The following is a 72,089-nucleotide window of genomic DNA, read 5'->3' as shown; positions in this document are numbered from 1 at the left end:
CAAAATGTCAGCATCCTGGTCCCTCGTGGGAATGTACTCTGACAACATAATCCGCCTCAATACACAATCTCTGAGATGATGATATCGAATATCAATATGCTTGGACTGATCATGAAAAATTTGATTTTTAGAGAGTTTGATACAACTCTGATCATTGCAGTAAACCACAGTTGGATCCATCTGCTGACCAAATAAACCAACCAAGATCTTCCTCATCCAGATATGCACACTTTCCGTATATGCGCAATTCTTCCGTACATGCGCATATCTTCCGTATATGCCCAGTTTCCGTATATGCGCACATCTTCCGTATATGCACAGTTTCCGTATATGTGCAATTTCTGTATATTGAATTTGCACATATACAATGCAGATACATAAACGAAGATATGTACAAATTCAATATACAGAAATAACGCATATACAGAAACTGTGCATATACGGAAGATCTGTGCATATACGGAAACTGGACATATACGGAAGATATGCGTATGTCTTCCATATATCCCTAACTTTCCTGTATGTGCATATCTTCTGTATATGCACGTCGTTCATGTATCTGCATCGCAGATGTGCAAATTCCATATACAAAAATTGCGCATATACGGAAACTGTGCATATACGGAAGATATGTGCAATTTCTGTATACTGAATTTGCACGTATACGATGCAAATACATGAACGATGTGCATATACGAAAGATATGCACATACAAAAAGTTAGGGATATACGGAAAACATGCACATATCTTCCGTATATGCCCAGTTTCTCTATATGCGCACATTTTCCGTATATGCGCAGTTTCTGTATATTGAATTTGTACATATCTTCGTTTATGTATCTGCATAGTATATGCACAAATTCAATATACAGAAATTGCGCATATACGGAAGATATGCGCATGTCTTTCGTATATCCCTAGCTTTCCTGTATGTGCATATCTTCCATATATGCACGTCGTTCATCTATCTGCATTGTAGATGCACAAATTTCATATACAAAAATTGCGCATATATGGAAGATATGCGCATATACGAAAATTGTGCATATATGGAAGATATACGCATATTTTCCGTATATCCCTAAATTTCTTGTATGTGCATATCTTCTGTATATGCATGTCGTTTATGTATCTACATCGTATATGTACAAATTCCATATACAGAAATTGCGCATATACAGAAACTGTGTATCTACGAAAGATGTGCGCATATACGGAAACTTGGCATATACGGAAGATATGCGCATGTCTTCTGTATATCCCTAACTTTCTTGTATGTGTATATCTTCCGTATATGCACGTCGTTCATGTATCTGCATCATAAATGCACAAATTTTATATACAAAAATTGCACATATACGGAAACTATGCATATACGGAAGATATGCGCATATACGGAAATTGGGCATATACAGAAGATATGCGCATATTCCGTATACAGAAATTGCGCATATACGGAAACTGTGCATATACGGAAGATGTGCGGATATACGGAAACTGGGCATATACAGAAGATATGCGCATGTCTTCCGTATATCCCTAACTTTCCTGTATGTGCATATCTTCTGTATATGCACGTTGTTTATGTATCTGCATCGTAGATGCGCAAATTCCATATACTAAAATTGCGCATATACGGAAACTGTGCATATACGCAAGATATGCACATATCTTCCATATATACCCAATTTTTGTATATGTGCAATTTCTGTATATGGGATTTGCGCATCTGCGATGCAGATACATGAACGACGTGGATATAAGGAAGATACGCACATACAGAAAAGTCAGGGATATACGGAGGACATGCGCATATCTTCCGTATATGCGCAATTTCCGTATATGCCCACATTTCCGTATATGCACATTTTCCGTATATGCGCAATTTCTGTATATTGAATTTATGCATATACGATGCAGATACATGAACGACGTGCATATACGGAAGATATGCACATACATGAAAGTTAGGGATATACAGAAGATATGCGCATATCTTCCGTATATGCGCAACTTCCGTATATGCACAGTTTCCATATATGCGCAATTTCTATATATGGAATTTGCGTATCTATGATGCAGATACATGAACAATCTGCATATACGGAAGATATGCAGATACAGGAAAGTTAGGAATATACGGAAGACATGGGCATATCTTCCGTATATGCCCAGTTTCCATATATGCGCACATCTTCCGTATATGCACAGTTTCCGTATATGCGCAATTTCTGTATATGGAATTTGTACATATACGATGCAGATACATAAATGACGTGCATATATCGAAGATATGCACATATAAGAAAGTTAGTAATATACGGAAGATATGCGCATATCTTCCGTATATGCCCAATTTCCGTATATGCGCATATCTTCCGTATATGCACAGTTTCCGTATATGTGCAATTTCTGTATATAAAATTTGCGCGTATACGATGCGGATACATGAACAACGTGCATATACAGAAGATATGCACATACATGAAAGTTAGGGATATACGGAAAACATGCGCATATCTTCCGTATATGTGCAATTTCTGTATATTGAATTTGCGCATATACGATGCAAATACATAAACGAAGATATGTACAAATTCAATATGCAGAAATTACACATATATAGAAACTGTGCATATACGGAAGATGTGCGCATATACGGAAACTGGGCATATCCCATTCCTATATGTGCATATCTTCTGTATATCCCTAACTTTTCTATATGTGCATATCTTCCGTATATGCACGTCGTTCATATATCTGCAATGTATACGCGCAAATTCCATATATAGAAATTGCGCATATACAGAAACTGTGAATATACGGAAGAAATGCACATATCTTCCGTATATGCGTGCATATCTTCCGTATATGCACAGTTTCCGTATATGCGCAATTTCTGTATATGGAATTTGTGCATCTGCGACGCAGATACATGAACGACGTACATATACAGAAAATATGCACATACAGGAAAGTTAGGGATATACGGAAGACATGCGCATATCATCCGTATATGCCCAGTTTCCGTATATGTGCACATCTTCCGTATATGCATAGTTTTCGTATATGCGCAATTTCTGTATATTGAATTTGCGCATATACAATGCAGATACATAAACGAAAATATGTACAAATTCAATATACAGAAATTGCGCATATACGGAAACTGTGCATATACGAAAGATGTGCGCATATACGGAAGATATGCGCATGTCTTCCGTATATCCCTAACTTTCATGTATGTGCATATATTTTGTATATGCACGTCGTTCATGTATCTGCATCGCAGATGCGCAAATTCCATATACAAAATTGCGTATATACGAACACTGTACATATACGTATATGCGTGCATATCTTCCGTATATGCACAGTTTACGTATATACGCAATTTCTGTATATAGAAATTGCGCATCTGCGATGCAGATACATGAACGACATGCATATATGGAAGATGTGCACATATATGGAAGTTAGGGATATACGAAAGATATGCGCATACCTTGAGTATATGCCTAGTTTCCACATATGCGCACATCTTCGGTATATGCACAGTTTCCATATATGCGCAATTTCAGTATATTGAATTTGTACATATCTTCGTTTATATATCTATATCGTATATGGACAAATTCAATATACAGAAATTACGCATATACGGAAACTGTGCATATACGGAAGATGTGCGCATATACGGAAACTGTGGATATACGGAATATATGCGCATGTCTTCCGCATATCCCTAACTTTCCTGTATGTGCATGTCTTCCGTATGTCCCTAACTTTCATGTATCTGCATATCTTCCTTATATGCACGTCGTTTATATATCTGCATCGCAGATGCGCAAATTCCATATACAGAAATTGCGCATATACGGAAACTGTGCATATACGGAAAATATGCGCATATACGGAAATTGCGCATATACGGAAGATATGCGTATACCTTCCATATATCCCTAACTTTCTTGTATGTGCATATCTTCTGTATATGCACGTCGTTTATGTATCTGCATCGTATATGTGCAAATTCTATATACAAAGATTGCGCATATATGGAAACTGTGTATATAAGGAAGATGTGCACATACAAGGAAACTGGGCATATACGGAAGATATGCGCATGTCTTCCGTATATCCCTAACTTTCCTGTATGTGCATATCTTCCGTATATGCACGTCGTTCATGTATCTACATCGCAGATGCGCAAATTCCACATACAGAAATTGCGCATATACGGAAACTGTGTATATACACAAGATATGCGCATATCTTCCGTATATACCCAATTTTTGTATATGCACAATTTCTGTATATGAGATTTGTGCATCTGCGATACAGATACATGAACGACGTGGATATACGGAAGATACGCACATATAGAAAAATTAGGGATATACTGAGGACATGCGCATATCTTCCGTATATGCGCAATTTCCGTATATGCGCAGATCTTCCGTATATGCACAGTTTCCATATATGCGCAATTTTTGTATATTGAATTTGCGCATATACAATACAGATACATGAACGATGTGCATATATGGAAGATATGCACATACAGGAAAGTTAGAGATATACGGAAGATATGCGCATATCTTCCGTATGTGCGCAATTTCTGTATATGCATAGTTTCCATATATTCGCAATTTCTATATATGGAATTTGCTTATTTACGATGCAGATACATGAACAATGTGCATATAAGGAAGATATGCACATACAGGAAAGTTAGAGATATACGGAAACATGCGCATATCTTCCGTATATGCCCAGTTTCCGTATATGCGCACATCTTCGGTATATGCACAGTTTCTGTATATGCGCAATTTCTATATATAGAATTTGTACATATGCGATGCAAATACATAAACGACATGCATATAGAAGATATGCACATATAGGAAAATTAGGGATATACGGAAGATATGCGCATATCTTCCGTACATGCTCAATTTCCGTATATGCGCATATCTTCCGTACATGCTCAATTTCCGTATATGCGCATATCTTCCGTATATGCACAGTTTCCATATATGCGCAATTTCTCTATATGGAATTTGCGCGTATACGATGTAGATACATAAACGACGTGCATATACAGAAGATATGCACATACAGGAAAGTTAGGGATATACGAAAGGCATGCACATATCTTCCGTATATGCGCAATTTCTGTATATTGAATTTGCGCATATACGATGCAGATACATAAACGAAGATATATACAAATTCAATATATAGAAATTGCACATATAAGGAAACTGTGCATATACGAAAACTGGGCATATACGGAAGATATGCGCATGTCTTCCGTATATCCCTAACTTTCCTGTATGTGCATATCTCCCGTATATGCAAATCGTTCATGTATCTGCATCGTATACGCGCAAATTCCTTATATAGAAATTGCGCATATACGGAAACTGTGCATATACGGAAGATATGCACATATCTTTCGTATATGCGTACATATCTTCCGTATATGCACAGTTTCTGTATATGCGCAATTTCTATATATGGAATTGGCGCATCTGCGATGCAGATACATGAACGAAGTGCATATACAGAAGATATGCACATACAGTGAAGTTAGGGATATACGGAAGACATGCACATATCTTCTGTATATGTACCTCGTTAATGTATCTGCATCGCAGATGCGCAAATTCCATATACAGAAATTGCACATATATGAAAACTGTGCATATACGGAAGATATGCACATATTTTCCGTATATGCGTGCATATCTTCTGTATATGCACAGTTTCCGTATATGCGCAATTTCTGTATATGGAATTTGTGCATCTGCGATGCAGATACATGAACGACGTGCATATATGTAAGATGTGCACATACAGGAAAGTTAGAGATTATAAGCAAGATATGCGCATATCTTCCGTATATGCCCTGCTTCCGTATATGCGCACATCTTTCGTATATGCACAGTTTCCGTATATGCACAATTTCTGTATATTGAATTTGTACATATTTTTGTTTATGTATTTGCATCGTATATGCAGAAATTCAATATACAGAAATTACGCATATACGGAAACTATGCATATACGGAAGATGTCCGCATATACGGAAACTGTGCATATACGGAAGATATGCGCATGTCTTCCGCATATCCCTAATTTTCCTGTATGTGCATGTTTTCCGTATATCCCTAACTTTCCTGTATGTGCATATCTTCCGTATATGCACGTTTTTCATGTATCTGCATCACAGATGCGCAAATTCCATATACAGAAATTGCACATATACGGAAACTGTGCATATACGGAAGATATGTGCAATTTCTGTATATTGAATTTGCACGTATACGATGCAAATACATGAACGACGTATATGCACAGTTTCCATATATGTGCAATTTCTGTATATTGAATTTGTACATATCTTCGTTTATGTATCTACATCGTATATGCACAAATTCAATATACAGAAATTGCGCATATACGGAAACTGTGCATATACGGAAGATGTGCGCATATACAGAAACTGTGCATATACGGAAGATATGCGCATGTCTTCCGCATATCCCTAACTTTCATGTATGTGCATGTCTTCCGTATATTTTAACTTTCCTGTATGTGCATGTCTTCCATATATGTACGTCGTTCATGTATCTACATCGTAGATGCGCAAATTCCATATACAGAAATTGCGATTATACGGAAACTGTGCATATACGGAAGATATGTGCAATTTCTATATATTGAATTTGCACGTATATGATGCAAATACATGAACGACGTATATACACAGTTTCCGTATATGCATAGTTTTTGTATATGGAATTTGCGCATCTGCGATACAGATATATGAACGACGTGCATATACGGAAGATATGCATATACATGATAGTTGGGGATATACGGAAGACATGCACATACAGGGAAGTTAGAGATATGCGGAAGACATGCGCATATCTTCCGTATATGCACAGTTTTCGTATATGCGCACATCTTCTGTATATGCACAGTTTCTGTATATGCGCAATTTCTGTATATTGAATTTGTGCATATACGATGCAGATACATAAACGAAGATATGTACAAATTCAATATATAGAAATTGCACATATACGGAAACTGTGCATATACGGAAGATGTGCGCATATAGAGGAACTGGACATATACGGAATATTGCGCATATCTTCCATATATCCATAACTTTCATGTATGTGCACATCTTCCATATATCCCTAACTTTCCTGTATGTGCACATCTTCCATATATGCATGTCGTTGATGTATCTGCATCGCAGATACGCAAATGCCATATACAGCAATTGCGCGTATAAGGAAATTGTGCATATACGAAAGATATGTACACATATATGGAAGATATGTGCATATCTTCCGTATATGCAAAATTATATGCACAGTTTCCGTATATGCGCAAATTCCGCAATTTCTGTATATGGAATTTGCGCATCTGCGAAGCTGATACATGAACGACGTGCATATACGGAGGATGTGCACATACAGGAAAGTTAGGGATATACGGAAGATATGCGCATATCTTCCGTATATGCCCAGTTTCCGTATATGCGCACATCTTCCGTATATGCACAGTTTCTGTATATGCGCAATTTCTATATATTGAATTTGTACATATCTTCGTTTATGTATCTGCATCATATATGCACAAATTCAATATATAGAAATTACGCATATACGAAACTGTGCATATATGGAAGATGTGCGCATATACAGAAATTGGGCATATACGGAAAATATACTCATGTCTTCCGTATATCCCTAACTTTCCTGTATGTGCATATCTTCTGTATATGCACGTCGTTCATGTATCTGCATCGCAGATGCACAAATCCTATATACAGAAATTGCGCATATACGGAAATTGTGCATATACAGAAGATATGCACGCATATAGAAGATGATATGTGCATATCTTTCGTATATGCACAGTTTCCATATATGCGCAATTTCTATATATGGAATTTGCGCGTATACGATGTAGATACATGAACGACGTGCATATACGAAAGATATGCACATACAGGAAAGTTAGGGATATACGGAAAACATGCGCATATCTTCCGTATATGCGCACATCTTCCGTATATGCACAGTTTCCGTATATGTGCAATTTCTGTATATTGAATTTGTACATATCTTCGTTTATGTATCTACATCGTATATGCGCAAATTCAATATACAGAAATTGCGCATATCGCATATACGGAATATATGCGCATGCCTTCCATATATCCTTAACTTTCATGTATGTGCATATCTTCTGTATATGCATGTCGTTCATGTATCTGCATCGTATAAGCGCAAATTCTATATACAGAAATTGCGCATATACGGAAACTGTGCATATACGGAAGATATGCGCATATACGGAAACTGTGCATATACGGAAGATATGCGCATATACGGATATTGGACATATACGAAAGATATGTGCATATCTTCCGTATATCCCTAACTTTCCTATATGTGCATCTTCCGTATATGCATGTCGTTTATGTATCTGTATCGTATATGTACAAATTCCATATACAGAAATTGCGCATATACGGAAACTGTGCATATACAAAAGATGTGCGCATATACGGAAACTAGGCATATATAGAAGATATGCGCATGTCTTCCGTATATCCCTAACTTTCCTGTATGTGCATATCTTCCATATATACCCGATATTCATGTATCTGCATCGTAGATGCGCAAATTCTATATATAGAAATTGCGCATATATGGAAACTGTGCATATACGGAAATTGCGCATATACGGAAGATATGCGAATAGCGAATAGCTTCCGTATATCTCTAACTTTCCTGCATGTGCATATCTTCCGTATATGCATGTTGTTCATGTATCTGCATCGTATATGCGCAAATTCAATATACAGAAATTGCGTATATACAGAAACTGTGCATATACGAAAGATCTGCGGATATACGGAAGATATGCGCATGTCCTCTGTATATTCCTAACTTTTCTATATGAGCGTATCTTCCATATATCCACGTCGTTCATGTATCTGCATCGCAGATGCGCAAATCCCATATACAGAAATTGCGCATATACAAAAATTGAGTATATACGAAAGATATGCACATATCTTGCGTAAATGCACAGTTTCCGTATATGTGCAATTTTTGTATATGGAATTTACGCATCTGCGATGCAGATACATGAACAACGTGCATATACGGAAGATATGCACATACAAGAAAGTTAGGGATATACAGAAGACATGCACATATCTTCCGTATATGCCCAGTTTCCATATATGCCCACATCTTCCGTATATGCACAGTTTCCGTATATGCGCAATTTCTGTATATGGAATTTGTGCATATACGATGCAGATACATAAAAGACGTGCATATATGGAAGATATGCACATACAAGAAAGTTAGGGATATATGGAAGATATGCGCATATACGGCGCATATCTTCCGTATATGCCCAATTTTCGTATATGCGCATATCTTCCGTATATGCGCAGTTTCCGTATATGCGCAATTTCTTTATATGAAATTTATGCATTTACGATGCAGATACATGAACGACGTGCATATATGGAAGATATGCACATACAGGAAAGTTAGGGATATACGGAAGACATGCGCATATCTTCCGTTAATGCCAAGTTTCCATATATGTGCATATCTTCCGTATATACACAGTTTCAGTATATGCGCAATTTATCTATATGGAATTTGTACATATACGATGCAGATACATAAACGACGTGCATATACGGAAGATATGGACATATAAGAAATTTAGGGATATACGGAAGATATGTGCATATCTTCCGTATATGCGCAATTTTCGTATATGCACATATCTTCTGTATATGCGCAATTTCTGTATATGGAATATGTGCATCTACGATGCAGATACATGAACGACGTGCATATACGGAAGATATGCACATACAGGAAAGTTAGGGATATACGGAAATTGCGCATATATTATATGGAATTTGTGCATCTACGATGCAGATACATGAACGATGTGCATATATGGAAGATATGCACATACAGGAAAGTTAGGGATATACGGAAAACATGCGCATATATTCCGTATAGGCGCAATTTCCGTATATGCGCAATTTCTGTATATTGAATTTGCGCATATACGATGCAGATACATAAACGAAGATATGTACAAATTCAATATACAGAAATTGCGCATATACGGAGACTGTGTATATACTGAAGATGTGTGCATATACAGAAACTCGGCATATACGGAAGATATGCGCATGTTTTCCATATATTCCTAAATTTCTTGTATGTGCATATCTTCCCATATATGCACGTCGTTCATGTATCTGCATCGTATACGTGCAAATTCAATAGACAGAAATTGCACATATCTTCCGTATATGCACAGTTTCCGTATAGGTGTAATTTCTGTATATGAAATTTACGCATCTGCGATGCAGATACATGAACGATGTGCATATACGGAAGATATGCACATACAGGAAAGTTAGGGATATATGGAAGACATGCGCATATCTTCCGTATATGCCCAGTTTCCGTATATGCGCAGATCCTCCATATATGCACAGTTTCCGTATATGCGCAATTTCTGTATATTGAATTTGTACATATCTTCGTTTATGTATCTGCATCGTATATGCGCAAATTCAATATACAGAAATTGTGCATATACGGAAACTGTGCATATACAGAATATGTGTGCATATATGGAAACTGGGTATATATGGAAGTTATGCGCATGTACAGAAGAATTGCGCATATATGGAAACTATGCATATCTAGATGAGGAAGATCTTGGTTCTAGATGAGGAAGATCTTGGTTGGTTTATTTGGTCAGCACATGGATCCAACTGTGGTTTATTGCAATGATTAGAGTTGTATCAAACTCTCTAAAAATCAAATTTTTCATGATCAGTCCAAGCATATTGATATTCGATATCATCATCTCAGAGATTGTGTATTGAGGCAGATTATGTTGTCAGAGTACATTCCCACGAGGGACCAGGATGCTGACATTTTGACAAAGGCATTTTCAAGATGTAAATTCGAGTTTCACAGAGGCAAGATCGAGGTAGTTGATAATCCCTTTCTTGTTGAGAGGGAGTGTTGAGAAATGGAGACCGTCAGTAAAAGCATGTTAATGTGTCTCATTATATGGCAAAAGCAAAAAAGTACTCAAATGAAAAAAGCTAAAAAAAAATAATATAAAAATATCAATTAAATGAGTTGAGTTTCATACTTGTTAATTATAAAAAAATAAATGCCAAATTTGTAACAAAGCTAACTCACAATAAATTATGGTAAAATCTATAGTGAATCTATTCAATGAGTTTAGAAAATATAAATAATGTTATAAGTAAATACTAAATTTGCAAATAAGTCAACTGATAGTAAATATTGATAAAAAATATGGTTAATCACTCACAAAATATAAATAACTTTATGTAAAGTTAAATGAAATGCTAAAACTCTTTAAAAATATATATAAAAATAGAAGTAGAATTTCTAAACAAATAATTTTATATATTATGTTTTGAATAATATAAAATACGTTATTATAATCATAATTAAAAATTTTATTATAAAAAATATAAAATATATTTTTAATTTTTTCAAAAAATAATTTTAACATTGTGTTACATGTTATTTTCAAATTTCTATTAAAAAAAAATGATTTTATAGACTTGAAAGGGAAGTTTCTTGGGTCGCGGTTTTATATATACGAAAATATGATCATTTTTACTAGTATTTTAATAATAATTAAAAAATATGCTTACTTTTTATTTTTAAATTTGTTTAGCAATCTTTAGAATGTTTACAACACATCTCTTAAAGAAATTGGAATTAAAAAACATAAATCAATAGAGAAATGGGGGGTCGCGGTTTTGTCACTACTTAAAAATTTATGTAAAATATTAATGATACCTTTTAAAGAAAATGAATAAATTAGATAAAAATTATGTATTAAATTTTAGAAAAAATATGACATGAAATTGAATTTAAATTGACATGTTTTGTCTTCTTTTACCACCACCTAGTTTTTGATGATTTTGTAAATTTAAGAGTACACATTCCAACTCCATTTATTTTTATAAAACTTCTTTGCCACAAAAAGGGAAAAAGTGATACACATTAACATGCTTTTAAGAAATTCCAGTTTAATTTGTCCTTGAATTAAACTGAGAATGAAAATCGAATTCTATTCTCATATCAACTTGTAAATAGTTAATTAAGATTAATTAACTTAATTAGCTTAAGAATTTTGAGTTGTAAGTATTTTTGTAGTCATGTATATGTTCTCCCTAAGTTTCAGGGGTCAAGTATGTGTTTAAATTGAGTAGGAAATTAGATCACTTATTTTACTGAGTTATGTTCAGTGAAATTAGTTCCAAACTATTTGTGGAACTAATAGAGATTTAACAGTTCGTTGATGTATTAGTGCATCCAGAAGTGTCACTCTAGTTAACTGAAGATTCCCTCATCAAAATTCATGCATGTCGATTTTGAGAAAGACCCAGTTGAGACTAGAGTGCAGGGACAATGTACTATCAATTGTGTGATTTACTAAGTTGTAAATATCATGCATGCAATCAAAGAATAACTTATGTTTGGATTGCGTAGTTTTGGAAGCATTAATTCCCTTTAAATGTGTGTTATTCATATTATGAGTTACACAATAGATTAGGGGCTTGGAGAGCTACAGAATTAGCTAGCTAGCTTATGAGCTGAGAGAGTTGAGCATACTTGTGCAGAATTGTTCTAGTGAGAACAAGATTTGTATCTTCACTCATATTTCTGATATAAGCAATACAGATAGCGGGGTTTTGAGCAGTGGATTTCCCCAGATACATCTTCTGTTATGTGCCATTGATTTATCTTCTTCTTGTTCATATTATTTTCATCGATCCATTGCCTTCCGCTGGTTGAAATGAGAAGTAGATTCTTGTCCTATGCTTTAGTACATTTCATGAGCTTGTGAATCTACATGGTTTTCTACGAAGGGATCAGAGTCCTCTGTCCGAGACAGGCCAACCAAACATCCACAGAAAATGGCACATGCTAGAAATAAATGCACAAAATCCCCACCAAGAGAAATAGATCGGAGAAGAAAGTCGTCACTTTCCGGAAATAGACCGGGTGGAATGAGGGATAGTTAAAGAATATAGAATGTTATAAACGGAAATGGACATACACACAACTTGAAGGATCTGCCAGATAAAAAATTCCAACCAACGTAGATCGAAAGAATATGATAACCAAGATCACCGCCAAAAGGAAGGACCCTCGATGGGAACCTGCATCTCCACCACCCCCAAGTTGTAGTGGAGTCAAATCACTTATTTACATAATAAGAAAGAATGATCCAACGATCATAGAGAACTCCAGGCATCAGAAAGATTTCAATTATCACCGAGAAATAAAAATCATTAAGAAAGCACCGCCACATAATTTCGCCACACCAAAGACACCGAGTACCAATGGTGTAGCAAATCCTAAGCAATAATGTGCATAATTCATAAAACAAGGAGAGTACCCCTTGAGATACAAATCCCCCACAAAAACAAAGACTAGAAAGAAATGTAAACAAGAAGCAGAACAAACCATCAAAAACCCGAGAAAGGAAGTTCCAGTGGAAACTGCAAATACAGACGTGGCTTAGAATGTAATCGAGAGAAAATTTAACTATAGAAAGATCACAAACATCCCAAGCACCTCCACCTTCTATCACAACATATGATACTTAAGTCTTTAAATGAACGCGAGATATAAAAATATGCAATCCGTTTCTTCCAAAGATATAGAATTTTAGTCTAGTCCTATTGAACCCCAGATACAATATCGCCTCGATTATTAAAATATTATGAATGCCTTTCCAGGCAAACATGAGGCCTCCTGTGTGGTGTCCACTAGTGTAGTACCATAATCAAATAGAGGATGTAAAGTGCAATGAGAAATAGTAAAATATACGTAAGATCTCTGGTACCAGGGACAGGAGCATTCCAGAGAGATGTGTGAGATGACTCGTCCTAGCACTAGAGACATGACCAAAAGGGGTGCCAACCTATGTCTGTTACTCAACCCCTAATCTCTAACAATACATACAACCTAGAAATGTGGAAGACTCATAATATACTAATTTCGACAAGCCATGCTCATTCTCCTAAAATCCTTGTCTTCATATAAAAGTGATAAAAGATACATATACCTAGCATTTAGAGAATCATCCATTCAGAAACATTGATGATTAAACTTCCATGGACACCTCATAACTATCTGTTAAATCTCTTGGAATGATTAATCCACTTTTCATTCGAGTCCCAGAAAGCCATGCAATCTATGATACTATGCAATCAAGATCCTTGAAAGCTCAAAGGCAGGTTATTACAAGGATACACATTACCAATGACAATGACTCCAAAACTATCTTATTCAATGTCCATAACAATCTGAAACTGCTACAATATACACTCATAATTTCTCAGTCTCACACATGTTATACAACTTGATCCAACCTGCCTGACATTCTCCTGTCCTCCCATGAAATAATTATTTATATATTCAATATAAATTAAGTTTAATTCATATAATTGATTCATAAGCATAGAAATGTATCTTTGTTAGAGTTCTAATACAAGTTTACATAGTAATCCATAGCTTTTGTGATCAGTTAATTAATTCGTGATCAAATGAATGAGTGATCAACCACAAGGGAAGTTTTCATATATTATGCATGTTCATTATATAACTAAAATTTTGTTAGTTTTGCAACATCAATTAGATTTGTCTCCTTGTCTCCTCATCTTCCACAAATATTAACAATTTCTAATTTATTAGTGTTATGCACCTTAAACTTGTAAATAGATAATTATATCCATCTATCTTAATGCCAGAGTGATGCTTAAGAAAAATGCACATACTTGGTTAGTAGTTCTTCTCAAACTCATATTTTTGGGAAGGCTTATGCATGGCTTGTCATTTTTAATAAATATAGGCAATTCAATGTTCATTTATTGGGACACATTTTAATCATCTTGTGTGAGGGCACTTATGTTGTTGACTTTCGTATAACGTGCTCAAAGATAAATATGTTTCTTTCTTAATATCTAGTGGTTAGCTTTGACCTGGGATCATAAAGATTGACTTCAATAATTTCAATGTCTTAATTATCGTAACATTTATCTTCATAACAAAATAATTACCTAACATCCAAAGTCATACCATATAAATACATGCACGATAATGCACTGAGATTCTGCAAGCTTCACTTAATTCCCTTAATACATCTTTTTTGGTCTTGACCATGATATATTACAACTAACCGTAGACCTTTTTTGCCTAAATATGTTTGTTCTACATAATATTTCATAAATTTAATAAAATTTTTAATTATGCATCATTTATGATTTCCTACTTAATTTGAACACATGAAATTTTGAGAAGTCCATATTATGGACTTGAAGTTTTTAACACTTACTATATGCATTATTTCCATGTTATTAGATCTAGAAATATTGGTTTTTGTTAATGTTATTAAAAATTAACAACATTACATATTTTTTCCAAGTTATTAATGATATAGATATTCATTTTATATAATTAAGTTTAACAATATTATAAATCATTTTCTATGATTCATGTTATTTTTGTATGTTAATTGAGTTAATTTTCATGTTGTTAAACTTAATAAAAATATAAGCTTTTCTAAGATGTCTGTTATCTCTCAAATTGTACGCGCATGAAAAAGCCCCATAACGTAATGCATAATATGATATAAACCTTTTAGGAATATCACCCATTGTCACGACAACAACTTTTGTTCTCTCACTTTATAACATTAGATTAGCTCTCCTTTGACTCAAGGGAAGCTTAGTTAAAAGAGCAAAAGGTGGTGTTAAAGGAAGGCTTAGTTAAAAGAGTGTCATGTTAATGGTAGCCTCAGTGAATTTTTTTATAGATATTTTAGGTTTTTATGGAAAAAGGGAAAATGGTGATGGGGGAAATAAAGAATAGTGTCAATGTCTTTCTAGATTTATGGAGTCCAGCAAAATAAAATGACAAATAGGATCATGAAGAAAACTTTCTTAAGCAAACTATTTAATGCTTTGTTGATTACAACGAGAAGTTAGAACCTCTTGGCTAAGTTAACCCCTCAACTAATCAAGGAAAATCATGAAATCATGGCCCCATTAGAAGGGATCACTCCAAAGAAAATCCCTACTGCAGAAATTTGGAATATGGCCTAGAAATGAGAATTAAAACTATCACAAACTAATAAAGAAGAGGTGTAAGAAGAACCTTTGCACATCCTCTTTCCAAACGAAAAAAAATATCTTTCAAATAGATCGACTTTGATAACTTTGTAGTAATCTTGAATAATCATAATTATACATTTAATGATGTAGAAAAACAAACCAAGAAAAAACTACTTTGAAAAATATAAAAATAATAAAAAATTAGAATACAATCAACTGATAAAAAAATGACTCTATGTCACCACTCTACGGGCTCATCAAACTACAACTAATAATGATAATGAAAAAACAAATGGTATAAAAAACCCTAAAGAGTTTACATTTATTTGTGCATTAATTTCTTGTTTTAACGTTTCCATGTTTATAGTGACTTATATAATGTTTCTATAATGTCTTTTGCTTTTGCATTCATACCATTAATGATTTCTGGAATAGTTTACCTAGCATTTTTTAACCCTTTTTTGTTACATTTTAAAATGTAAAAGTAGTTCTAATGTTTTCAAACCTCTCATTTATCAATAATCTTGCTATTTATTAGTAAATTTTTGGTTGTTGCAAAAATAATAAGATGTCCAGGGATTTATAAGAATGTATTCACTTTCTATATTGCAAATTCTATGGATGATTATTGTGAAGGACATTTGGGAAATAGAATGAATAATAAGAGCATAAATAATTATATATATATATATATATATATTATATATATATATATATATATATATATAGATAGTGGTACGATGCACATCATTGCTCTTTTTATTTCTTGGATTTCCAGTTATGTTTTCTGTCTCGACCAGAGATGGTCATGCTAAAACCTTGACAACCCTGCTAACAATATGCACCCAGCTATATAACGATTATTTGACTATATAAGCAGAGATATATAGTGTGGAATATCTGAACAGGAAGCATTGTATATCTGTATCTGCACTACACGCATATATATTGCTTGTATGGCATTACACAACCACAATGGCTGAGTCTACCTGTGCCACACTAATATTGCTTGTATGACATTACACAACCACAATGGCTGAGTCTACTTGTGCCAAACTCACGATCACCTGTCAGATACTTTTAGTGTCTGCTTAGAAATAAGCAACCTGCCCTCAGACCAGCTGTCAACTTAGAAATTAGATCTTGAGCAACCTGCCCCAGAACAACTGTCAGTTTACAAATAAGCAACCTGCCCTCAGACCAGCCATAAGATTATGGCAAGTTCCATGAGCTAAGATGGCTCAATGGCATCCAGTAACAACAAGCAGATGTTGTTTATTCATATCATACATAATTGGTGCAGAGTATAATCGATGGTTGTCACTAAAAACCTCTATTTACCAAAGCTTACGCAATTTATGCATGCGAGTTTGTAAAATTTGAAATTTTCATAGAACCTGCAACTTTGCCAGACATTGCATTACCAATGTCAAGATTATTATATTAGGGATTACAGAGCACTATTTATTCATCAAACAATAAATCCCCTTGCAATGGCTTTATTGGTCTCCAAATGAGTAGTCTCATAAACAGGAAGCTCTTTTTGGTACAAGCTCATGTTCATGTCGATTTCTGCCAAATTCTCCAGCTCAAACAGGTCAGAACTTGAACAACTGACATCGTCATCGTCTTCCTCCTCTTCGTCTTGTTTGTCAAGACCCTTAATTACCACAACTTCCATAATGCTCCTTGATTTTTGATACTTAGTAATTATGTCCTTTGCTGCTGCTGCATGCCAGTCCTCCTCAAGAATATGAAATTGCAATTTTTTGCTGAGCAGTGAAAGCTTGTATGCATTTGTAGATGGATATGTATGTAGATTATTAACAAGATTCGGCTTATGGAGATACTTGTCCCCAGAGGGGTTAGAGTCCCCATCCAAAGTTCCACTTGTTGGATAGAAAGTCACAGATCTTTGACTCATCCCACTACTGTTCTTCGATCCTCTAGATGTTTTACTCAAACATGGCCTAGATTGTACTGAAGAAGAATATGAGTCAACAGAGATGGGATTTTTCTCAGAAGAATCATATGAATTGGAGTCACTTACAGAGGAAAATAATGAAAGCTTCAATTTCTTGGTACTGCCAGCCATAAACAGCGAATTGAGAAAATTTGCGAGCTTCCTGCCTGGAGAAGTTGGCTTCTTGGGCTTCTTGGAATCCTTCCAAGCTTGAGAGTTTGACTTTAACTTAGCCTGATAATCTACAGGGATGAAAGGCTTCTCCGTAGAACAAAAATCCCCATCTCTAACAGATGATTTTCCATGTAAAGCTCGAGTGCATTTTCCACCAACAACCCATTTCCCTGCTCTGTCTTCAAAACCCATATGATGTAAATTTCTTTCTATTTTAGCAGTAGCAATAGATGAAGTTTTTCTGCAGAGAGATTCTGCATCTAAAAAGAAATATGGGTAGCTAGAGGTGGAATCACTTGTATATGTGTTTTTTCTCTATATGCACATATATTCCATATATATGTGCCTCTTTCGTATAGGTGCGTATACAAAAGATATGCACATATACAAAAGTTGTGCATATATGGAAGATATGCAATACATAAGATGCACATATAGAAAATTTATGTGACTTCCGTATATGCACATCTTTCGTACATGCACAAGTTCTATATATGAACGTATCTTACGTATACCCATAGACATTTTGACAATAGTATTGAACCTTGTTGCTAATGGGCTCTCTTCTCTTGAAAGTGAGATGAAGTTCTTTGCATAGTGAAATGCCTCCCAGGAGGCTTGCTAGTGATTAGTTATTGAGAGCAAGATATGCCTATGAGGCTGAAGAAACCACTTGAAGCTTCTGGTTGATGAACCTATTTGATTTTGGAAGAATCACTCAGGTGCTTATGAGGAATCTTGAACCACCAGGAGGTGCCTTAGAACTCTGGTCCTTCAACAACGATGCCTAGGTGGCTCTCCCAATCAACAATAACAAATTTCTTAATGGTATTCTAATCCCTCTATTCTCCTTGGCACTAGTCCCACCTTGATGTTAGAGGTCGGGGTCTAGGCGGGCTTGGAGGTCGGCCCCTTTAATGTTATGAATGCATAAAACATAATCAACATGTTTTTCTTCAATATGTTTTGTCTAGACAAAATAATACAACATGTTACAAATATTCATAATTGAACTAATACAACATGTTACAAATATTCATAATTGGTGAAATTACAAGCATACATATATGTGTTTATATAAATAACAAATTTGTAATTTGTAAAAGAGATATTAATTTATATTTTTTTTTTCTTGCCATAAAATTATTAATGTAAAAATCCAATGATGAATGTTTCTCTTATAAATTTAACGAAAAATTAAGTTTTGAGCTACTAGATAATTACCTTGAGAGATTATATTTTGACTTCATAGTGAGCTCTACATGGTAAAAAATATAAATATTCATTATGTTAATAGTTTCAAATGTTGCACCAATTCTTTACATATAAGGTTTGGTTTTTTCTAATTTCATTATTTTAAAAATAAAAACAATCAATTTTCTTTGTGAAATTAGCCTCACAATTGTATTGCTTGTCCACAATTTTTACGTATTTATTCCTCATTTAAATGGAAATATTGGAGCAATACAAACAATTATCTTCTACTTTATTCTTAAAAAATATCATTTAAAAAGAATTCAAAATCCATATAATTATGGAAAAATTAATATATATGTGTACAATTTTCTACATTCCATATTTAATATAGATTTAAAAAAAAAGAAAGAAAATGATATATGTGTGTGTGTGCGCGCGCGTGTGTGAGAAAGAGGTGTCCATATCTAATATAATTAAATCTACACCTTTACTTACTTTAATTCATAACTCAGTTGCCTTAAATACTAAGTAAATTATTTATTGATTATTTATAATAAGACATTAAAAAGAGAGAGTAGAAATTGGTTGTCTATGAGCTTCCAAGAAATAATCCACAACTATATTAGCTCAAGGGTGCTTTTTCAAAATCAAGTCATTACAACAATAATCATCAAACTAACAATAATAATAATTCTAGTGAAGCATGTAAGATAATCCCAATTGAATATTTATTTCTAATAAAATATTAAAATATATAACATAATTATTATAGGTATTCGTGAAATATATCCATTAATTATCATTCCTTATTCTTTATTTTGAACATAATTAAAAATAACAAAATATCTCATTAATCTAAATACAATTTTAAACTATGCTTCTTATTTAAAAATAAATAAAAACTTTAAATAATTTTTTACATTAATTTTAATTCTTTATATTAAATGTAATTAAAAATAAAAATAACTAAATAACTCTTAACCTCAATACAATTTTATACCATGTTATTATTTGAAAAAAAAGGAAAAATATGGCCAAAAATTTCATTTAACAAGAAAATAGAATAACTTAATTTTATACCATGTTTTTATCTTTCAAAAAAAGAAAGGAATAAGATGACTAGAAATTTCATTTAACAAGAAAATGGAATGACTTTTCCAAATCTGTTGCGTTAAATCCATTTGTATATTATAATTCCTTTTTAAATGAGAAATGCAAAAGGACGGGCACAAAGAATAATTTTTCAAAAATCACAAATTGGAAAGGACTTAAAATGCATTGAGACTTTGTTTTTTCTAAATCAGAATATGTATTAATAATCATTGTAGACTTCAAATCTGAAATCACAAATTGGGCAAATTGGAAATGACTTGGAAATGTGTATACCCTTTTCTTTTTCTAATTTAAAATATATATAATAATCATGGTATACATTAACTCGACCCTCGGGCTATCCCTAATTTCTAAACGGAACGATCTTCCTCACGCTACGGCTTCAAATGACGTAGAAGAACGAAACGAGATGTGTCCACTCTTTTCCGTGAGGTTAGAAGATGCTCACTTCAAATTAAAAATCTTCTTAACATTCTCCCTCGTCAATTAAGACTGAAAGCTTTCAGAAATTCAATTGTCCATCCATTATTCATTCCAAACGTGAAACCATCTGAAAGATTTAAATTATAAAATGAAATGAAATTAAAGGTGAATTCAAAATTAAAATTGAAAGCTTTTTAAAAATTAAACTTTTTGGCTCTTATTCCAAACGTGAAATCAGAAAATACATAGAAAATTTGCACTGTTATTCATTGAAAGACCAAAATAATATAAATAATTACCGACTTGATCTGCTTTGTGATTTGTGTGTTAGACGTTATTTTCCAAAGCCTCCACAAAGGCAATGGGAATTGGCCCTAATAGTGATTGCGATTGCTTGCTCTGGTCAACGAGGACGTCTTTATCTACAACTAATTCCTACTCAAATTTAATTTATACATAAATCTCATTGTAAATATTACTCCTAATTTATAAATTGAATAACTTTTCAAAATCAATATCTCTCACGCTCAGGATCAAAACGATTTTAAAAAGAAGAAAAAACAAAACTAGATGTGCTCACTGCTAGATGCTAACTTCAAATTAAAAAGCTTCTTAACTTTATTGGTGTGGGTATCGACAAAGTAATGCAACAGATCATGGATCGCATAGACATTGCAGTTCGCTGCAGGAAAGAATTGGTGCCTCTAAAAGATGTAGTAATGAAAATAAAGCCTATTGTTAAGCAGATCTAGAGAGACCGCCAGGCAATAAAGAAGAACAAGAATGATAAGGGTTCCGCTGTGAGTATATGGCTTAAATATTTGAATGCCCTTCTCCAAGAAGCATCATAGGTGGCACGACGTAGCACAATACCAACCATGTGTAATGTTATAAAACCAGCTTGAAGATCTATGATTTGATGACGTCGCACAATACCAATAATGTGTAACTTTATCAAACCAGCAGGAAGATCTATGATTTGATTTTACACATCAAAGAGCATCTCAAATTGTCTCCTTTGGTTGAGTTTGTCCAACTTCCAGAGCTATTAGAGGAACAAACTCAGAACCTCCAACAGGAATTTCAGCAAATTAAGGAAACATTAGAAGCACAACCTTCGTTCTGCAAGAAGTTCCCATGGCGGTCCTGCTCTAACCGGCTGCGCAGAGATGAAGCGTATCGACGAACCTTTTATAGTGGGACAACAGGAAGCCTTTTATTTTATTGAATATTTGGTTATGGAATATGCAAAGGCTAAGAATATTGGCGTGCTTGGCAAAGGTTGATTTCAGCACCACATTGGCATCCCCAATAAATAAACTATTGGTAATATCAAGCTGCATAGTGTCCTCTGCAACAATGGCGTTATAATCCAAATAACAATTGATGCTCCTCGTCTGAGTCAATCCACCGAGCTTTAGTTTGATTCCAACTCCTCCTGTGGCCTTGTTATAACAGTGAACTCCTGTGAGGATATTGGCTTGACCTGTCACTGCAATCCCCACAGCAGCCGAAAAGATGACAACGTCCGTTACAGCGTTGTCGTTGCCCATGAGGCTTATGCCCACTCCGTTGAATTTCTTCTCGTCGGGGCTTCCGCCGGCGCGCTGCCCCAGGAAGGAATTCCAGATATATGTCTCGTGGCCGCCCTGAACCATGATGCCAGACGACTTGAAATGCGAGATATAGCAATTATCGATGTTCAAATTTTGAATTTGGGCGGGGCGGGTTCACCAGTTCAAACTTCGAATTTGGCGGGGCGGATTCACCAGTTCAAATTTCGAATTTGAATTTGAATTGTTCGGTTAACATGGAGTAACATGCTTGCTCAGCGCGTCACATCTCAGATGCCCCATCCAGATGCATAGCATAGCATGGTATGGTTTTATGTATTGTACATAGCGGTTATCCATGGTATGGTTTACCTGAAAGCGCTTGTCCAGAAATATTCAGGTGTGTCAGTGTGATTGTACTACTGTCTATGCCCACGGAATGACGGCAAATGCTATTTCATGGACTATAGCATCATTAATGTGGCCTGACATGGGGCTGATTTAAGACATTACAACACGCCGCTCTTTTTTTTTTTCTCTCATCACCGCGCGGCGTGTTGTAATGTATTAAATCGACCCTATGTCAGGCCACAGGCCACATTAATGATGCTATAGTCCATGAAATAGCACTTGCCCGGAATGACAATAATGTAAGGGAGCATTTATGGAACGTGTTAGTGTAAGGACATAGCATTTATAATGCTATAGGGTTGGAAATAGGAACTGCTTTGTTCGATAAAGTATTGGCCCACCAAAATTTTGTTGAGGTTGGACTAAATTACAAGGTAATAATCGCTAGAGTGGCGTGGAGACTTTTTTTAAAAGCGAAAGACAGGTAGTCATATGATCTTGGAAGTGTCCCAGAGTTAACAACAACAGACCCTGTAACGGCTATCTTCAAAATAACAAACAGGAAATTAGACATTTTAAATGGTTAAGAATAGCCGTCCTAGTAAACCGTTGTGCGAACATTAATAAGTGGACGTTAATTTGTTGAAAGATATTAGAATCAATTACTACAAACAATTTTATTGGGGTTGGATTGATTAATTTTCATCATAATTTTATGGGGTGGGTTTAATTTTCATAATAGCGACCAAATTCGAATTGGAATTAGGGTTCGAATAGATACGATACAAAAAAATTGTATGGAAATTTTTTAATAAGGGAAAAATTGGAATATATTTATATATATATATCTTAATTTTTTTTAAATTTTATTTAAATTTTAAATAATTTTTGTCAGCGTAAATATTTTTAACCGTGTTAAAGTAAAACCACAAGCACACTTGTCTTTATCTCTAAAATCTCTCTATTTTTCAAAACTCAAAACTATATTCCTCTCTAGTTTCAAATATTTTCTAAAATCTTTTTATAATTAATATAACTTAAAAATTAAATATCCAAAACTCAAACTATATCCCTCCCTAATTTTAAATACTATATAAAATTATTTCTATTTAAAATTAAATATTCAAAACTTATTTTTATAAGATTCCTCCCTAAAATAGACATTTAAAAAATCAATTACTTTTTATAAAATTTGTTTACCTTTTAAAAAATATGTTCAACTTCAAATTTAATGTTCAAACTCTTATTTTCTTTTAAAAACTATGTTCAACTTCAAGTTTAATGTTCAAACTCTTATTTTCTTTTTCTTGTTGTCTCAAGGTTCTAAACCCTTCAAAATATTATTGAAATTGAAAATTGGGAAATTTCCCACTCACAATATAGTTTCCATTTCCTAGCCTCCACCCGAGTTAACAAATCCATGTGAATAAACTATAAATCCTCATTTTTTTGAATTTTCAGTCATCGATGTGATTAGCTATCATGAACCGGTCATTCACGTGATTAGCTACCATGAACCAAATCTAATTCGAGAGAATTTGGTAACTATGTACAAAATTACATGATTGCACATGAGCTTAGAGAATTTGGTAACTATGTGCAAAATTACATGATTGCACATAAGCTTATGATGCCACTAGCATAGATCCATCTCAACTCCGGATGTACCAATGTTAAGAGGGATCAAATATCTTTTCATCTCTAAAATAAGTTTGCATGTCAATGGATTTGATCCCTTTCTATATTTGGTAGGAGTTGAAGATGGACCTAAGTTGGTTTAATTCCCCCTTTAGATAAGTTATATTCGACATGAATAGCATGGCTCATTTTTGTTTTTGTTATTATTTTATTTTGATATGGTTATTTTTAATTTTATTGAGAGGAGGACAGGCATAATACTTATCTTTTTTAGCCATTTTTATTTTTTATTTTTATTTTTATTTTTAGTCAGAAGAGGACATGTTGTAGACTCGCAAAGATTTATTAGTTTATGACGGACTAGTATAATTTATAGAGGAAATGGTCTTTCTTTAGAGCAATGTTTTGGTTAATTTTAATCAAAATCCCACAAATATATTAAAAAACTTGAGTTTAAGTTGTTTAATTTGTTGAATTCGGGTGACTAGGGTGTTGAATCCATTTATGCATTCAAAAATCTATTTTAAACAACGAAAAATTCACAATCTTGCCTGAGATTGTATCACGAGATTCTTGTGAAAATACCATTTCATCTATAAGTTAGACTAAGTCGTTTATTATTGGTAGCTACATGTCAGGCAGGCTAGCCTAACAGATCAAATATCTTTTCACTACATGTCAAGTGGGCTAGCCTAGAGGGATCAAAAGGTTGTTTTAATAATTAATTATAACTAGCAATTGCACCAGATGTTGCAAACGAAACATCGTAAAGAGAAAACAAATGGAGAAAGAGCATAAATGAACAAAAATGTGATATGTTAGAATTTGAGTGAGAGAAATAACATGGTGTTGAAAGTAAAGTGAACTCCTCTTTCATTATCCTATTGATTTGAGTTGCAATATGTCAATTGAGGGAATGCTTAACATTTTCAACATTGTACTTGTAGCCCATCAATGTGTTTTTGCTTTACCTAATACCGTATTTTTATACCTTGTACATCCTCTCCCATGAATACTCCCATGAATACTCCTACTGACTATTATTGCTTTCTCTTTGCTGAATTTTCATACAAATGTACCCATTCAAATAACCAGAATGTCAGACTGATATCATTGACTACCACTTGTATTTTGCTCTATAATTCTCTTTAAGAGGTTTTGAGAATAACCAACAAACTAGAGTGACAACAATATATTTTGGCTTTTGAGATTTCCTTCACCAAATTCAAGATTTCCAACTGACTTAACCTCAAACTTTAATAATCAACATAGAGAGTGATATTATATTTGTTCCTCCAATGTACATTGTAGTGTTGGATCACAACTTGTACATATTCTATATTCACAACTTCTACCTATTGTATATCCCTTTTCTAGCTCTAAATGTGTAAATGTGTGCGTCGTTGTTGAATGTTATGAACAAATCTCTTAACACTACTCTTTCAATGTTTTAATCTTCATTTCTCTTCACTTTAATTCTTGTGCATTAGATTTCTTACCCCTATTTTATTTAACCATTGTTTGGTTTACCTTATAGATAATAAGTGTGGTATCTAAGAACATCATTTTGGGAAGGTTGTTCCTACGAGAAAAATATGGTGAATATGGAGGTTGGTTAGTTGTACAAGCCTTTGGCAACAAGTGGTTAAACAAAACCAATTATTAATAGAGGAATGAATGAGGCATAAGAATATACCTACCACAAATACTTCTATTATCTAAAAGGATTTAGTAAATCTAAAGGGATTTGGTTTTGGTTTGTACCCTTTGAAAGACCAAGAACATCTATTCAGAATCATATATCATTAGTCTGTGATAAATGAACACAATTTTCTACTATGCTAGCTCCACCCATAAGTCTTGACCCTGCAAAAATCAAAATCCCATTCCTCCAGACTTGTATGTCTATCATTTCAAACCTCTAATAATTATTTTTGTTACATATATTTTGTTACTACAAATTCTTCTCGTGTGAGGTGCATTATTACAATTCCTAATATACTTTTTTTTATGTTGAAAGGAGAGTATGAATGTAGAATGAAATCCTTCACATAAGTATATTCCGTTGTAGCAGTAAGAATGAAAATATTATAAATATCACATAAATAAAAACCATAACAAAAATCCAAAAAAGGCCCACGAGACATGACATTAAAGCTACATGCAATGTTAGTCAGAGAAGGAGAAATCACATCAGCCTTGGACCCACTAGAAATTGGTGGGATCAATCATATAAAATTTAATGGTGATCCTCTATGATTTTCACCTATAGACCATTCAGCATGGAATGCATTATAACTCTGGACATTTCTCCATTAGTTGGGTTGTGGTTCAGCAATAAAGCAATGCGATATTTTATCTTAACTGGCCCAACTTCAATTCTCGGTGTTTCAGTGGATGCAACTCTCTCCTATGCCTAGGTATTCCTAGAGTGGCATGTCCCAGGAATTTCATTCATACTCTGGCCAAACATTGGCTGGTTCTTGGTGAAGGAATAAAAACTAATAACATTTATCCATCTATGCTCATTAGACTTCATATCCAAACATATGAAAAACTTGTATGTGAAAGCTTCCTTCACTTGTTAGGCTACAAAATAAATTGGTATATGTGAGTGACATAATAAACTAGTATATTAAATTAAAATATTACTATAAAGAAGGATGAGATTTATATCAAATTTCTAAACAAAATTCGTTGATTTATTCCAAGAGACTTCTGCCCGGGGATTAAGAGAAAATATTTTCTTAAAGAAGAATGGTTTGTATGAAACGTTCAATGTCCATCATGTATTTTATTACATAATGTATTGCACCCATAATTCTATATATTTTTCATATTTCAAAAAACTCAATGCATTTTGATAGCTACTGAAATCATCATCCTCTCGACCACATATATCAAATGATTTAATTATATAATTGGAGTAGACATCATGGAAAATATAATGCACATCTTGGCATTTCGGTTCGATGACCATTGAAGCCAACATGAATGAATGCATTGAAAGAGCATGAACATTCCAATATTTTTATACATCAAAGGGTGGTGAAGCTTTGTGATAAATTGGAAAATGAGACTCCAAAAACTAGTAAAGGAAAGACTGACACTTTCAACAAAGAAAACAAACAAGATGAAAACCTTGACCGATCTCATAAAATTTAATTTTTCCATAATATTTATGGTCATAATATTCTTTTATCAACAATGGCAACTTGAAATGCGTTGTCGAATAAAGGAAAAGAATTTGACAAGATCCCTTGCCACTATTAGAGTAAATAAAGACACGATTGAATGCCTAAAATTGATTAAGAAATACATTAAGTTAAAACTATAATCTAACCATTCTTCTGGACCATAATAACAATACCTTCAGATTCTCACATCTTCACTCATTGAATAAACTTAACCTGTCTTAAACTACAAAAGCATTTAGTGTAAGTATTAGAAATTGCATGTGATGGTGATTGTGGTGGTAGTGCTTCGTCAAGGTGATCTTCCTCCCACTTCTCCAATGAACAATCTAATTCCTAGGAACCATCTAATTCCGTCGAGCATGGACTAGTCCTAAAAATCACCCACAGATTTGACCCCTGACACCCCCAAAGCATTGTTGTGCTACACATATAAAAAAAAAACAATAAATAGTGTCTACACAAGGACCCACATACTTCTCTGAAGCAGATTCCTATGAAGAAAAAAGCCTCTTTTATTCAAAAAATTTTGTGAGATTGCAAAAACTTCAAAGCTCTAATGCATCCAACAATTTTTACTTACATTGAGTTCATACACAAATTTTTGCAATCGTCTCAAATGGAAATGATTTTTTTTCATCCCCAAGCACCTATTTCAGCCCTAGATTTAGGATTTGAGGAAAAAATGAAACCCCAAAAAAGAAATTGCATGGTTGGAATGATTGAATTGACAGAAAGAAGTTACAAGGATAGGGAAAAGAACTTGGGGTGGTTGAGTGCGACTTCATCGGCCACGTTATCAGTTACATTGAAATTGCATGTGATGATGATGGTGGAGCAGAGCTTTGTCACGGAAAGTTTCCTCCTACTCCTCTAATGAGCCATCTAATTTCGAAACTATCTAATTCCATTGGGCATGAATTATTCCTAAAAGTTAAATCACCCAGGAGATTCAACCCCCTAGCACTCCCAAAGCTTTGTTGTGCTACACATATAAAAAAAATAGTGTCTACACAAGGACCCACATATTTCTCTAAAGCATATTGTTATGAAGAAAAAATCATTTTTAGTCAAAATCTCTGGTGAGATTGCAAACACTTCAGAGGTCTAATGCGTCCTACATTCAGTTCATACACTGAATTTTGTAATCGCCTAGGATGGAAATGATTTTTTCATCCCCAAATACCTATTTCAACCCTAAGTTTAGGATTTAAGAAAAGCATGAAACCCTAGAAAGGGAATTTCATGACTGGAATGATTAAATTACTGGAAAGAACTTACAGAGATGGGACAAATAGTTGGGGCACTAAGTCCATTGGCGGTGAAAGAGGTGAGCAATCATCCCTCGATATCGAGGCTTTCTCCATGGCTTGTTACCATAGCCAACTTTCAAAGCAACATTTATTGTAACCAACTTCCAACGCGTTCTCCACCGCCTATGATGATCTAATGGTAGGAATTTTTTTAATCGTCTAACACATTGGATAAACAGTATAAGACAAGGGAGTTTTTCCCAAAGAAGTTCCTTACAACGTAAAAATTTAATTTAATTTTAGAATATTGTAATTGTAAGTTAATTTTAATCAAAATTGAAAGGAAATAAATATTTAAAATTTAAATATTTTGATCATATAAATTGATTTTGTCAAATAATAGTATCATTAAATTCCATCCACTTAAAATTAACAATTTAAAACACACACACACATATAAGTTTTAAAGTTATAACTAAGCAAAGCATTAAATTGGTGTTTGAGAATCCCAATTCTTTGTTTATTGGATAAGGAATCACTTTTAATATTTTTTATATTCATTCTCTCTATTCACATATTTGTGGGGAATTTAGGAATGGAAATGAAACATTTCTAATTGACTCCAGAATAATTTTGGGAACTTGAAATTTTTTGGCTTTACAAATTAAAGTGTGGGTAGACTTAGGTTATTTAGTTTGGTTTTTTAAGCTTAGATTTATTATTGTAGTATCAATTTTATATTTTAAAATTTTAAACATAAATGAAATGGACAGTGAATGAAACCCTAATCTCTGGTAAACCATACTCTCACCTCATCGATTGCGTCTCGCTCTGTAGGCACAAATTTCAGTGACATGAATGAAAACTCACAGAGATGAGTATTTTGAAAAATGTTCACATAAATACACCACATGAGAAAACAAGTTGCACTCTGGACCATGCCTGAATTTTATTTTGCAAATGAAAAATATTTATTTAATTTTTTTATTAGTATGTAGATTGTTTTTCATTCACAATGGAAGTTGTCTCTGCTCTAAATCCAAATTGTTTTGGATATATCTAAAGACCAATTACTTTTCCAATCAACATTGAAACTCATTTTGGATTAGCCTATTTTAAAATAAAATAAAAGAACTTATGCAGTTTTATTATGGAATCCAATGGGTATTCTTGTATCTAAGTTTATTTATTAACTTGGAAACCGTAAATATAGGGCCATATGTCCAGTAACTGTGAAGTATGAAATTTTATTTTGTTTGTTGTACACTTCTGAATTGGAAAAGGTCATAGTCTACCTACACCTGTTATAAACACTACGAAAGTACTCTTGCGTTCCTGATTACAGTTCAGCTTGCATCACCATGCTCCAGGACATAACCAAGCACATCAACCCACCAAGGAATGTGGCATGCACTGCCTTAGTTACTATCCATGCACCTCGATGACTCTCTAGCTTAGCGACTGCAAAACAAAAAAGTCTAGCGCTTTAGCTAAAATACAAAGTAAAGCATAAAGAGCAACAAGACATTTGTTCATTTTCCCTTGATGATGCACCTCCTCTTCCACAAGGTAGCTGGGCTGTAATATTGTTCCTACAACACAGATGTAACGATGGTTAGGTACCCAACCATGTTTATATTCGCAAGGACACAGAAGAAAAAGGCAAGTATTGAAATTGAATTGAAAAGAAACTCTCTTGAGTTCATATATTTATAGAATCCCACGTTGTACATAACCAGGAAGAAGGCCAATATGTAGATCGTGGTATAGGCCAAGACAACTGTAAAAAACCATAGGAGAGTTATTGTCACGCACTTCCAAGACCTAGTAACGATGGTCGAAGTGTTTGCAAGTGAAACTTTATTAGCCGTGTAGATGGAATTCGGCGTGTACATCGCCGCTGCAATGGACAATATCCAAAATTCAAACACTCCATTCTTCATCTACAGTTGTGGGATTATTTTATTGATGATAAATGGTCCAGCAACAGGGCAGGCTTTGTTAACCTCGGTTCTGTGTGGATGGGACGACTGTACATCTTCAATTTTTCGCTTCTTTAAATTGTCGCAGAAGCATTGGAGTGTGCAGTCTTTTATTATTTATGGAAATTTCACTTTTCATGATATGATTGTTTGTCGCACTTATTTGTCTGTGTTGTGCTTATTGGTCTATGTTAGGCTGTGATTTTTTCACGCGTGTACGAATTTAATCTAAAATAATTTCTGAATGTCAAATATAAATAAGACCTATTTTTTATTCTTTCAGTTTTGTTTTGAGGTTTTTGGGTTGCTTGAATAATTCCACAACTTTTGACATGAGAGGTGTCCAACTTATCTAACTTATTGTAGGAATTTGGAAATATTTTGGAATTTCATTGATGGGCAATAATGAGTTCAAACAATTAACCTCTCTTCTCTGTTGTCTATTGGACTATAAAGATATTTCTCGAATCTTTAATCTTTAAAAATTTGATAGAGCATATTTATCTTTAGCTTGACTTGTTAAAAATTAGATAATTTAAATAATCATAAATAATCACTTTGTTTATTTTGGAATAGAATTTTTGAAATTTGAATTTAATTTAATTTAAAATAGAATTGAATTGAATTATTAATAATTATTAAATAGAAGATTAGATTTTGAGTTTCACTAAATATGTTTATTTCAATTTAAAAATAGTATTTATGAAATTTTCAATTTAATTATAATTATGAAGTGAATAATAAAAATTTGTGTTTCAATTTAATTATAAATAATTATTTAGAATAATATTTCTAAAATTTTAATTTAGTTCAATTTAATTTAATTTATGTTTTAGATTATAGTTATTTTTAAATAAAGATTTATCTCGGCTGAAACATAATTTGCGGCAATCAACATAACACTCTTATCACTAAATCAAATGTTGTACGATGAGTTTCTTTTTAAAAATATCTCTCTCCTCAAGTTTGATATTTATTTTCCTCATAGTTTTTCTCATTTAAACCTCTACAAAAATTTAAAAAGTTTGAGATTTAATTTTTTTATGCATTTAGATTATGTAGATTATAAACTCAGAAAACCCTCATAAACATTTCTAAGGTAATGTTTGCAGCTCCTTTACACTGATTTTCACATGGTCATCCGACCTATGGTTTATAGATATCGTCCTCATCTTTGCATTTCCATGATGCAAATGCTTTGATACCAAAATTATAATATCTATATAGAGCAAGCCATACTTGCGGGTTTTGAAAAGCAGACTTCGATTCCTTTATTGGATAGAAAAGCCCTGATAAAAGGATTCGAGACACAGCATGGATCGGGAATAAAAAGAAGAAATCGGACAGCTCGATTGCCCTATTATTCTCATTTAAGGGAAAGCTTGGCCCGTAGATGATTATTTCCCCAACCATTAGCACATTCTAAGATTCAGATGACTATTTTTTCCGTATATTATTGATTTAATGGGCAGAAGTATAAGATTAAAGTGCTTTAAATAATGAGAAAAGGGAAGCATACATGTTTGTGCTCTGGTTTCCATAACCCGGTTTCCTTTTCAAGCGGAACACGTTACATAGCCTTTTGAGGTTCCAAATGCAAATGCAAATCGAGCATAAACTGCTAGTGAAGAAATATTATATTAGGCAAAATCCATGAGTCAAATACAAATATAGAGTTAGCTATTTACCTTGAACCAACTGATCCCGTAGAGAAGGGAGAGGAAACAAAATAATAAGTTGAAGCACTACCATCACCCGTGGAAGCATCAACGTAGGGTGCAATTGACCTCACAAAAGGAGGAACGCACAAGCAGATGCAGTTGGACTAGTCCTCATTTACCTCAATTCTGTAGAGGTCAAAGCGGTGGTTACATAACCCGTTATAGGGGAATCACCGCTTAGTTCCATTTTTTTTCCTATAAGCAAAGATGGAGGCAAATACATAAATATAATCCTTCGCCATAATAAGAATTGTATGAAGCCATTTAAACGCTTGTAATACAATAGAAATAAATCGAATACGTAGAACTCTGAAACCTAAAGAAAGAACAACTGAAATGATTATAAGAGCTATGAATTAGTGATGATTCTTACCGTTATGAGTCAATACAACTTTTCAATAGATCCATTCACCCAATCAATTACAGTGAAACAAGAACAACAACCATTAACAAATATTTTTTTTAATGTTTTTATGTTTATGTTTAATAATACTTAATATTAACGGCTTAATTGGGAGAAGACAATTATTCAATCGTCTAACAATGAATCTGATGGTGAACAATGGTGTAGAGTGGCATCTAGAGAGTTCTTGAAGTTCTTCCCAGAGGGAAACACCTCACCACATAAAAATAATTATTAATTTTATGTATTTTTTAATCTATAAGTTAGACTAAATCGTTTATTACTAGTTAGTACCTACATGTCAGGCAAGAGATAAAATTTGTTTTCACTACATGTCAAGACGAGGATCAAATCTCTTTTCACTACATGTGAAGCCACCATCCTAGAGAGATCAAAAAGCAACTTTAATAATTAATTATAAATATATTTATTAATTTTATGTCTATTATTTTATTTAATTTTGACCAAGTCAAAATTTTAAATAGGACATTACAATATCTCTAACATCTTTATATCTTTGGCTAGATAGTTCTATGTTCTTTTTTATTTTATTTAATATTTAATTTTTATTTTATTTTTACCCACTTAAAATGTTAAGCGTTACATCTCTAACATATTGGGTGGGAGATTGTGCAATCAAAATAGTTTTAGGTTCATACCACCTTATGTTTTTTATTTTATTTAATATTTAATTTTTATTTATTTTGACCCACTTAAAATGTTAAGCGTGACATCTCTAACATATTGGGTGGGAGAGATCTCTCAGTGCGATCAAAATAGTTTTAGGTTCATACCACCTTAGATGTAGGATTAAGATGGATCTAAGCTAGTTTAATTCCCCTTTAAATAAACTATATTCCACATGAATACCATAGATTCTCAATACCGTGGGTCATTTTTATTTTATTATTTTATTTTTCCCAATTTAAAATGTCTACATTAGATTACATTAATCTTCTTATTTAATTTTTATTTATTTATTTATTTAGAGTCAAAATGTTAAACATTACATTACAACATCTCTACCATAGGAGCCTAGATCCCTCTTAACTCCGCATCTACCAAGCTCCCTCTTAACTACGGATCTACCAAGTGCCCAGAGGGATTAGATTTTCTTTCACTCTAAAAGAGGATCTACCAAGTGCCCAGAGGGATTAGATTTTCTTTCACTCTAAAAGAGGATCCGCAGTTAAGATGTATCTACATTGATTTAATTCCCCTTTTAAATAGGCTATATTCGACATGAATAGCATGGGCAATTACCATGTTTTCTCATACCATTGGTCAATACCATGAAGTTATTTTTATTTTAAAGTTGTTTTTATTGATTTTATTTTAGGTTGCTAAGTAAAAATGAATAATTTTATAGAAAAAATATCATGTTTAAGAATATTATATTATTCTTTTTAAAGTAAAATATTACATGTTAAAATATTTTATTCAAAATCTTGAGCCCAAAAATTGAGTTGTAAATTGACTATTTTACTTTAGTCTTATTTTAATTTATAAAATTATTTTATTTTATTTATTCTTATGTAATTTGACTAAGTCAAAATATTAAATAGGTTAGGACAAGAGATTATAAGAGCTACATCTCAGATAAACTAAATTGATTAAAAAATTCCTAATAGTCTTGTATGTAGATAAATGCGATTTGAAAATTCTTGATATATATACCGGAATAATGTTTTCCTATAATGAAAACACTTATTTTCCACACATTTGTTAAAAAAAATATTTATCATACAAATTAATTGAAATTAATCATTTTTGTACCTTAATCACAATTGCATTAACTTTGAAGATTTAGTTAATCGTTCACCATGCTTGGCGACTTTTAATTTTAAATCCACTGATTTATTCATCCGTGGTGTTATAGACAATGTTTGTATCAATCTTTGATGAGCACACTTTATTGCTCAAAGAGAGACATTCTACAACCTATTATGTGAGTGATGTCTAAGTATGTCAAGTCTCCAATAAAATAAAAAATAAAAAATAATATCTATTTGATGTGGACTCAAAGAAAATGAAAATGTTATAGCACCCAAACTGAATTACTTGAACTAAATAATTCATTTTGAGTACTATAATGTTTTCATTTTTTTTGGGCCACATCAAGTATATATATATATATATATATATATATATATATATATAGATATATATTATATATATATATATATAGATATATATTAAATATATATATAGATATATATATATATATATATATATATATATATTGAAGCGTGACATACTTACACATCACTCACATACTAGTCATACTGGTTGCGTCAAGAGACACATTCTACAACTAATTAGTATCTGGGTTATATATATATATATATGAATACAAAGAAAATGAAAATATTACAGAAATAAAATGAATTACTCCTTTGAACATGAACTAGATAATTTATTTTGAGTAATATAATATTTTTATTTTCATTGTGACCACATCAAGTAAATAATTTTTGGTTTTAATTTTTTATTTTATTGGAGACGTGACATACACATCACAAGTTATAGAATTCCCTTATAAGCTACACACAATTATATTATTTTAATTTTATAATTATTTTTCACAATTGTTTTATTAATTTGATTTATTATTTTCATTATTAAACTTATATTATTTCTCATCCAAACTTTTCATCATTATATTATTTTAATTTTATAATTATTTTTCACAATTGTTTTATTAATTTGATTTATTATTTTCATTATTAAACCTATATTATTTCTCATCCAAACTTTTCATCATTATATTGCATTTAAATCTCAATTTATTAATTTTTAATTTTTATTATTAAATACTTAATATTTTAATATTTTATTAATATGAAAAGAAATTAATTCTTGTAAAGATCAAATTTCTAAATGGGCAAATTTATTTCGAATAAAAACTTAGAAAATGTTTATACCTACAAAGATATGGTCCTTTGTGCTTGATACATTTTAAATCGAAATATATTGATGTTGTCATTTTTTTAATATGATAATTAAAGACGATATTAAACATTCATTTATAATCGAATCAAGCTATACTTATGTCTCTAGTTTTATGTTTCTCGTTTTTCTAAAGAATGTATTTATGCTTATAGGTTTAACATTAATTTTAAATTCATCAAGTTTCTTAAAGTGTACAATTTTTTATCATTCAATTTCATGTGATGTATTAATTCTTTATATTAAATGATAAAAAAATAAGTAATTAAATGATAAAAAATTGTATATTTACAGAAATTTGATCGCTTCCCATGTTTCATAAATTTGAGTTTATGATGTATACCTTCCTTTGTATTTTTAAATGTTGTCATGCACATAAATACATGCATAATTAATTAAGTAGATATGTACATACATATTTATTTATTTATTTATTATGATAGCATATCCTCTTTACTGAGATGTAAAACAATCAATTATGAATAAAGTTTAATATATTTTTGGTGTTTGAAAATAACTACCCTAAATCCATTTTAACTACGGATCTACCAACTGCAGAGAGGGATCTAATTTCTTTTCATATTAAGATATTTTCATATCAAGAGATTTGATACCTCTCCACACTTGGTAGATCGGAGTTAAGATGGATCTAAGCTAGTTTAATCTCCCTTTAAATAATTTATATTCTAGATGAATACCATGGGCAATACGATGGGTTCTTATAAATCGAGAGCACAAAAACCATTGGTAACTTGATCAAGTCAAGTTAAACTTAGCCACCTAACAAAAAAGTAATTTAAAATAATAATAATAACTTGGAATTTTTATTTTAATAAAGGTTATTTTTTTATTTTTTATTTTTTTCCAAATTTACTTTAACTACCCAACAAAAATTGATAAAAAAAATAATAACATAAAATTTTTAATTTAACATAACATTATTTTTATTTTTATTAAAACCATGCAATGAACCAAAAAAATCAAAGACATTACCATAGTTCACATATGTAACCTCTCTCAAATGGGTAACCCTGACATAATGTCACAATATGTAGATGTAAGAATTACCTTGGGTAACCCTGACATAATGTCACAATATGTAGATGTAAGAATTACCTTTGAAAATACAATAGATTGGTAAAACAATTTGATTAGGTTCAGAGCACTATGATATGTGATTTTCTAAGTATTGAACTAAAACCATGCCCTGATAGATATGGTTCAACACCCACTTCAATACCTACAAGAAAGAAGACAAGTGTAAAACGAAAGGAAAACAATATACCTAGAAGTTAAGACACGTGACATTAGAAGAAATGTAAAAACATAAAATTTGTTGGGGATTTATATCTATATGAACCATTCCTACATACCGTTGATCACTTATTGGGAAAGAGTTGCAACGTTGCATATGATTCACTTACGATAAAGAAAGGATTTTGTACGAATTTTGGTACTCCTCGAACCACTGCATTACAATATAAGTTTCCTATTACTAACGCTTGGAAATGTATAGCTCAGTCAATATAGTTTCACTTATATTTTATGAATTATTTCTCCTTATTCATTTCAATTTTACTCCATGCATGTGTTTATTTCAATAATGAAAATAGTGGATTGATTTCAGGGGGTAGTTATATACACCGAGAGAGACATACTATTTCCTTAAAGTATTTTCATGGCATGTGCCAAAATAATCTAAAACTTGTACATATCCTCATCAATAGGCGGAGTTGTGACCTGTTAGATATTCATGCCACATAAGAGGGAAAGACCACTGTGAGAGTGAATTAGTGCTTGGTTTCCCTCAATCAAAAATTTACATTTAAGCACTTCACTTTCCAATTTTAACCAAAGTTTTACATTTAAACACTAAACTTTCAAATCGGGAAAGGCAATGAGATAGACCTGTAGAATAAACTTATAGTTATCCGAGGTTGTACTTACATAATATATCCCCAATAATGTAATCATTTTTTTTATTTTTTTTTGTCTGGGTAAGAATATCCCACCCTGTTTGGAGACCTTAGATAATATATCCCCAATAATGTAATCATTTTTTTTATTTTTTTTTGTCTGGGTAAGAATATCCCACCCTGTTTGGAGACCTTAGATAGATGATGCTTGGAATCTGCCGAAACAAAGTTTCTAGCTTATTAGTTTAGTATTTTTCTTAAAAAAAGTCAAAATGAGAAAATTAACCAGCTGAAAATTAGGTACAGGAAAAGACTCAAATTCATTGCAAGAAAAAATTAAAGGCACTTATTTGGTGACAATGCTGACATGATAACTTTGCAGATTTGTTTTTCCTGAGATTAAAGAAAAAAGAAATTTTGTAGCATGTTCATCACCTTTGTCCAAGAAAATGGATTCAAATCAATAATTGGTTTGCTCCCAAGATGGTCCCCTCTTATTAAGTTGAATGGCCCTATGAATGAAGCTCTTAATGAACCTTAGCGAATTGGGTGTCAAGTTGACTCTAGTAAGACCTTTCATTTTACACATGATAAATATCACTTCAAATATAGTTATACCATATATTGTCAAATTCTTTTCACAAAGGTATATGATGTAGTTTGAACGAACGAGACCTTTACTCCTTCAAAAAGAGATATGTTATGTGGTTTGAATGATTGAGATTCCCAACTTTCCAGTACATTTTGCAAACATGTCCTAATTTAGGGTTTATTCCCAAGTGAGTTAATCAGAATAAGTAGATTTTCACAGTTAAGGAGACAATCATATTGTATTAATTTAATAATAATGAGCTTCATAGAATACAAAACATAATACAACTAACACAAAGAGAAAATCCTGAAAACTTGGAATTTCCAAATTTTGTTATGGTAGCATAAATTATTACACAATATATGCCAAAAGTTATGGTTTCTCGACAAGTGTTATATAATATTTGAAGTGCAATCTTAATTATATCAAGTGAGCAATCACATACAAGAAATCAAATTAAAGTTACAGAGAGATGCACAAACCTACATGTACCAGAGACCATTACAAACTCACTACTTTGAATGTCCTTAAAACCCTTGGTTACTTCTATGGTCCACAATCCATACAATAAATCCTATGATAAGGAAAAATGCAATAGTCATACACCACAACTCCAATGTAAATTGATGTAGAAATTTCCATGCATTGGAATTTATCTCTTACCGAAAGCACGACAACTAGGCCTAATTCTACCTAAGGTTGTGTGAAGTTTAACTCTCTTCCATCGATTTTTCAAAAGTGCAACATCTCCTATAATTGCATCATATTTCTACAGGAATTCAGTTCTGAATAGCTGCACTAATTTGGTATACATATACTTATTTCATACTATCTGCTAAATTATTTGAGACAATGTAAGCATAGTTGTAAGGTCATCAAAGTAATCAAGCCATGAAATAGACTATATTACATGAAATACCCTGAAAATACCCATTGGTAACAGAAAACTTGACATGAATTTATCACAAAGCCAAATTTAATCTAACAATAGGCACAAAAATGAGCAACAATAATTATATTGCACATTATTAGAGTGATAGGTATAATCAAATTAATGATACCTATCTCTAGTTGTCACAAAGCTCATCTTCAAAGAAATCATCATTCATTTTCGCACCAATGTGATAGAACAACAAAACAAAACATCCAAGTTTCTGAGACAACCATGAAAGGTTCATGTTTTTGAGCTAGCCATAGAAACTTAGAGAAGATGAAAACACAAAGATAGTTTGTTCATGTTGTATTAGGCATCTTATGCTTAGAAGTAAATTTTGAAAAATAAATATTTTAATGGGAAACTAAGTTGCTAACTTGGATGAAATGAAAGACAAAGTAAGCATATTGACCACCTGATTAAGCCAATTTGGTATTAGAAATTGACTATTGTTATTTATAAATTATACTTATATTATTATGCGATTCTTTGAAATAATTTTAATTGGGACAAAAAGATGATTAGTGGGTCAAGGATTCAAACGCAAGATTACCATACTTATGTTAGAAGCTCTAGGATGATGTTGAGGATCTTAGTTAATCATCTTTAGGGTATGGTTGTCACAAGTGGACAATGTCACCAATAAAGGAAACAAGAAAAAAATTCCAATCCTTGTGATCTACAAGGTAAACATAGCATCAGGGAATGAACTTGCACAATGAGGCAGAGTATCATCCTTGGATGTTGTTAATAAACTACTCATCAAGAACAAGTGATTTATGAACATTGTACTATGCATTTGAGTTGTTGCAAGTTATGAATTTTCATATAGCTTGCAAAGTTAAGGCAACACAATAAGGGAAGATCACTATATGATAAGTTAGAACTTACAAACCTTCTTCTATCACACAATTAAGCCCCTTGCAATGGCCTTATTGGTCTCCCAATGAGTAGTACCATACACAGGAAGCACTTTTTGGTATATATTCATATCAATATCTTCCAAATTCTCCATTTCAAACAAGTCAAAACTTGAACAACTAGCAACATCCTTTTTATCCTCTTTGTCTTGTTTGTCAAGACTCCTTGTTACAACTTCCGTAATGCATTTTATTTGTGATGCTTCACGATTATGCCATTTATTGGCATTTTGAATGCATAGTTGTACTTCTCAAGGAGTGGGAGGTTGTAGGTGCCTTTATATGGTTGTATATGAGAATAACTAAGAGGATTTGGATTTGGTGTTAAATTTTCCATTCTATGGAGACACCTCTCCTCATATGGTGAATGTCCCAATCCACATTTGCACTTGCTGGGCAGAATGTGATGGACTTTTGACCCATCCCACTCCTTTTGTTCGAGTACCCTTTGGATGCTTTACTCAAACATGGCCTAGATTGAATTAAAGACTAATATGAATAAATGGAGGGGACCTTTATCCTAGAAGAATCATATGAATTGGAGTTACTTACAAAAGGAGGTGACAAATGCTTTGACTTTTTGGTACCACCAGCAATAAAGAGAGAACTTAGAAATTTTGTGAGATTTTTGCCTCGAGAGATTGGTTGTTTGGGTTTCTTGGACTCCTTACTAGTTTTTGACTTTGAATTAATCTTTGCATGATGATATGTAAATTTGAAAGGCTTCTCTGTAGATTGAAAAGTTAATCGATGATTTCCCATGTGAATCTTGGAAGAATTCTCCACCAATACCCATTTACATGCTATGTCTTCGCTACCGGCTACATGATGAGAATTTTCCTTGTTTTAGCAGTTGGAGTGGAAGAAATATTTTGGTAGAGGGACTCCCAAGCTAAGACAAGGTGAACATGTGGAATCAAGTTTAACCCTAATCGTTGACAGTGAAAACAGAAAATCTAGTCTTTTCCCATGTATAGGAAGATATCAGAGTATCATTTTGGGAGGCTAAGTTGCTCCTAAGGAATTATAACAAAACCCTGTTTTAGATCCCTCTTCAATGTACATCGATAAAATTCCTTTTCTAATCCAAGAGCTATGGAAAACCCATGATAATTCAAATTCAACAATATTTCCAGCTTGTGGTAGTTGTTCACTTACATATTATTTGATGCTCTTCAATCTGGTGTCATGCTCCGATATACTGTAATTTTTTTAATCCATTAATGATGTAGAATCATCTCCGCAATGAGACTTTTCATGTTATAGCAGGTGGGATTCAGGACATCGAAGTTGTATCTCTCTAGTACGAACAAGGATGGATCATGACCTCGTATCCGACCGAGGACAAGAAGGAAAAATAATTTTCCCTCTTCTAAAGTATATTCAATCTAGGTGGAGTCATAGGTGACTTTGAGTGAATCAACATATAGAGAATCAACGTTGCCACCTGTGAAGATTGTCGCGCGAGGGTCGAGGATGTTGTAAATTTGTTGTCAAACATGTTGTAAATTCCACTGTCAAAAATACCAAACACTTTAAACTTCATGTGCAGGGTAGTGTTAGACATCGTTTGAGGCCTGGTCATTCTCCTGCCCGCTTCCCCAATCTGGAGAGGGCAGTGAACATACCCAGGCAACAAAAGAAGACCAAAGATGTTAGATGCACCTGAAGCACGATTGTGTTGCAGAGCGATTAGGAGTGGCTTGATGTAGAGATTCATCTTTCCGTGGCGGCTCCTAGCTGAATAATGGTGAATGATGGTTTGCCCTACTGATCAGTGTCCTGTATGTCCCATGGCTCCTCTATTTTTTATCTCCTTAAATGTGAGGCCTGCCTTACTGATTTTTTCTATCCGGAAACCTCAAAACACTTCTCAAAACCTATAACAGTCAAAGCCAAAGGCTTGAAGAGTTGACATCTTGCACCGAATTTGAAAAGCACCAAAATAATCGCCTTTTGAAAAAATGATCATTTTAAGACAAAAAGGGTTAAAGATAAAATGAGAAAATTTCTAACACAAAAGGGGTTAATACAAAATGATAATTGTAAGACGAAATTATCATTTTGTCTTAAATATATTTCTTAAATACTTTTTTCGTGTAGTAGTGACTATCATTGATATCGACCTAGAAGTTTTATAGCTACATAATGAGAGCACATTATCAACTTATAGGATAAGTATCTTATAGATTTATTGTAGATGGATTGGTTAAAATACTTTTTTCGTGTAGTAGTGACTATCATTGATATCGACCTAGAAGTTTTATAGCTACATAATGAGAGCACATTATCAACTTATAGGATAAGTATCTTATAGATTTATTGTAGATGGATTGGTTAGTCATGGAGTAGGTCATTAGGTCATTAATAAAGGGGTGGACATTGAACAATGACATGTTGAATTTTAGTAAACCAACACAATTATAGGTCTAGCTTGCCAAAGTCATTTTAGATAGAAATCTCTAACTTTGTGCATAGAAGTAGGATGAGAACAAGTTAGAGATGATCCAAGTCCACTTATAGAACATTTTGGATGAGTTGAAAGAGTTGGATTTTGACAATTTCGACTTTTTCCCAAACTAACTACATGTAGAATTCTTGGATATTGTGTGAGAATCATCGAGTTAGTTATGGAAATAAACCATTTTCTTGTAAACTAAGTTGGGAGATAAGAACTCTCAAAGAAATTAGTAGTTGCAAGAACACATGGAGAAGGTTAGTAAGCTTGGTTTCTAAGGCACATGAATTTTTGGATTACCTACACAAAGGCATGGATAGCGCAATTGACCAATTGATGAATTATGGGAGAAGATTCAATATTTGAGTAGTGAACCCAATGCATTGACTACCCTTATTGAGTAGTAAAAGGAATTCAACGAAATTCAAGTTGTAAATGAAAAATTAGTAGAGTTAGATGATGTGGCTACAAAAGACAAGAATTCCCATAGATAATTCCAACCAAATACAAAAAAAATATGCTTAGAGCTCAAGTGGCTTAATTTTTTTGTTGATTCAAAGTGGTAAGTTAGCACAAAGATGCAACCAATATAACTAGATTAGGTGAAATCCCAATCTTTCATTGTTTGAGCATCAATTGTGTTTGGTAATTGGAGAAATCATGGTATAAGGCACAAGCAACATCATTCACATTGAGAGAGAGTCAACAATTGTAACTGAGGTTTGATGGATCTTTTGTCTATTTTTTGGATTTTAGTACAAGAAAGAGGAATATTGGAGGATAACATGTCATTTGGATACTTTCAACTATGCTAAATGGAGCCTTGAGATAGATGCACAAGTTATTCAAAGATAATATTTTTGTTGGCTAAGTTGGTTGGTATTATTGATGTAGTAGAATGTCTTGATTTAGCTAGCTAGGTTAGTTAGGTCTTTATGTGCTTCAACCTTAAAGCTCCACACTTTTCTTTTTTGACCATTTTGTTATGATTCACACTTTTCCCTCTACACATCCTCCATGCTTTTACTTCGTACTTATTCATGATTTTCACTCCATATGTATTCCATGGTTTGCATCCTATGTCGGTCCACCCTTTTCCCTTTGAATTTCAAAATACGGTACACTCAACCATGCTTTTCCCTTATGAAAAACAAATAGAAAATCAAACTGTAACTAAGACACAATACAAGAAATTGTTTTAGTAGATGTGGGATTGCCCGATCTGAATAATGCTCCTAGATCAAACTCTTTTTCTATGCAATGAGCATTAAGAAAGTAGAGCACATTTTTACTCTCCTAGATCAAACTCTTTTTCTATGAAATGAGCATTAAGAAAGTAGAGTGCATTTTTATTTATTTCTTAAAAAAAATTATATGCCCAATTAGTTTTGTCATGGTCTCACTCTTCTATGTTTTGGCCCTTCTTTGGGTACATTTTTCTGTTCATTTTTTCCCTAAATCCAATAGCGATTTGTTAGAATCACAAGTTTCTGTATAGGCTGCACAATCAAACTGCCTCAGAGGCTTTTCAAAAGTTTTAGTGTAGTCTGCACAAGCTAATTGCCGAATGAGGTTTTCAGACGCTAAACTTAATTATATATTGAAAAGAACATTTTAAATAACCAAAGATCACAATCTTTCCCTAATTATATTATTAGCCAAAAAATCCAAAATATAGAAAAATTAGACAACACCATTAGATTTTGATGAATAACATACCACACATTTAGATAAATTTCATTTTGAATGTTATCTAAATTTCATTTTGAAAGTTATTAAGATAGATTTCAGATATATCTTGAATGACTTAAAAAAAGTCCTCATCCTCTCCATTAAATTCAATTCATGCAAAATGATAAATATATTATTTTAATAAATTCAGATTTTTACCCAATTTAATAAGCATTCCATACTCTTCCATATTTTTATAAAGTATCTTGATCCATTATCAAGTTATGTTAGGTTATTTAGTTGACTACTTTTATGAAAGCAATTTCAGTTAATGTTGGTTATTTAGTTGACTACTTTTATGAAAGCAATTTTGGTCTTTTAAATTAGTTCATATTTCATAGAAAACAGTTTTAAGACAAAAATAAATTAATTCATTCATTCATTCAAACTCCTACATTTTTATTAGCCTTTTAAATTTTGCCGCATGACGGGACACGTGATTTTTGTTTTTTAATAGTTTTAACTCTATTTTGCAAATTCGAGATTAAAAAACCAAACTCCTACATTTTTATTAGCCTTTTAAATTTTGCCCCATGACAGGACACGTGATTTTTGTTTTTAAATCTTTTTAACTCTATTTTGCAAATCCGTTAGGCCTGCGGCATTTTCTTGGGTTCCAATAACATCCCACTCGTTTGAGATGTTATCGAGAAACGATGTTTGGGATGTTATCGAGGATTTCTCTTCCTCTGGGAAACGTAGATTCAGACTTGGTTATCTTCATGATGCAGGATCTTAAGATTCGGCCAGCTCCGTAAAAGAATTTTGAATTTGTTTCATCTGATTATGTTGATCAAAATTCAAACGACACATATAAGGGGTATCGATCCTTGAATCAAAATCTGGTTGCTGGCACCTAATGAATCAAAATCATTGACCACCATCGAAGATCCTGTCTATCCACGATGGATGTGACTGCCCTCACGTACCGCGACCTACCAGGGATATATATCGATGTCTCCAGCTGATTTCCAGTTAGATTTTACCCAGGAATTTGTAGCATTTTTCGAAGGCCAAAGACCCACGAATTACCAAATTAATTGGATCCACAGTAACCTCTGATTCGCCGAACAACATTCCAGACACCTTTCCTGACTCTGGCTTTCACAGCTTCTTCCTGCAGGAATAAAAACAAATCTGTTTGCAATTCTTCATCTCCCATTACAATATATATGACGATTTTGAATCGTTTATATGTTTGAATTGTTTTCTGTATATGCCTACCTAAACAACATTTATCTTCACTAGCCATGCGAAAAATTAAAAACATAACATTGTAACTATTCACAGGCATTAGCGATTTCGTAAAGTATTTTGTTATTATTTCGGAAAGTTGTGTCATGTTTATGTATCATTAAGAATATAATGCTCAGTTCATTCTATGAATGACAAAATCATAAAAGCTTTCACAAAATTATACCAGTAGAAAGTAAAGGATACTTATTAAAATAGAATTAAAAATAGTAATTATACAATAATGAATGCCCAATGAATATGGTGGCAATCCACTCTGTCAAGCAAACCAGGAGTGGAATCATAGAAAAGAATTCGAGAAAGAGAAACAATCATCTCATCTAATCTAAAGAGAGAAAAACGGAGGATACAGCTAACTAAAGGAGGAAGACGGCTCCTCCAAGCAAGACGGCTCCAAATATAGCCATCGTCTCCAAACTCGGGGTGGGGGAAACCCCGCTGCTGGTGCTTGGTGGCGAAGCTGTGGCTGGCCCTTGAGCCGAGGGGCTAGATGCTGGACGTTGAACTGAGGGAGAGGAGGCTGAGGATGATGGAGTGGCGACTTTAGAAGGAGCGGACGCAGGAGAAGGAACAGTAGGGGCGGTGGCTATCGGAGGAGAAGCGGGCGATCCCGCTGTAGGAGATTGAACTGGCGACGGCTTTGTTGTTCCTGCCTTGGGTGACGGCGACGGTGCTGGTGCGGAGGAGGCTGAGCTCATCAATCCCAAAACAAAAACGAAGCAGAGAATTGCAGTGACTCGGCCCATCTTGTCTGCTGGTTGCTGGTGACGAAGGATAATGCAAATTCGTGTAATAACAGAAACTCTACAGAGTCGATCTGAAAAACTAAAACAAATTTGCCCCCAGAAGAGAGAAAGAGAGAAGATAGCAAGAAAGAAGGCAGGGAGATATGAATGGAGGCATCGATGTAATATATTATAAAGGTAGTGCCACGACCACAATTAGTGATTCCTAAGTGATGTGGGCCACGTCTAACTGATTTCCAGCTGTCCGTGTCCCTACTCAACAGCCTGTCGTCCACGATCGACCTTGCTTGAATGAGTTGGATTGCTTTTCATACCGAAGAACACGTGTATAACGTCCCTAGATCCGTGATATTACATGCTGGAATGGCTTAACAGACTTTCAAGAAAGTCCATGATCTATAGGCGTTCTGTCATACCACGGTGTGACAGCGAAGTCAAGAAGATAGGAAGTATATACATGAATTCGCATGGAGTTTGGACACCGTCAACGTCAAACTTTCTGTCGGACAAATACAGCACGCGTCATTTGATAAAATTGCGGTTTCCCCATGTCTGGCAGAAGTCCATGTAAATTACGAGGAGATGGTCGTTGGCGTTGAGACTTTCCAAAATACGTAGTCTAAGCACCTAACTATTTCGCCTCGGAAAAGGTTGGCTTTTTTGGAGTAGATTTTTTTGTTAGATCTGATTGGAATGTTTTAAAAATCAGATTACAGTTGTCACTTTGTGAAATTTGGAGGCATATTAGGGATTTTTGATGATGTTCAATTCAGTTTTTTTTCTTAAATGGAATAAAACTCTAAAAATTAAAATAGATTTTGCAATCCAAAAAATGCGGAATTCAAAAAATATATATATTCATATCGCCCATTAAACAATGCCTTTTGAAAATCCAAAAGCAGCTGGTGGTCATATGATCTTGGAAGCATCGAAGAGTTTATTATAAAGGACCTCGTAAACTGTTATCTTTAACGGGAAATTAAGTGGCTTTGATGGTTAGCAATCACCGACTTGGTAAACCGCTCTCTAGAAATTTTCATATTACTAGATGTAAAAGAAATACAATGTTGTTGGATCATTGTCATTGGATTAGGAGGATCCAAGATTAATCCACTATGTACAACATTTTAAAAGATGCTCTATAGTGAATTAATAAATTGGAAACCTGCCATGCCCACATACCTCCGGTTGAAAGGAGATTGAAAATATCGAGTGTTTTTATGATTTGAAGTTTCATGTTTCAACTTGTAATTAAAATTGGGTATCTTTGTTCCTGTGAACTGAAGGTTTTGTATTTTTTTTAGCATTATTTGTTGTCCTTGTTCCAGAACTGTGGGGTATTGTTTGTGTTATCTAATGACTCAAACAACCACCTTTTTCTTGTAGGAAGATGAAACATTTGGGCCCTGTCCTCGTAAACATTGCATCATTTTAAGCAAAACAAAGTGTTTATGTTCTAATGACGTTGAAGTGTCTACGAGATCATATGAGGAGTAGATTAGATGATGATATATCCTCACTATTGCAAACTGTTATTTAGGAAAGATTGCTAAAATATTCTATTGGATTCCAATGAACAGTTGGTTTTAGAAAATCTATCACCAACCCCATTTTGTCGTAGGTAGATGTGGCAATGGAGATTGAACGAAAAACTAGTATTAATGCTTTAATGTTGGCTTTCCAGTTATCAAGGGACAGAGAGTGCAGCGAGCCAAGTCCATTAGCCCAATTAGTGACAACTTTGGAATCTCCAAAGGTAGTGATCTTCTGGAGTCCAAGCAAGTTAGCACAATGTAGAACACCCCATAGACCAAGGGGCTCAACTCGTGTGTTGGTACCAGACCCACCATGCTCGTGAAATCGATATGAGTGTTTAGCATTAATGTATATGCTGATTTTGGGTAACATCGGATGTGCTCTAGCTCTGAAATTGGGTGGAGGGGCTTGAATGCATGAGATCTCCAACCCAGAAATCGTTTGCAGAAATTCCACTCGGATGAGGAGTTATTAAAATAATTAATATTTTTAATGAGTTCTTAATTCTAAACTTAGGAAAATAAAAATATTAATGTGTATTGATAAAAATATGGGTGAGAAGTTTCTAAGTGACGATGATTAAGTTGTTTTAACCATAGCTGTTGATTAGAGATTAGATAATGATCGTTGATTAATCAATAAGAAAAATATAAGAGGAGGCTTGAGGGTCAGTTGGAGATTGGGGCATGGTTTGCTGTGAAAGTCAAGCTAAGTGATCTGAGTTGCAGTGAGAGGGGAAGTTTGGCAAAGGGACCTGAGTCCAAGACCGATGATACATACCATAGAGATAGAACAACAACAAAAGAGGCATTGCAGCTCCAAAGAGGGTGACGCAGAAGCTAGGGGGTTGTTGCAGAAGCTAGAGGAGTTGATGCAAAAGCTAGAGGGGTTGACGTAGTTCCCTAGAGGTAGCGCTAGGGTTTTCTATGGGGCAGAGAGAGCAACAGTTCAACATATCGACTTCTGAGCTAGGGAGGCTCATTAGGAGGGTGATGCAGCTCCTTGAAGTGGTGACACAGTTCCAGTGCAGAGCTTGGAGTAGACATCGCTGCCCAGCACTGGGAACAACAGTTGTCATCTGTGGGGTTTGATCATCCAATTATTGGATTGCCAAAATATCTGTCTCCGGATAGAGGTACTTCTGCCAGGTTTATTCTCTGTTGGGTGAGCCATATTTGGCACCCTAGTTATATTCAGAAATCTGCTTAATAATACAAACCCTCTATATGTTGCACAAGTTTTCCCAAATTGGGTTTTTCCGGGGATGATTGTCCAAAAATAACGATGTCCCTTATGTGATTGTCTCAGTTTATTTCAGTTCATGATCTATATGTCTATGTAGGCTGTAATAGTGTTTTCATCGTTGTTTAAGTAATTAAATAACTTGTTAAATGTAAAGAACAAGTAAGAGATGATAAAACAGTGATTGCAGTAGGATTTTTGATGTGTAGATTCAGAAATTTTCACATGGTATCAGAGCATTGCAGATCATAGGACACTGAATACATCAACTAGGAGATCTAGTGAATTTGCTGTAGAGAAACAAATGTCCTAACTGACAGTGTTGTTTTGGAGGCAGAGGAGCAATTGAAGGATTGACGTAGAGCCAAAAAAGTGATGCAGAGGCTTGCACAGTGCCTGCGTTAGCATTTCAAGCCTATAGAGGGTGATGTAGTACCCAAGAGGAGCTCACACATTGGCTACGTCGGCTCTCTAGGCCAGCGGAGAACCTGAGAGGTTCGAAATCAGCTAGTTGTCGGGGCTAGAGGAGAAGAACAAATTCGGTTTGAGGAGCTAGTGGGACGTTCTTTCTGTTGGTGCAAAATAGTGCCTATGGAGATAGAGCCAAGGTAGAGGCAGTCATTGCCTTGACATATTTCTAGCCAAAGAAATCCAGATCCGGGTTGCAGTAGCAAAGGAGGATTGGAGAGGAAGTGATTCAACAATTGGTGGGAGGATTTTCGTGAAGGAAATCAGGACTCAGAGGGAGTCTAGAGGATCTTGTTCCTTAGAGGATTTTTTGCGCTAAAGAAATCCATATGCAAGTCTTGCTAGATTGACAATAGGAGAGGGAGAAGAGAACCAATCCTATTTTTTAGTATAGATGGCAATGAATGGGCTGAGGGATCAGGGCAGATTGGATGGAGCATCCAATTTTGTCATCTGGAAGGCCAGGATCCTCGTAATCCTAGTCAAACATCACATCAAGGACTATGCCTTAAAGGTAGTTGCTAAGACAGTCGACGTTGATCCATTGAAGAAGTATGAGGAGGCCTAGGCTAAGGCCAATTGCATGATCCTAGACGGGGTCAAAGATCATGTAGTACCACACATTACTGAGAAAACACAAAAAGAGAGATGTGGGAGGCGCAGACCACCTTGTGTCAACGCTCTTCTGTCCAACAGAAGATGTTATTAGAAAATCATCTGAGGCAGTAGCAGATGCAAAAGGGAGAAGAGATCGATCCCTTCCTTCTCAGGCTGCAAGGGATTCACGACGAGTTGACTTTCGTGGGGTATACACCAGATCCTGAGTTCATAGTTAGGACTGCCCTGAATACAGTCACTGAGGACTAAGAGACCTTTGTCCAAAGTATCTTGTGTAGAGAAACTCTCCCCAGTTGGGAGGAGTTGTTGGTAGCTCCTCGACAAGCAGGATGACCAAGACAGGGAGTAGCGGCAAGGGAGCCCGAATCAAGAAAGAGGAGGAGGAGGATGCAGCTCTTGAATCGTCATGACAACAAGTGCAGAAGAATAAGAAGAAGAAGGACATCACCAAGTCAGATGCTTCAACTATGGCAAACTGGGACATTATGCCACTACGTGGCCTTGGAAGAAGGGCAAGGGGGAAGCTTCTGAATCCAAGGGTTCTCCAGCGAAAGTGAACAAGGAAGGCAAGGATGATGATTATGCTATGAGTGCTCATGCACCTCTGGAGAAGAGGTGGGGCGACATCGAGTTGTAGTTGGGAGGTTTACATGTACGGAGAGGATCCTTAAGGTGCCCAAACTCTTGGATCACATACGGCTGCAGGAGCCCTTAACGACGGTGGCAAAATGGTAGGTATTGGTTGGAGCAAGGTGTGATGGAGCGATAGTGGCAGAACTAGAGTGCCAAAGTTTGAGGCAACACATTGGATGTTGTAGCAGTGCAAGAGGCACATAGTAGTTTGCAGTGGCACAGTGATAGTAGAGGGTCAGCACAGATTAGCAACAGAGGTAACTTGAGCATCACAAGGCATCCATCCTGACTAGGATGCCAGTGTTTGGGTGACTTTTCAATTGTTTACGTCTTAGCAACTAAGTTGCAGTGCAACAGTTAGCAGTGGCAGTGCTATGGGCAGCATGATGCAACATTTTGAGAGGGAGTTGTAGTACAAATGCAACAATGGTAGTGGAATAGTCATAGGAAGTAGTACAGGAAGTAGCGATGCAGTGGATGAAGTGTAGCAGGCTAAGAATCAACAACATAGAGCGATGTAGTGGATTAGTGTAATACTTCTATTGAGAAGTGTTACTAGAGCACATTTCTTGCTAAGAGATAGTGTTGATTTTGGGTATAATCGGATGTGCTCTAGCTCTGAAATTTTGTCGAGGGGCTAGAACGCATGAGATCTCCAGAACCCAAAAATCGTTTGTAGAAATTCCACTCGGACGGGTAGTTATTAAAATAATTAATATTTTTAATGAGTTCCTAAGTCTAAACTTAGGAAAATAAAAATATTAATGTGTATTAATAAAATTATTGGTGAGAAGGTTCTAGGTGATGAGGATCAAGCCTTTTTTAATCTTAGTCATTGATTAGAGATTAGATCACGACCGTTGATTCATCAACAGGAAAATTATAAGAGGAGGCTTGAGGGTCAGTTGGAGACACACCAAGAGATCAAAGAGTTCGATTTTTCCAGGGCATGGTTTGCTGAGAAAGTCGAGCTAAGTGAGAGGGGAAGCTCGGAAGAAGGACCTAAGTCCAAGGTCGAGGATACATAGTAGAGAGGTAGAACCACAGTAGGAGAGACAATGCAACTCTAGAGAGGGTGACGCAGAAGCTAGTGGGGCTGACGCATAAGCTAGAGGAGATGACACAGAAGCTAGAGGGGCTGATGCAGTTCCCTAGAGGTAGTGTTGGGGTTTTTTGTGGGGCAGAGAGAGCAACAGTTCATCATATCGACTTCTGAGCAAGGGAGGCTCATTTGGAGGTGACGCGACTCCTAGAGGAGGTGATGCAGTTCCAACATAGAGCTTGGAGCAGTCATCACTGTCTATTACTCGGAACACCAGTTGTCATCTATGGGGTTTGATCATCCAATTGTTGGATTGCCAAAATATCTATCTCCGAATGGAGGTACTTCTGCAAGGTTTATTCTCTGTTGGGTGAGCCGGATTTGGCACCTTAGATGTATTCAGAAATCTGCATAATAATACAAACCCTCTATGTGGTGCACCAGTTTTCCCGAATTGGGTTTTTGGGGATGATTGTTAAAAAATAACGGTGTCCCTTATGTGATTGTCTTTGTTCATTTCAGTTCATGATCTGTATGTATGTGTAGGCTGCAATAGTGTTTTCATCGTTGTTTAAGTAATTAAATAACTTGTTAAATGTAAAGAACAAGTAGGAGATGATAAACTGGTGATTGCAGTAGGATTTCTGATGTGTAGATTCAGAGAGTTTCACAGTATATAGCCATTCCGCATCCTCACAGGTTAAATGTGGATGGATAAGCAGGGTGTTGTGAGATGAGGAAGCACAAAACTCATGGTGGTAGTTACTAATCTTGCAGCAGGTCTGCCATATATTAAGTTGCTCATTGTCGAAGATAAGAGTATTCTGAGACCGCCAAATGCCCCAGATCATGAAGAAGACCAGTGTTTTGTAGGAGAAAGTGCCCACTGTCCAGCTGTGGAGACAGGAGAATATCAGAGAGTTCCACAAGGAGGTGGATCTTCTAACGAGTGTAGAATCTCGATCCAAACTGAAGAAGTGAATGAGCAGTGGATGAAAAGGTGGTTGATGTCCTCTCCATGTAAGTTGCAAAGGAAACACCATCCCAAACCCCCAAAACCCCTCTTGATGAGGTCTTCCCAAGTGAGGATACGATTGTGAACTACTAATCAAGAAACAAATTTCAGCTTGAGGGGGAAATTCCACTTCCTGACCCTAGCGAACCAAGGGTGAATTAGATTCGGGAAAAGAGGCATAATGATGAAGTTGTAGGCTTCTTTTACAATGATCTTGTCTAATTGAGTTCCGCTGGCCCAAACAAGACTATATTCAACATTAGAAAGAATGATCCCTGAATGTTTCAAATTATTAATGTAATTTGTCCATTCCAAACAAAGGTGGGAAGGCAAAGAGATTTATGCAGTGTCTTTCTAGTGAGTGTGGTAAGAAGAGGAGAGTTTAGCAGCTGAGATATATTTGAGCACATAATGTAAATATGTGATTAGGTCCAGCAAAGATATGTACCCATCATCCCAACTAGTGAGTCCAGTCTAATCTTGGGGGAAGATACCGAGCCAACGGACCAATGAAGGTAAGAAAAATACCAATTTTTAGAAGTGAGCAGGGTGCACCAAGAAACAAATATTTGTGAAGGAATCGAAGCACCATTTCGAAGCCAATCGTACAAGCATAGATTTTGTAAATATTTTGTAGAGATGACGCGTTGCCAAAGTCCCTCATGTCACGCAACCCTCCAAAAAGTATTAAGCAACAAAGCCTACTTTAAAGAGGCAAGGTCTTTAATATTCCAACCACCGAGTTTGATAGTGGGTGAAATCGAATCCAGCTTGGCCAGGTGGAATTTTCTAGCAGATTTTAGGCCTTCCCAAAGAAACTTTGTCAGAATAGAGTTGGTTTTCCTAGTAAATCCTTTTGAAAATTTGTAGATATGCATCCAGTAAATCGGTATGCTAATGAGAACAGATTTGATGAGGACCAAGAATCCACCCAATGTTATCCACTTATGTGACTAGTGGGTAAGTTGTTTTTCAATTTTAATAAGGAGCCAGTAACAATATTTGATCTTATAACCCAACGACTTCAATTTGAAACCAAGATATGTGAAACCCCTGTCCAAGTGATCGACAACAACTCCAATCTGATTTGCAATTTCTAGAATCGGCCCTGCCTCAGGATCGCTAGATATGAGCTGATATTTTGCCTTATTCATGAGAAGCCTAGATGCGGTCACGAAATCTTGTAAAATCGCAACAATGTGGAGCCATTTCTATGGATCTAATTTCCCCATGGTCAGAAGATCATCCACAAAGATAAGGTGGGTGATTGGGACCGAATTGGCAATCAAACACCTAGAGATGAGCCCACTGTTGCAGGCAACCTTAAATATTCTGCTAAGGTCATCCATGATGGTGATAAATAAAAGAAGAGATAAGGTGCAACCCTGTAGGAGACCATGGGTTGCCATAAAACAATCGGTGGGAAGGTCGTTGATAATAATGACAAAGGAGGTTGTTTTGATGCAGGATTTTATCCAGCCAACCATCATGGAGCTGAAGCGAATTTTTCGTAGTGTCAACCAGAGGAGTTCCTGGTCAAGACATTCGAAGGCTTTGAGAAAATCGATTTTGATAAGGAAAACATCCAAATCTCGGGATTTAATCGAGTGGAGACATTCTTGGGAAATAGAAATAGCATCATGTATCTCGCATTGTTTTAAGAAACCAAATTGTTTCGTTGTGATATACATGGATAGGAAGGGTTTGAGCCAATTGGCTAAGGTTTTGGATATGACTTTGTAGGTGGAGTTGCACAAAGAAATATGCGGAAATATGAGAAAGGTTTAAGCTTGTCGTGCTTCAGAATCAGTGAGATGAAGGTGGCATTGGTGGCCCCAGAAACCCAACCATGGATTTTGCATTCTTCCACCATGTTAGTAAGCTCATCGATCATAATGTATTGGAAGTGAAGGAATAGCTTCGAGGTTCGTTCATCTGGGTTGGGAATTTTTTCGTCTTCCCAATTCTTTCATAACCGAGTTAACTTCCTCCTTAGTGATTGAGCATTCCATGTGTTAAGGGCTTCCTTGTTTGTCGCAGTGGGGTAGAAATCACATTGTTCGAGTTGTTTGTTGAAAGAGATCTTGACCCTAGCTTGGTAGAATTCGTTGAAATGTTTGAATCCCTCCCCTTCAATATCTTTCTGATCTAAAAGCAAGATTTGAGAGTCTAATTTGATGCTCCAAATATGGTTTTTTTCCACTTGGATGTAATCTGATTATGAAAGAATTTGTTATTTTTATCTCCATCCTAGATCCACATGATGTGGCTTATCTATTGCAATGCTTTAGCCTATTAGAGTAGCAATTCTGATCTGCAGCCTTCCAACTATAAAATTTATGTTTTTTGCATCTTAGAGAAGTATTCTAGGTCGTTAGGGACCTCCAACACTTTAAGTCTTTCTTCAATATTAATGAGTTCCTGCACCGAGTCCCTATTTTTTTTTCTGTGCCCATATTTTAGTGGCTTATTTAAGCTTACTAAGTTTATGGTTAATTATGTCCATGTGTCTAGAATTGGGATCCATATCAGTCATGTTCCAGACAATTTTAACATGGTCGGTACAATTCTTCTCTTTAAGCAAAAAAAGGTTGAACTTGAATGGTGGAGCTCTGTCCTGGTGTGATCCTGTCCACTGCAACAAAATGGGAAAATGATCTGATATCTTTGAAGGAATAATGGAGGATGTTAGATCCTTCAGTCTACTGGCAGTGTATTCGTGGACGATGAAACAATCCAGTCGTTTTGCAATGCCCTCAGTACTGGAGTGACCATTTTGCCAAGTCGGTCCAAGAGGATGGGGGATGATGTCCCTGAGACGTTTGTCCTTAAAAAAGATTTGGAAATGGTCCTCCAACATATCAAGACGACAGTTGTGACCCCATCGTTCTGTTGGACCTGTGGTGAAATTAAGGTCCCCTGCCAGTATAATGGAACTGAGGTCGAGAAGACCACTGTTCAGCCTTATTCCAGAAATATGTGTGGCCGTCATATGGTGCATAAATATTGATGACGCAGATTTGATCTCTGTTGCCATGTATTCCTCCCGTGATAAGGAGTCCCATTGAGGGTTTGTATGCTTTGAAGTTGTAGATGTATGGATTCAACATAATCACTAGACCGTCGGATAAACCAGTGCCGTAAGAAGCGCAGATGTGCCATTTGAGGCAAATTTTTTATAGCTGTGTCTAATTTTTCTCCCTGTAGGTCATAGTTTCTTGTAGTAGCACAATTACATGTTTATGTATGTCAATAATATTCTGAATAAATCGTCTTTTAGGTGTTGATCCCAAACCCCTCACATTCAGGGATAATATGATCTTGTTAGATCTAAGACTTTTGTGATCCATAATGTAGATACATGTCTTTCAGATTAATCACATTATTAGGATTTGGTCAACATTTCAAACCAATTAATGTGGTCCATCCTTAGGAAAAGGTGAAGAATCAATCGATCGTAAGGAATAAATAGCATGGATGCATCATTGCCCAATATTAGCTGTTGAAAATTAACTGTTGGTAAATTAGTTAATAAGGTAAGTAAAATATTATTAAAAATTAGAGGTAAGGAGTTATCTATTAAAATAATAATATATATTTAGTTAAAAATTTGGTATTAGGAATAAAAATAAAAATATAACATTTTATACCAATATTTAATAGTTAATTATTTAGAAATCTGATGTAAGGACTAAAATCTTATATATTTATTTAAAAACTAGTTGTTAGGAATAAATAAATATTATTTTAATCTTAATAATTAATTAATAAGTTGGAGTAGCATGATCTGGATTATCCACAGTATCATGTTCAATCTGGTCGCATGATTCTTCTCTCAAAGAACTATCAATCATATTCTAAAAATTAGTCCTGATGATGGACCCCCTTTGGGGTTTGAAACGTCAACAGATTGAACATGATATTGTGGATAATCCAGATCATGCTACTCCAAGAAACAACCACATAAGCTTAAAATCTAACATAAATAATAAGTTACGTAAAATATTAAAATATTATATTTTTATTTAAAAACTAGTTGTTAAAATATTTTATTCCAATATTTTATTAATTAGTTAATAAGGTGCTATCTATTAAATTCTTTATCTATCTCGTAGTAAATAAAATATTTTATTTTAATGTTTTAACAACTAATTAAATATTATCAATTTATGAAATATTAGTAGGGGCTAACTTTTTCCAAACAAACAAAAGATACCTAAGTTCAATATATAGAACTAGAGATATAGTTTAAGAAATGGTTCTATAAATAATAATACATAAAATGAAAACGTAAATTAAATTATTGAATTATTATTTAGATATATATTAAATTATTATTTAAATATGAAGAGGTTTTTAGGCATATATATTAGTTATATTAATTGGCCTAATAATAATATTGTGAAAAATAAATACTAGAGAAAGACTCAATTTTTATAAATATGCAAAATAAAAAATGAAGGTCAAGAGGGGAACAAGATAATAACAGATATCTAGGGGGTAACAAAAATAAGTATAATATAAAAAGGAGGAAACAAGAAAAATGGTTACTAAGTAAAACAAACGGAGTTAAAGGAGATAATAATAGTAAATATAAAAGCCTAAAAATAAGCTAGAAATAAAAGTAAAATGGAGAAGAAAGGGAGGTAGAATCAAGAAGAGAGCCGAAATCCAACTCTTACTTAATTTCTAAGCATCATCTCTATTAAGATTTCTAGCATACTTCTCAATCTCAATCTCTTCCCTAACATTCCTATGGTGGAAGTGATCAACCCTAGCAATGACTTTGGATTCTTCAATTCAAACTTGGTGTTTTGTTTTCTTTGCATGCTAGGCTAAGAATAATGAGTGGGATCAATTGCATCTAAAATCTGCAACATGCTCATGGATTCTTTGTTTAATAGACCTACCTGTTTCTCCAATATAGGGAATACCACAGGAGCAAGGAACAACGTAGACACCCTTTGTGTCCTTAGGGTCAATAGGGTCTTTAACAAATCCAAGAGAATTTTTAATGGTATTCAGAGGCTTGAACGAAGAAGAGGCATTAATCTTCCTAAGGATATGGAAAATCCTATCCATGGTTCCTTGGATATATGGGAGATGAACCTTAGAGATAGGATCAACATGAGCAGGTTTAACTCTTGGCACCTTGCAGGCCCTATTAAAGGCGTTGAGGCTTTGAGATTTGCTATACCCATTATTTTTAAAAGCCTCAAGAATATGAGATTTCTCCTATTCAAGGTGGCTATCATTAGAGATTCTTAGAGCATTGGTAGCAAGAGTGTTGAGAACCCCAAATTTCTGAGCTAGAAAATGATGAGAACTAGCATGGAGATATTGTTCCATGTGAGTTTTCTTTTGAGACACTTGGTGACAGACAGAACCATCATCCCTCCTAGAAAGGAGAATGTTGAGGAAGGGAAGGCATTCATTCTCTTCAACTTCCATCGTGAACTTGATGGAGTATGGTTGAGAATAAAGGTGGTTAAGAAACGGATCCAACTTCTCGCGACCATGAGGCAAGATGAACATCGAAGATATTATCTATCCACGATGGATGTGACTGCCCTCATGTACCCCGACCTACCAGGGATATATATTGTTGTCTCCAGTTGATTTCCAGTTAGATTTCACCCAGGAATTTGTAGCATTTTTCGAAGAAAAAAGGCCCACGAATTACCAAATTAATTGGATCCACAATAACCTCTGATTCGCCGAACAACATTCCAAACATTGTTGGGTGTGGAGCCTGATTATCTTCTTTATTTAGAGGTATCGCCGCATTGGACCCTAGTTCGTAATGTGGCAACAATGTCGCTCATAAATGTGCGTCGTAAGGGGGGTCCAGGGGGGCAGCACCCCCGAAGCTAAAAATAGATGTAAAATTGCCTTGTAGAATGTTGTAATTTCGTAGTCTATCTAGGCTATTCATTATGCATAAATATGATGGTATAAATTATGTTTAAATTAGGTTTTTTTTTGCCTTAGAAGGAAACCCCTTGCTATATATGAGGGAATTGTATTGCGGCTATGTAGATCTGTATTTTGAGCGAGGAAGAAAGAGGAGATTGAGAGCGAAGAGGGTATTACAACAGATCTACTCTAGGTTGTATCTCTTTGTTTTGCTCGATAATAAAAAAGGAAGGACTCGATGTTTCTCCGTGGACGTAGCCCAGATTGAGTGTACCACATATATCTGTGTCTCTTGTTTTTATTTGTTTTCTGTGTTTATAGTTCGACAATATTGTATGTGTTCCATTTCTCTATAAGATGTAATTTTCTAACTGGTATGAGAGCCGAAGGTCTATTTGGCTGATAAACTCGTAGGAGAGAAGGGTTCCTGGTTCGAGTGGGAGGAATGGTGGAAGATGGTAGGTTTTGGGTCAAAAAATTTAACAGCCAAAACTACCAGCTGTGAAATATGCAGGTGGAAGATTATTTGTACCATAAATATATGTACCTACTATTGAGTGGAAAGATAAAGAATCCGACAAGTATGACAGACACAGAATGGGATATTTTCGATAGAAAGGCACTTGGAACAATACTATTGTGCCTAGTGGCGTAGGTAGCGTTTAATATTTCAAAGGAAACGACAACAGAGGGTTTAATGTCGGCATTAGCCAAGCTATATGAAAAACCCTTAGCCTCAAATAAGGTATTTCTTATGAAGCGTTTATTTAATATGAAGATGTCAAAAGGTGGATCTGTTGTTGATCATTTAAATGAATTTAATACAGTTACTAGTCAGTTAAGTTTTGTAGGGTAACTTTTTATGATGAAGTTAGGGCTCTGTTATTTCTGTGCTCATTGCCAGAAAGTTAGAATGGTATATTTATGGCCATTAGTAACCCTATCTGTAGATCTTGTACTTTAAAGTTTGATGATGTTGCCGGTTCAATCCTTAGCGAGGAAATGCGATGGAAAAACTCTGGTGAGACATCAGGTAATGCTTTGACTGCAGAGACTAAGGGAAGAAAAATGGAAAGATGAAAGAGCCCATGATATCACAGTAAGTCAATAAAAGGCAGATCCAAGTCCATATTGGAGATAGTGTGCTGAAAATGTGGGAAGGAAGGACACCTGAAGAAAGACTGCAAGTCTCAAAAGGGAAAAGAAGGAGATGCACAACAAGAAAACAATCATGAATCGAGTGTGACTGGTGATGTGTTCCAAGATGATTTGATTCTTTCATTAGAATATATTATTGATGCCTGGGTGGTAGATTTAGGGGACTCATTCCATGCTACACCTGATAGGAAACACTTTCATGATTATGTTCAAGGAGATTTTGGACAGGTTCAATTGGGTGATGATAAACCTTCTAAAATCATTGGAATAGGTAGAGTTTTCATAAAACAACAGAATGGAAATCAATGGTTGTTGAAGGAGGTAAGGCATGTTCCATATCTGAAGAAAAATATGATTTCAACAAGGCAGTTGGGAGGTGAAGGTTGTGTAACTACTTTTATAGATAAAACCCATAAGGTCACTAAAGGAGCCCTGGTAATACAAAAAGGATAAAAGGTTAGTACATTGTAGTTATGCAATGGTATTTATAATTCTGTTAATGATTTAACCTCTACAGGAGCATATACGACATTGTGGCATCATAGGCTCAGGCACATGAGTGAGAAGGGGATGCAAATTCTTCACTCAAGAAATTTGTTGCCAGGTTTGAAGCATGTTGATTTAGAATTTTGTAAGAATTGTGTTTATGGAAAACAAAAGACAGTCAGATTCCTCAAAGTTGGGAAAGAAAAGAAGAGTGAAAAATTAGATCTTGTGCATACAGATGTATGGGAACCTACTTAGATATCATATCTTGGTGGCTCTTGTTATTATGTTACTTTTATTGATGATGCAACAAAAAAACCTAGATTTATTGTATTCAAAATAAATCTGATGTATTTGATACTTTCAAGAAATAGAAATCTTTGGTTGAAAATGAGACAGGAAAAAGGTTGAAGTGTCTCAGATCAGACAATAGAGGTGCATATTACAACAAAGAGTTTGATAGGTACTATTTAGAGAATGGAATTCACAAAGAGAAGACAATTCCAGGAACACCACAAGAAAATGGTGTGTCAGAAAGGATGAACAGGACAATCATGGAGTGTGCAAGGTTCATGAGATTGCATGCAGGATTTCCTTTACAATTTTCGGCAGATGTTGTAGATACTTTTGTTTATCTAATAAACAGAGGGCCTTCAAGTTCTTTGGATGGTGGTATTCCAGAGGAGGCATGGACAGGTAAAAAGATAAACTACTCATTTGTAAATAATTTTGGTTGTGAAGCCTTTGTCCACATTAATAAAGAAAATAGAACAAATCTTGAGGAAAAATCAAAGAATTGTACCTTTATTAGATATGGTGTTAATGATTTTGGTTATCTCTTTTATGATTATGAAAAACACAAAATCATTAGGAGTAGAGATGTCATATTCAATGAAAAGGTTTTGTATAAGGATTAGATGTAGGAAAAGAAACGGGAAAAAGAAAATAGAGAATACACCGTGCTTGATGAGATCACATAAAAGGTGAAGGTTCCTGAAAATCATAATGATCAACAGCCAGAACAACAACAACAAGCACCTCAAATACCTGAAAGTTGTGTTGGAAGATATACTAGGGTAAGTAGACCCCCTGAACGATACTCTCCTTCATTATATTATGTATTGTTGACTCATTCTAGTGAACCAGAATGTTATGAAGAAGCAGTGTAGGTAGAAACCAGGAAGAAGTGGGAGCAATCCATGAAAGAAGAGATGGAATCCTTAGTACACAATCAGACTTGGGACTTAGTCAGGTTGCCGGCAGGTAAAACAACATTTCAGAATAAATGGGTTTACAGGTTGAAGGAAGAAGATGGAGGTAAAAAAAGGTATAAATCTAGACTTGTGGTGAAGGGATTTGCATAGAAAAATGGTATAGACTTTGCTGAGATATTTTTTCCTGTTGTTAAAATGACTTCAATCAGAACTATTTTAAGTCTAGTAGCAACTAAAGATTTGCATCTTGATCAGTTAGATGTAAAGACAACCTTTCTCCATGAGGATTTGGAGGAAGAGATATATATGCAGCAACCACAAGGATATGAGGTAAAGAGGAAGGAGAAACTAATGTGCAGGTTAAAGAAGAGCTTGTATGGATTTAAACAGTCTCCAAGGCAGTGGTATCTAAAATTTGATAGGTTTATGTCTGAACAAAGTTATACTAGATGTCACTTTGATCATTGTGTTTATCTCAAAAGTAAAAATGATGGTAGCTATATTATATTGTTATTGTATGTAGATGACATGCTTGTTGTAGGTTCTAACATGCAAGAAATAAATGTGCTCAAAAGAAAATTAGCGAACTCATTTTCAATGAAGGATTTGGGTGCTGCAAAACAAATCCTTGGTATGAGAATAACTAGAGACAGCAGAAGTAAAAATGAACATTGTCTCAGAGTGAGTACATAGAAAATGTGTTGAAAATATTTAATATGCAAAACGCAAAACCAGTTAGTATACTTTTGGCTAGCCATTTCAAACTAAGTAAGGATTTGTGTCCCAAGACTTCGCAAGAAATGGCTTATATGTCTAAAGTTCCATATGCATCAACAGTTGGAAGCTTAATGTATGCAATGGTCTGCATAAGGCCTGATATTGCACATGTAGTGGGAGTTGTAAGAAGGTACATGAACAATCCAGGAAAATGACATTTGATGGCAGTGAAGTGGATTCTCAAGTATTTGAGAGGTACCATAAATCAAGCATTATGCTTTGGTGGTTCAAACATTTCTCTACAGGGATATGTTGATGCAGATATGGCGGGTGATAGAGATACTAGGAGGAGCACCACAAGGTATGTGTATACTGTAGGTGGAACAACAGTCAGTTGGGTTTCAAAAATACAAAGTGTTGTTGCACTCTCAACGATGGAAGCAGAGTATGTTGCTGCTACATAGGCTAGTAAAGAAATGATTTAGTTACAAAGGTTTTTGGATGAATTGGATAAGAAGCAGGAGTTGGGCAGGTTATATAGTGAAAAACAGAGTGCCATACATCTTGCAAAGAACTCTGCATTTCATTCCAAGACTAAACATATACAACTCAAGTACCATTTCATATGGTCAGTGTTGGAAGATGGACTGTTGAAGTTGGAAAAGATACACACTAGCCAAAATCTTGCAGATATGTTAACAAAAGTTGTAACCAGGGAGAAACTGAGATTCTACTCGGTTTCAATTAGTCTTCAACTATGATGACAAAGATGAGAAACAACCAGGTCCAAAGTGAAGTCATTGTACAGCAAATGAAGCAACGGTGGAGTTGCTATAATCAGTCTCCAAGTGAGAAATTGTTGGGTGTGGAGCTTGATTATCTTCTTTGCTTAGAGGTATCTCTACATTGGACCTCAGTTCGTAATGTGACGCTCGTAAATGTGCGTTGCCAGGGGAGTCCAGGGGGGGATCAGGGGCAACGCCATCCCATCCACTGCAACAAAATGGGAAAATGATCTAATATCTTTGAAGGAATAATGGAGGATGTTAGATCCTTCAGTCTATTGGCAGTGTCTTCATGGAAAATGAAACAATCCAATCATTTTGCAATGCCCTTAGTATTGGAGAGACCTTTTTTCCAAGTTTTTCCAAGAGGATCGGGCTTGATGTCCCTAAGACGTTTGTTGTTAAAAAATATTTGGAAATGGTCCTCCAATGGATAAGGACGATATTTGTGACCCCATCGTTCTGTTAGATCTGTGGTGAAAATAAGGTCCCCTACCAGGATAATGGAACTGAGGTCGAGAAGACCACTGTTCAACCTTATTCCAGAAATATTTACGGCGGTCATATGGTGCATAAATATTGATGATGCAGATTCGATCTGTGTTTCCATGTATTATTCCAATGATAAGGAGTCCCATTGAGGGCTTTTATGCTTTGAAGTTGTAGTTGTATGGATTCCACATAGTCACTAGTCCATCAGATAAACCGTGGCATAAGTGCAGATGTGCCATTTGGGGCAAATATTTGATAGATGTGCCCAAGTTATCTCCTTGCAGGTCATAGTTTCTTGTAGTAGCACAATTACATGTTTATGTATGTCAATAATATTCTGAATAAATCATCTTTTAGGGGTTGATCCCAAACCCCTGACATTTAGGGATAATATGATCTTGTTAGATATAAGACTTTTGTGATCCATAATGTAGTTAGATGTCTTTCGGATTAATCACATTATTAGGAATTGGTCAACATTTCGAACCAACTAATGTTGTCCATCCTCAGGACAAGGTGAAGAATTAATCGATCTTAAGGAATAAGTAGCATGGATGCATCATTGCCCAAAATTAGCTGTGCAAAATTAGCCGTTGGTAAATTAGTTAATAAGGTAAATAAAATATTATTAAAAATTAGAGGTAAGGAGTTATCTATTAAAATAATAATATATATTTAGTTAAAAACTAGATGTTAAGAATAAATATAAATATAAAATATTTTATACTAATATCTAATGATTAATTATTTAAAAAATCGAGGTAAGGACTAAAACCTTATATATTTATTTAAAAACTAGTTATTTGGAATACATAAATATTATTTTAATTTTAATAATTAATTAATATGTTAAGTAAAATATTAAAATAATATATATTTATTTAAAAATTAGTTGTTATAAAATATTTTATTCCCATATTTTAATAATTAGTTAATAAGGTGCTATCTATTAAATTTTTTATCTATCTCGGAGTATATTTTATTTTAATGTTTTAATAACTAATTAGATATTATCAATTTATAAAATATTAATAGGGGCTAACTTATTCCAAACAAATAAAATATACATAAGTTCAATGTATAGAACTAGAGATCTAGTTTAAGAAATGGTTCTATAAATAATAATATATAAAATGAAAAAGTAAATTAAATTATTATTTAAATATGAAGAGGTTTTTAGGCATATATATTAGTTATATTAACTGACCTAATAATAATATTGTGAAAATAAATACTAGAGAAAGACTTAATTTTTATAAACATTCAAAAAAAATGAAGGTCAAGAGGGGACCAAGATAATAACAGATATCTAGGGGGTAAAAAAAATAAGTATAATATAAAAAGGACGAAATAAGAAAAATGATTACTAAGTAAAACAAATGGAGTTAAAGAAGAAAATAATAGTAAAAAAACTACCTAAAAATACGCTAGAAATAAAAGTAAAAAGGAGAAAAAAGGGAGGTAGAATCAAGAAGTGAGAGTCAGAACAATCATCTCTATTAAGATTTCTGACATGCTTCTCAGTCGCAATCACTTCCCTAAGATTTGTTTGGTGGAAGTGATCAACCCTAGCAATGACTTTGGATTCTTCAATGCAAACATGGTGTTTTGTTCTCTTTGCATGCTCGGCTAGGGCTGATGAGTGGGATAGATTGCATCTAATATATGTTGCATGCTCATTGATCCTCTGTTTAATAGAACTACTTGTTTCTCCAATATAGGGAATACCACAGGAGCAGGGAACAATGTAGATACCCTGTTAGGTCAAGAAAAAGGTATATTTTCTCCTCAGTAATTGCTTTATTTTATATTTATCCTTACACGATTATCTCTATTTATGAACTGAAATAAAGGAAATTACAGCTAAAGTTGGATGAAAGCACTTGGTAACAATTTAGATAAATCTGGCACTGGAAACTGACCTTTTTACTCTCCTTGTGTGCAGAAGACGCGGATTGGTCAATTGCCATTCATTTGACAGAGCAGCATCGGGCTGTAAAATGGATAGACAACGTCCAACGTAGGCAAGGCAGTGAGAGACCAGGCATACCAATACTATTTCATAATAGAATCAGATTATGTATTGCAAAATCCTCATGATCCCTTGATCCTGAGGATTCACTTTTATCTAGTTTTCTCTCTTACTGTTATATATAAGGCCGAAAGGCAAACAAAGTTTAGTTCAGACTTATGTAATGTATAATCATTCTTTTTGAGACATATCCTACTGTTATCTCAGTGATGTTGTAATCTAGTTACTCATATTAATGAAAGACTGCGTTTGATCTTCACTTATATTTTGAGTATTCCATAGCAGATACTTCTGGTGACTCTGGGCCCGGTCAAGAGAAGTTCTACTGCTTTCTTGTGTTATAATCTTTCCATTTGAATATTTATTGATTGTTAATATTCAGTTAATATTATTTCGCTTATTGTGAGGATTGACGATTTCAATTCATATTGTTGTTCATTTCGATTCATACTTAGTCGTGTGATGTATCTAAATAATGCTTTGATTTGATTGGTTATATTAGTTTCAGAGTAGATTATTGTTCCTTTTGAGTTATGATACCATAGATCTTAGAGATAGTGTCAATTAATTTCCATAGTCTGCTGACAGAAAATAGTTGTTGTTTAGAAGTCATTTATCGTATTTTCTTGATTTCCATTCAATTAAGAATTGTTGTTCAATTGAGATTATTGTTCAATTGAGAATTGTCGTTCAATCAATATTGCCGTTCAATTAGGATTTTTCGTTCAATTCTGACTTGCGATAGATTAACGTTGTTTTTCAATTGTTATAATTCTCTTTCTTGATCGAGTGAGTTAGATTTAATTCTATTTGAAGACTGCCAAGCATGATTCTTGGCATTCACATTCAGATTCTTTTAATTTTGGAATAAGTAGATGAAATTGCAAAGTTTGTTAAGAGTTCTTTCAGAGTTATTTTTCCCTTAGTTATTTCTTTAAGAGTTGTGTGACTTAAGTTGAAAAGATAGTTATTAGTGATTGCAATGATTTACCTTTAGCTAACCTTTGAATTCACTACATAGATTGCGCTAACACTCTTGAGATAAAAAGACCTACCTTGGGTAGACAATTAATGTAGGAATTAAGATTGCTTGTAAAAAGACATCTTAGTGGACCAACATACCCTTCGTGTCCTTAGGGTCAATAGGGTCTTTAATAGATCCAATAGAATTTTTATTGGTATTGAGAGGCTTGAAAGAAGAAGAGACATTAATATTCCTAAGGTTATGGGAAATCCTATCCGTGGTTCCTTGGATATACGGGAGATGAACCTTAGAGACAAGATCAACACAAGCATGTTTAACTCTTGGCACTTTGCAAGCCCTATGAAAGGCCTCGAGGCTTTGAGATTTGCTATACTGATTATTTTTAAAAACCTCAAGAAGATGAGATTTCTCGTGTTCAAGGTGGTTATCATAAGAGATTCTTAGAGAACTTGTAGAAAGAGTGTTGAGAAACTCGAATTTCTGAGCCGAAAAATGATGAGAACTAGCATGGAGATATTGTTTAGTGTGAGTTTTATTTCGAGACACTTGGTGACATATAGAACCATCATCCCTCCTGGAAAGGAGAATTTCAAGGAAGGGAAGGCATCCATTCTCTTCAACTTCCATCGTGAACTTGATGGAGTCTGATTGAGAATTAAGGTGGTTAAGAAACAGATCCAACTTCTCGCGACAATGAGGCTAAATGACACAAGTATTATAAGAAAACCTCTTCCACTTTTTAGGGCGAAATTGAGTTGTGGCTAAAGCATTGGTCTCAACATCTTCCACAAACATGTTAGAGATGATAGGGGAAAGACGGGAACCCATCGCAACACTACATGTTTGCTCATAGAATTCACCTTAGAAACATGCGGTGTTGCAATGGGTTCCCCTCTTTCCCCTATCATTGCCAACTTTTTAATGGAATATTTTGAGACCAAGGCTGTAGCCACAGCCCTAATTCGCCCTAAAAATTGGAAGAGGTTTGTTGATGATACTTTTGTCATCTGGCCTCATGGTGGCAAGAAGTTAGGTTTGTTTCTTAACGACCTTAATTCTTAATCAGACTCCATCAAGTTCACAATTGAAGTTGAAGAGAATGGATGTCATCCCTTCCTTGACATTCTCTTTTCCAAGAGGGATGATGGTTCCATCTGTCACCAAGTGTTTCGAAATAAAAATCACACGGAACAATATCTCAATGCTAGTTCTCATCATTTTCTAGCTCAGAAATTTGGGGTTCTCAACACTCTTTCTACCCGTGCTATAAGAATCTCTAATGATAGCCACCTTGAATAGGAGAAATCTCATCTTCTTGAAGTTTTTAAAAATAATGGGTATAGCAGATCTCAAAGCCTTAAGGCCTTTCATAGGGCCTGCAAAGTGCCAAGAGTTAAACCTGCTCGTGTTGATCCTATCTCTAAGGTTTGTCTCTCGTATATCCAAGGAACCACGGATAAGATTTCCCATATCCTTAGGAAGATTAATGTATCTTCTTTGTTCATGCCTCTCAATACCATTACAAATTCTCTTGGATCTGTTAAAGACCCTATTGACCCTTTTGACTTGAAGGGTGGCTACCTTGTTCCCTACTCTTGTGGTATTCCCTATATTGGAAAAACATGCAGGTCTATTAAATAGAGAATCCATAAGCATGTTGCAGATATTAGACACAATCAATCCCGTTCATCAGCCCTAGTCGAGCATGCACAGAAAACAGAACACCATGTCTGCATTGAAGAATCCAAATTCATTGCTAGGGTTGATTAGTTCCACCATAGGAAGCTTAGGGAAGCGATTGAGATTGAGAGGCATGCCAAAAATCTTAATAGGGATGATGGTTGGAAATTAGGTAAGATCTCGATTCCAGCTCCCACTTCTTGATTCTACCTCCCTTTCTTCTCCCTTTTACTTTTATTTCTAGCATATTTTTAGGTTTTTATTTTTACTATTATTATCTTCTTTAACTCCCTTTGTTTTACTTAGTAATCATTTTTATTGTTTCCTCATTATACTTATTTTTTCTACACCCTAGATATCTGTTATTCTCTTGTTCCCCTCTTGACCTTCATTTTTTTTTTGTTTTCAATATTTATAAAAATTGAGTCTTTCTCTAGTATTTTTTTTTTGCAATATTATTATTAGGTTAGTTAATATAACTAATATATATTCCTAATAACCTTTTCATATTTAAATAATAATTTAATACATCTTAAATAATAATTCAATAATTTAATTTACTTTTTCATTTTATATATTATTATTTATAGAACCATTTTTGAAACTATATCTCTAGTTCTATGCATTGAACTTAGGTATATTTTATTTGTTTGGAATAAGTTAGCCCCTATTAATATTCTATAAATTGATAATATCTAATTAGTTATTAAAACATTAAAATATTTTTTTTTATTTACTCCAAGATAGATAAAAAAAATTTAATAGATAGCACCTTATTAACTAATTATTAAAATATTGGAATAAAAGATTTTATAACAGCTAGTGTTTAAATAAATATATAAGACTTTAGTCCTTACCTCAGATTTCTAAATAATTAATTATTAAATATTGATATAAAATGTTTTATATTTATATTTATATTTATTCCTAACAACTAGCTTTTAACTAAATATATATCATTATTTTAATAGATAACTCCTTACCTCTAATTTTTAATAATATTTTACTTACCTTATTAACTGATTTACCAACGGCTAAGTTTCAACAGCTAATTCTGGCCAATGATGCATCCATGTTATGTATTCCTTAAGATTGATTGATTTTTCACCTTGTCCTAAGGATGGACCACATTAGTTGTTTCAAAAGGTCGATGAAACCCTAATAATGTGCTTAATACAAATACATCTATCGATGATAATATGGTCATTAAGGGTGATTAATTAGGGTGGTTCAACTCTAAGAACCTCAGATTTTGGAAGGTTGACATTCAGATCTGCAAGCTGGGGGTGAGCAGGGACGTTGTGGACTGGGACAATGGAGGATGCCTGGAAATGATTGATAAGGTTGGTAGGATAAATAGAACAGGAAGAGATCTTTTTATATTTGGTCCCAAGTTTTCTTCTGGTGGTGACATTTTTTCGCTTAGCAGGGAAGGTGGAGCATTGTCAAAATCAAAGAAATATATTTTGATGGTTAGAAGTTCCATGGAGAATTGTTTTCCTCTATATAGGACTTCCAACTCCATGTCTTCAGAGAAAAGTTTGAAAGTACGCCTAGATGGTGCCCCAAAATTGATAGTGGAGGAGAATTTTAGATCGACAATCGATTGGGGAGAGAACAGTGGGACTGGAGTTTTGGTAGATTGTTTAAGTAGGGTCGACAGGGTTCGAGAGGTGGAATGTGAGGTGGATTTGGTAATGGGATTGATGGAGTGGGGGGGAGTTAGTTTAATTTTGTGCGAGAAACATAGGGGTGGGGAGTTCATTGGCAAGTCGTGTGGGCAAGTGCTATTTCATGGACTATAGCATCATTAATGTGGTCTGACATGGGCCGATTTAAGACATTACAACAGGCTGTTCTTTTTTTTTTCTCTCATCACCGGGCGGCATGTTGTAATGTCTTAAATCGGCCCCATGTCAGGCCACATTAATGATGCTATAGTCCATGAAATAGCACTTGCCGGGTCGTGTGGACCAAGGAGTTTATCAACATGGGGTTCTTGATTAGTGTGGGGATGCAGGTAGTAGAAGATGATTTAGGAGAGGGAGGGGAGAGTATACCAGCCTTTTCATGGAGGAAAGTGTTGTTTTCTTTAAATATCATGCTTCTTCTAGTAGGTTGTTGATGTGGTTGTTTGTTTCGGTCATGTCGATCAGGGTAGTCAGACATAAGGTGTCTCGCCCTATGACAACAAATACATCTGAAAGGAACCACCCATAAGTCAATAATTTGTTTTCGCGAACATGGCCCTCAGTGTATGTAAATATGTTCCAGAATTCCCCCTCTAAACTTTTTCTAAACTTTTTCTCAATTAGAACCCATGTAGTGTGCCTGTTCGTGCTCCTAAGACAACCTTGATCTACATAGTAGAGCTTTCCAATAGTGTTTGCAATATCTGAGATTTATTTCCTGGTCCATCAATCTAGGTGAAGTCTCGAGAGCTTCATCCATATTATATTCCTTCTTAGCACCTCCATAACAGGATCGAATCCGAATGCCCATCGTTGTAGTGATAGAAAATCCCTCCCACGAACCCAAGGACATGTTGCGATTTGGGATGCATCCTTCGGAGATTTGAAATGAAAATAAAATCAGTCACTTTGTAGCGTGTTGATGAGAGGATGATATTTGATAATGGGAAGCCACCATATATCCATCCATTTTCCCATTTGTATTTCATTCAAATTGTCATAAACCCATCGACCAACCAAAACAATATTTTTGAGCTTAATAACTTCCTCCCTGTAGCCATTGGCCTCAGGCACCAGTCCAGGAAGTTGTGTGGCCACTTTGATGGCCCTGGGTTTCTTTTTCTCTGAGGAATATTTCTTGTTGTTATCAGGTCACTCTGGTTCGTAAGGGACAAATCCGACGGAAGGAGTAACGATCAGGGTTTTGGAGAGGATGTATTGTTATTTCGCTTTACTGTAATATCTATTAACTGTTCAGCTTTAGGGGAGGATGGCTGTGGGAAATCCATTGTTTCTCATACTGAACGATTTGGGTAGGTGTCGGCGGGACCAGAGCACCTTTGGCCAATTTGATGTCAGTCCTCGGATGAGTTGTCCAACAGGTAAAAGATTCAAAAATTGTCTTTGTCTTTCACTGGCTATTTGTGGCAAATTAAATGCGGTCCCAGGCTGTGTAGGTGGTGTTTTTATAGTGTCTCCAGCTATTATTGATGGATAACTCTGTATTCTCTAAATGTTTATGTTTGTCCAGTCAATTCTGGCGAGAGAAAAATGATATTGGGCAATAGGGGATTCATTGATAGATCCATCGAGATCTGAAAGAATTTACATTGAGTTGACATCCATTCATCAACCGTTCCTTCCTGCTG

At 34.5% G+C, this 72,089-nt stretch overlaps 2 protein-coding genes and 1 pseudogene across 2 annotated transcripts; all 3 read right to left on the bottom strand.

Moving 5' to 3' along the window:
* Nucleotides 1–17,736: 17,736 nt before the first annotated feature.
* On the bottom strand, nt 17,737–18,594 carry LOC149266728 (protein BIG GRAIN 1-like B). Its single transcript, XM_089409059.1, has one exon. It carries the CDS (start codon nt 18,592–18,594, stop codon nt 17,737–17,739), a length of 858 nt encoding a protein of 285 aa, XP_089265185.1.
* Nucleotides 18,595–30,463: 11,869 nt separating this feature from the next.
* On the bottom strand, nt 30,464–31,067 carry LOC149266727 (uncharacterized; annotated as a pseudogene).
* Nucleotides 31,068–46,331: 15,264 nt separating this feature from the next.
* On the bottom strand, nt 46,332–46,814 carry LOC149266726 (uncharacterized). Its single transcript, XM_089397282.1, has one exon. The coding sequence runs from the start codon at nt 46,728–46,730 to the stop codon at nt 46,341–46,343; it is 390 nt and encodes a 129-aa protein (XP_089253408.1). The 5' UTR covers nt 46,731–46,814; the 3' UTR covers nt 46,332–46,340.
* Between the last annotated feature and the right edge of the window lie 25,275 nt (nt 46,815–72,089).

This window comes from Pinus tabuliformis, chromosome 6 (genome assembly GCF_031772625.1).
Source record: "Pinus tabuliformis cultivar Carrire ecotype Pingquan chromosome 6, CPIR1, whole genome shotgun sequence".
In the NCBI taxonomy this organism is placed as follows: domain Eukaryota; kingdom Viridiplantae; phylum Streptophyta; class Pinopsida; order Pinales; family Pinaceae; genus Pinus; species Pinus tabuliformis.
The sequence above is the reverse complement of the archived record's forward strand: the minus strand, read 5'-3'. Positions and strand labels throughout refer to the sequence as shown.

Excerpts from the sequence above, each read along its gene's own strand:
- LOC149266728 (XM_089409059.1), bottom strand. The coding sequence starts at position 18,594 with ATGGGTTTTGAAGACAGAGCAGGGAAATGGGTTGTTGGTGGAAAATGC.
- LOC149266726 (XM_089397282.1), bottom strand. The coding sequence starts at position 46,730 with ATGGGCCGAGTCACTGCAATTCTCTGCTTCGTTTTTGTTTTGGGATTG.